The sequence below is a fragment of the Acanthochromis polyacanthus genome, chromosome 1, assembly GCF_021347895.1.
Source record: "Acanthochromis polyacanthus isolate Apoly-LR-REF ecotype Palm Island chromosome 1, KAUST_Apoly_ChrSc, whole genome shotgun sequence".
In the NCBI taxonomy this organism is placed as follows: Eukaryota; Metazoa; Chordata; class Actinopteri; family Pomacentridae; genus Acanthochromis; species Acanthochromis polyacanthus.
In genome coordinates this window covers 22,985,384-23,045,751 of record NC_067113.1, presented here as the reverse complement: position 1 = coordinate 23,045,751, position 60,368 = coordinate 22,985,384, and the positions used below count along the sequence as shown (strand labels likewise).

Below are 60,368 nucleotides of genomic sequence, written 5' to 3'. Positions count from 1 at the left end.
CAGTATCTAATCTGAGAATATGCGTTGCTGATCAATGGAACCTGGGATATGTGTTCCTCATGTCAATGGAATGTGTTTTTCAGTCGGAGGAACCCGATTCAATATTGATATAGGGGCTTTAATGTTTAGATTTTGATGGACACGACCCTTGAAGACCCGCAGAGCCTGGGCGCTTCATTGGAGGAGGTATTCTGTTTTTACCAAAGCCTTAAATAGAAACCAGATGTTGTGACCTCACACGTCACTAAACCTATAAGAGTGACCACTGGTCCTTTGTTCTAAGAGATTTTCATATTGGCTCTTGTCTTATTACAAGTTAAAGTGAGGATAATTGTTTAATATTTGACAACAATGGTGTAGTACTAACAGTTCTTAATGACCAATAATGGAACTAAAAGCATGTGCAGAGTTTATACTGCAAGTGCTGTAGTAGACAGCTCCATCACATTCACCACAGCATCTATCCAACCATCAGACTCCCTGTCACTTACTGAAACTTCCATTTGTGTTTTCCATCCACCAACTGCTTTCTCATATCCATTATAGGTTATTATGCATTCTGACTTCAGTTCGGTCCACTCCCACGCTGTTCATACATTATTTTTTGCTATTATTATTTGTAACACTAGGAGCCTTGAATATTTTATTGAAACAAAATGCCAGTCACTAGTCATTCTTACATTGTGGTTGTAGTGTTAATCGCTTTAAATTTGGGACAGTCTAATGCCAGGTGGAAGAGAAAACAGCTGCAGCAACTTGCAACCCTTCCCACACAATTTCCTGTCAATCTGTCCCATGTGACAATTGAACTGCATCCAAATCCAGAAGAAATCCCTATCATGTCAAATGAGAATGAAGACCATGAATTCTGAAGCGGCACGCCTCAGCAGAAATGAATGTGCGCTGACAAAACATAGAAATGGACAGATTCACACGAATTAGATAATTTTTATAATTTATAGCAACCTCTCCACATTTTTTTGAAAAAGAGAGCGCAGATGAGTGGCTCTTTTGGCTGAACATAAATATAACACAAGCCTTAAAACATTTCCTCTGTTGAGTACTTTTGACTATCTTCCAAGAGTCTTCGTGGGAGCCAAAGGCGTAGCAAGCTCCGGAAATTGTGTCATCATCGCAATGGATCGTCAGAAACAAGATTATAACAAGTCAGTACAAAGCCTCTCCGTAATTAACTGTGATTGTTCACGTTATTCGATTTAGATAATAGTTCCTCAGAAATGGCCAACTGGCTGTTACTCATGAAATTACTCAAGAATTGCAGAGATTTTTACCACTACTAAATGTCAAAGCTTAGTATAGCAGTTTAAAGATGTAGCCTCAGATTTTATAAGCTGTAGCTAGTACACTTAATTGCATGAGATGGTTGAAAATTTCATGCTTATGGGTTGCAGGAAGACAGTTGCTTTAGAAAACAGACTCAGACGAGTTCCACAAAAGGTCAGAACTGTGAGTGAATAGTTTCCAGCGTATTTAACGTTATGTGTTTACATTCAGGATTAATGGGCTTGCTGAGCTGACAGTACAAAGAAATCCTGCAAGGCGCAAAAATAGATGAAATTGAGCTGTGATGTTGTAAAAACAGACTGTATATACCATATGTCATTACTGAATAAATATTTTATTAACCTGCCAAGATGTACATTAAACATTAGATGAACATTAAACTGTAAAACATCACAAGACAGCAGCAACGTAACAGACCAAAGAAACAAATGTAAATGCATATTCAGACTCATTGTCCACAACACAAGACATAAGTGTCAATATGGAAACTGTACGCATAAAATATGCTTCCAATCCTCCCAGACATTACGTCCATTATGTATATTTGTGTCTATTATTTCTTCCAATGATGTTATTATAGATCCTCTGATAGTGCTTTTTAACTATATAACAGCATTATAATTGTGTTAAATCTCATGAAGCAGCAGTTTTGATGGTCATGTCCTCGATATTGCATCACTTTATCCATAAGCCGCAAAGGAAGTGGATGTCATCAGTGAGGGTCATATTTGCTCCTTTGGATTAAAAATGACCACGGGCTTAATTTGTTCTGTTCTGTTCATATAAGTGGACACCAACGAACGCTGGTAAGTGGTCATGTCCGATCCTCTGCGTTGATATTGATTCCTTCTGTAGATGGCGCTAACCTTCTTTCTAAAGTACTGTCCAGAGAAGACATACAGCAAAGGGTTGACGGTACTGTTAAGAAAGGCCAGATACACTGAGACCTGTCCTCCTATGTCAAGAGTGTGAGACCACAGTGTCTCATCCAGCACTTTAAAATCACAGAGTATGTCAAGGAAGGTGAATACCTGGAAGGGACCCCAACAAAATAGAAACAGCAGTGTGACAGCGTACACCAAAACAGTGGCCTTTGTGTCATTGGCGTCGTGAAACCCTATGCTCTCTGTCCTCTGACTTAAAGCTTTGATTATATTCCCACTGCTGAAAACAATGACGAGAACAGGGAGCACAAAGCCCGCCAGGTTCATCAGTATCTGATGGGCCAGCTTCCAAGAACTGCCATGATCGTAATCCAGTACACATGCTGTAATGCCGTACTCCTCATAGAACTTAACCTTTCTGTGAACTATGGTTGGTGTGCTCAGCAGGAACCCTAATATCCACAGGATGCAGCAGTTCACCTTGGCGTAAAGCGTCCGTCTCAGCCACCTGGCCTTCATGGTCTTTACCAGTGCTAAGTAGCGGTCGATGCTGATCATCATCAGGGTGTAGATGCTGGTGTAGAAATTGATGATGATGGCGGAGTTGACAATTTTGCACAAAGCATTTCCATATGGCCATTGAAACTCGTTGAGGATGTTCATTGCCCAGAAAGGGAGGCTGCACAAAAGAACAAAATCAGCCAGTGCCAGGTTGCTCAGATAGATCTCTGCTACAGTCAGTCGATCCTTGTGGGCTACAAACACTCCCAGGACAAAGCTGTTAAAAAGAAGCCCCAGCAGAGATATGGTGAAGACATACGGGGGAATGATGGTCAGGGTCACGGTCCATTCTGTGGAGTCTGGAGATTCTGACAGATTGAACGGCAGGGACGTGCTGCTGTTTTCAGACCACAACGTTGCCACAGTTACGAGCGTCATCGGCTCCATGTGCTGGACAAGAAAATAATTCCATGCTTATCAGTAAAATTCTATTACTGGATTTAAAGTGCATGATGCTATGTTAATTTGACTTTTACTGTTGTCTTTGGAGTCAGAGATTAAAACTTAACACATAAAATTCAGCCAGAGCTGCTATTGCTCAGAAGAAGGCATCACATGAACAAGTTAAATAATCTCCCTGCGTATTTTCTAAAGGCGGTGTTCCTCCTGTTAGTCTTTTTTGCTCTTCTTATCCTCAAAACTAAAAAAAAAAAATAGGTTGAACAGAACTTCTTACCTTACGTTTGATAAAAATGTTCCCCCTTTGGTCAAAATGTTAATAATAAAAGACTCGTCTGTATCGGGGCTCAGCTGTGTACACCAAACTCCTGGTGAGAGTACACAGTGAGGCAGATGGGAGATCTTCTGTGACCATTTTTGTATACAGAGTAGCATTCCTCCACACCCTTTGCCAAGGAGTTCAATATATCAACTTGTTTATGAAAAAGTCAGACTTAGGTCCAGGCACATACATGAGGTAAGTTGAAAGTGAAGCGCTCTTAATATGTTGGAGAGAATCCTGAACTGGAGTTAGCAAGTGTTGCAAAAGACTTTAAAGAAACTAGTAAGAAAGAAAAAAGAGACATATTTGGACCATTTTATTGAAACTTACAAGTTAACTCACTTATGTCATCTTGATACACAAAGCTTCCATGTACTAATAACAACATTCCTCAGAGATAACAGGAACGATGACCTCACATGCTTACGTGTCTTTCCTGTAAATGCAGCAATCATTTGAATAATAAAACCAATTAGCAGTATTATTCTTGCTTTTTACACAGTGTTTGATACTTCTCTATATGCACTGCGATCATTAATACCTTGTTCCAAAAAGTAAACAACATTATTCCAAATGAAGTCTGAATTTTATCCTAACCAAAGAAAACAATACAATACTGATATATCATTAATCTAAGACAGAGTAACAATCAAATGGGACACATTCTGAAATATATATAGTATTTTTTATTAACAGCATAGAATGGAAAGTGCTATCTTAAAATGAATATGAAGTTCCGTTGTGCCTCCTCTTCTATGGTGGAAATGATAACAGCACTCTTGAATCATTCTAAGAGCAACTGGCTCATCATCATGCAATGCATAAACAATCTTATCATATCAAATCAAAGACACTCAATCCCCTTAGTAGTCACAGGTGATACTTTATTGGAGACACTAACACCCACACATTGCTGAATTACTTTTGATAACATTTTAAAATCATAGGGGAAACTTTGTCTTTTCTATATCATTTCAGTGTTTAAGTCTATTGATAAAACTTACGTTAAAGCACTATGTTCATGCGCTCTACTCTATTCTCTGTAGCACAAACATGGATTTGCTTTTGTTATGTATATTCTTACATCTGTTAGAGTACATGCAAAAATGTATTCAGTCATTCAAGAATCCCCATTGTCTTAGAAAAACAACTTTGCTTCCAAAGTTATCCTTTTATTAGACCACCATCCTTTATTTTCTTTGCCAGAAGCAACATAAGGGGAGTAAGTCTGCGAGGCAACTCAAGGTCACAGTAATTAAAATTAAACATGGACTCAAGTTCAGGATTGTCAGATTAAGGGCAGCTTTAGATGTGATTCATCTCAAACAAAACAGCAGAGTTCCAGAATTTCCAATAAATTTTACTTCAGTGTTTTTACAAATTGTTACAAACAAGATTTGCAGCATTCTCATGTTTCTACAGTAATTCTGAAACTAGCTAGATGGGAAATGGGGGCAAAATGCCAGGTTGCCTTTGTCAAACAGAAACAAAACCATTGCCCGTCACTTCTGAGATCTCTGCTTAACATGTTATATCTTGTTTGCTTTAGTCAGAAAATGAAAATTTCCAATAAAGACAGCATACTGCGGTTTTGAGAGAAGGTGTGTCTGCTTTTTGCATTGATTAAAGAAACAAGCTACACCATGTTAATAACTGAGCTTTAGATGGAGGCAGACGAGTCATCCCCACATGTCTCGAGTGTTTTTGCAATGTTAAGTTAAACAGCTGTTAGAAAAAGCTTCAAATTTATCATAGAGACATGGAGGTGGATTTGGCCTTCTCCTCTAACTCTTGGAATGAAGGCACATGAGTGTATTTCCTAACATGTTTCCTCAAATGGCAAAGGCTTATTAACAGTGTGATTGATTTAGGTTTATGCAAAAGACACTCATTGCATGTTAACTGCATTTACTTCTTGAACAACTCTTTTCAGTCCATGTTCTCTGTATGTATAGAGAGATCTAGATTTTAGTATTCTCCGTTTGCTTAGTTGAGTTCAGATTGGCATTGGAATCACCAGATTTCTTCCGCTTCTGCTTCCTTCTGCAAACCACAACTTGAAACACTTCCTTTGCCCTCTGCTTGAAGTGTTTCCCCACAATCACATACAGGAAAGGATTCAGTGAGCTGTTGCTGTAGCCAAGGTAAGTAGCCAACTGGTTGCCAATGTCCAACACATGCGCCCATGTACATCCAGAGATGACTTCATAGTGATCCAAGGTGTCCAAGAACATCAGAATCTGGTAGGGCAGCCAGCAGAGAATAAACACAGCCAGAACAACAAGCACAAGGTGCGCTGCCTTTCTCTCCACACTCCCTCTGCTGCCTTTTCTCATCTTCTGGCTGCTTCGAATGACTTTAGTGATGTGGTAACTACAGAATGACACAATGGGAACGGGGATAAGAAAGCCAACTATACTGACAGTTATGTTGTAGCGCAGTCTCCACCCTTCATGGGGGTATGCTAGGTAGCATGCGTCGATGCCCAGGTGAGGAAAGAACTGCACAGAGCGGAAGAGGACAGCAGGGAAACTGAGCAAGATCCCAACGATCCAGATACCAAAGCAAATACCACGTGCCCAGAAGGCCTGTCTCTGCCTTCCCTGGGACAGCGGTCTGGTCAGGGCCACATATCTGTCCACACTCACAACTGTGAGGAACAGCATGCTACAGTAATAATTCATCCCAATGACAACGCCGACAAGCTGGCACATGAACTCGCCGAATCTCCAGTGGAACTTGTCGATGATGGTTGCGACCCAGAACGGCAGACAGGAAACCATGAGGAGATCGGCCACTGCCAGATTGCTCAGGTAGATGTCGGCAACGGAGCTTCGCCTCTTCTGGAAACAGAACACACAAAGGACGAAGGAGTTGCCGATCACTCCCAGAAGGCAGATGATGGACATGTAGGCAGGCTGCATGGTGTAAACCCAGTCCCATGCATTTGTGTGGTTGCAGACAACCTCAGCACTTGCGGCACTGTTGCTATCCATAAGTAATTCCCCTTCTGCGTTTGGGGTTAAAATGAAAGCTGCTTCTCAGGAATGAAGATTCAAAAGGCAGGACATTGAGGGTGTGTTCAAAACCAATGCTCATTTCAGGGAAACCTTTTAACTGTGTAAACAGACTATCTAACTTCTGTGTCGCAACCTTTGTGTTATGATTTGAGCTCTATGTGTCCAGGAATAATGGATTTAATGGAGTGTGGATGGGGATGCGTTATCAGTCAGCGCAGAGAGCAAACACATGCCACTATCAAAGAGGAGAATCTTAGCAACAGACACTAAGGAGGATGTGTGTGGTTAAAAAAAAGCAAGAACATGCACATACTTGTATAGATGTACGACAACATACTGTGTAACTACAGAAAGTAACAAGTTCTACATTAAAGTCAAACTGAAATTTTATAATATGTTCACTTTTGTGTAAGAAAGTATACAGTAAATCTAGGTTTTAGTGTGACTATTGTGTATATTTTAAGTTGGTATATTTAACTGCAGCTGTTGACAGACATTTGAAGGCTGGCATTGCTATGCTGTTAGCTTTCATTGTGCGGTAATGTCAGGACCACATAAAAAAGAAAAATAAATGATTTTTGTTTGTTTTGTATCAACAGTTCCTGAGCCAGTAGCGTCTCATCAGTGCTGTGTTTATCCAGCTTTGTATAAAGGAGGATGTCATATACTTTGTGTTGTAATTTGAATCAACACACAGAGTCAGTAATAAATGTACTTGGTCTTACAAACATCATTTATCATTACTGGCACTGATCCTTTGTTTTAGTAAGTACAGTTTTGACCTGACAGGTATACGATCCAATAGAAACACCAAAGATTGAGCTATGTCATTTTTATATGCAGATTCAATCAACATGTCCTTTGAGCATGAATATGAGAAGGATGTATTTTTCAATTTTGCAACACCAAAGCAAAAACCAATGGTTACATAATTCTGAAATGCCAACAAAAATACATGAAATGAGGTTGGACTGTTTATTTTTGGCAGACATTCTATCATTTGAGGTAACTTTGTCTGCCTGCATGTTTTTTCTTCCACAACAATTTTCTGCACTGGCATTTGTGGTAAAGCGTGATTTCCTGTTTGGCATAGCATGCCCTCGTTTTAAGGACACCGACGGGTGTACCCTCACCCACAGCCCACAATGAGTCAACACTGGGCCATTAAATGATGGTGTGGGGAGAAAGCTACAATGCGACAACCAAGGTCTATAAAGCCAACAAAAAGGAGCATGTTTATGCATCAGCAGTGGAAAGTCTTTGACAGAATCCTGTTTTAACTCGGCAGACAGTGAGTCAGAAACACCAGAAAACACTTAGCAAGCAGTTGTTCCTGTTTTTGTGCTCAACGTAACATTTAAACTTATTATAAAGACTCAAAAAGGTATAAAACCATAAGTGTGTTTTATTTGATGGTCATGTACTGAACAAACAGTGGTATTCAGAGTTATCAGCAATATGAGATGTGAGTAAGAAAATATATATATTTACTTCTTCTTTTTTTTTTTTTTTTACTGCGACCAGGCAGATGTAGATCTGTACATTTAAGGTACGATATAACAGTTATGAACTAATGAAAAACAAGTTGTTTTTTTTTAGTTCATGCTTAATGATGCATTTTCTTTTTACATTGTTGACACAAGATAATATTTGTTTGCAGTCTGTAACATGGTAAGTACTTCTAGATGTAACATTCAAGCCTTGGGTATCCCCACACATGTAATCATATTTCCTCATCCTAATTAAAGAAAGAGTTTTTTTAAACAGCATCTTGAAGAAGGTTTATTTGGTCCCATTACTCCACACCTACTTCCATTGTATTTTTCAACCTGAACTTATCATTTAAACATTATTAGACGACAGTTAACCACAGTAATCTTTCTGTGAAGTTTGTTTTTCAGTTGAGAAGTGTTTTGACACAAGTGTTTTATGGCATAGTCTTGAGTGTAGAGGTCAGGTTTGATCGTGTGGATTCAGAGGTCACTGTTTTCTTAACGCTCCACTGCTGGAAGACCTCTCGAACTTTTTTCCGGAAGTTCTTTCCGACGATGACGTACAGGATGGGGTTGAGAACGCTGTTGAATAAGGCTAAGTAGTTGAAGATCTGGTTGCAGATGTCTATGACAGCCTCGAGGTGACATCCCCCCAGGACGTCGGCTCGTAACAGCACATCCACTGCTGTGACTATGTGGAACGGCACCCAGCAGATGAGGAAGGCCAAGAGGACCGCCAGCACCAGAGTGGTGGCCTTCTGCTCTGTTTTCTCAGCATTTACCCTACCTATTGTTTGGACCTTCAAAGCCAGAATAATCTTGAAAGTGCAGAACGAGATGATTGAAACGGGAATGATGAAGCTAAAAATGATCAACATCCCATCACAGAGCAGCTCTACAGTGTGGCTTGGGTATTCCAGAAAGCATGCCTCAATACTATACTCAGGGACATATTTCACTTCCCTGAAGGTGAGCGTGGGGACACTGAGGAGAAAACCGAAACCCCATGTCAGCAGGCAACCTAGTTTGGCATACTTTGGCCTACGCATTCTTCCATGTGACATCGTGTGCACCAGCGCCACATAGCGATCTATGCCGACCAGAACGAGGAAGTAAATGCTGCAGCTGACATTCATCTTAATGCCCACATTGATGATTTTGCACATGAATCGACCAAAAGGCCAATTGAAATCGTAGGCGATGTTGACAGCCCAGAAGGGCAAACAGGACACCAGGAGAAGGTCGGCAGCAGCCAGGTTGCTCAAGTAGATCTCAGCCACGGTGCAGGGCTTCTTGTGGAGGCAGAAAATCGTCAGGACAAACACGTTGAACACGATCCCCAAAACACTGATGATCAGAATATACACTGGCTGGCTGGCATTGAGCCAGTCCCAGGCTTCCAGGTCTGGACAATGAGTGCCATTGGTGTTGTTCAGGTCTCCATATGATACTGGGGTGCTGAGAGTTGGGACGCTGCAGAGAGTAAGGGAAAATTAAATTAAAAAAAAGTTAAATGTCAACAGGTAAATATATTAATGTTTATTATTTTGGTAAAAAAAAATATACATGATGCGATTGCCAGCAAGTGGTTCGCTGGCTGTTCCTACATTTGCAGACTTTATGCTAAGCTAATCTGAGTGACTGTTTGCTCCATCTACATATGTACTGCACAGACATGAGAGTCAGTTTTCTCATGTCAATCTAAGCAAAAATGCAAATATATATCACACAATATCAGACTAGTCTTTTAAACAAGCAGTGTTTAAACAAGGCGAGACATTACAAGTCGTATTCTTTTAAAGCTTCATCATTTGGCAGTAATGAAAATGTAGCAGAATGAAATGCTTGACCAGATTTTCTAGCTGAACACGCAATGTGTGTTTTCATAGGCTAAAAAAACTGCTTGGAAATTTTATTTTTAACTTTCAACTAATAATACTTTGGTGATTCGCTGGTTTGCCAATTAATCATGTGTACATTTCTCTCTGTGATTATCAGGTTCAGCTATATAATTTGCTGTTGGTTTTGTTTTGGGGGTTCTTTAGAGGTGGCTCAGCCCACTGGAGAGATCTTCATTACAGGGTTATCCCCTGACTTGGCCTTTTAGTTTCATACATGTATATATACATAACATTCACTGGCTGGTGTTTTCTTTGCCGTTTCTGTAGCCTGTTTCTTTAAAAACGTGACCTTTGTAGTGAAATGTAATCACGCCAGCTGCCATAAATAATGACTGTGGTAATTACACCTCTGCAAACAAAACAGCTCATCAGCAGTAAAAGCTGCTACCAAAAATGGACATCTCTATATTGTGCATGCACTTGTGATTGGAATTGCTAATTGCTTCATTGTAATCAGGAGTTACACATACCAGTCAGACGTCAGCCATCAATCTTGTGCTTGTGTCACAGTCATGCACTAATTATTGCCATTTTGCGCAAATGAGCAACAGGTTCACTAGAATTTTTCTTTGCCCAAAAAAACGATTCCATCTTAATCGTCTGGGAATCTATTATGAAATATTATTAAATCAACACCAATCATATTGACAAATGATATTGAGCACTTATGGGAATGTGTCTGAATGTGTCAAGACTGAACTGACCTCCAATTTACCAGCAGACTTCATCAAAAGTGTCCCTAAAGTTTGTTTCTGTTGTAAAATGCCAGGACTGCGGACGCAGGAAAATGGAATGCAGAAGCTGCTGGAGCAGCATGTGCTTCACAAACCACATCTTACCAGATGTTTCACATTTATCAAAAACTAAAACTTTAGTTTCTTTAGAAGTCTCACTACGATGCACTGCAATGATCGTTATTATACTTTTTCAAGCTAAATTTATACTCAAAAAATATATGAAGAAATAAACAAAAACAGATAAAAAAAAGAAAATTAGAGGGTGCTCCAACTCACTGTCATGTAATACTAAACTTATTTGGCGCTAAAAAACATGTAATTTGGATTCCCAGTGGAGATGGTTTGCTCTGAGTTTGATTTAGCAGTATTTCACAACATATTAAATTCAACAGCGTCTTGCTTCACACGTCTCCACATATTTATAACACAGCTTCTGCACATGGTGAAAGTGATTAAAAAAGCACAACAACCGTCTTAACAAAAACGGAATATATTGCAGATTAACTTAAATATTTTTGCAATATATAAAACAAATAACGGTCATACATACCTTGTAGGTTGAAGAGTCATTTCTCCAGCAATGTGAAGTCTCCAGATGCCCTACTACACAGTCACCAGTAAACTCCCTGACTCAACTCCGCCTGTCTCTGACTGGCTCTCTTCAGTTAAACCGTAGTTAAAGTGATGTCAGTCAAAAAGGCAAGGCAAGTTTCTTGGCATGGCACAAAAAAAAAATCACTGGCATGCTCTGCTCTCTTGCTCTCTCTCAGGTTTCTCCTCCGTCCTCCTCGTGGTACGATTACACACAGCATTTGTATGTGTGTTTGTAATCTGTTAATGTTTACAGGCTACATGCGTTATGACTGGGTAAAGATCTCAGGGAAGGTAAACATGTTCAGATACACATAATCACTACTGCATATGGTGGAGGTGTCAAAGGATTCTCCTCCTGTATCATCAGAATTCTAGCAGATTTTTTAAACTGTTGTTTTCAGTAAGCATCCACACAGTTTGGTTGTCCTGTGTCTTTATGTAACACGTGTTTGAGTGTCTACTGTTAGTCTAAACTTGGTGACATTTGTACTGTCTTTTTGTCAACTTATTACCAACAGTCATCAATAATCACCTTGACGGAAACATTTATTTTCCCAGCAATCAAGTAGTGTAATTATGTGCTTAGACCATTAAAACACCTCCACTTATTTTTATGGTGAAGTGCTTTGCCGTGCATTAGGGATGAATTAATCCATCTATTTATACAAGATTATTGTTACAGCAAATAATGTTGCCATTTTAGTGGCTTTACGAGTGCATAATGGTTGGGACACATTTGCAGAAAAAGGTTGGGTAATTTAAAATTCACTCCATTTAACGTGCTTGCAAACTTGTCAGTGCTGCCAAGAGTGTTCTGTTGGCTGACCAAATATGTGCAAAGATTCATTCCTGGCTGATTGTTGTAGAGTCATTGGTGTAGCCTGTTTCTGCCACTTACTGTACCTTGTTATTAGGACAATGGAGAACAATGTGACTGTGGGCATTTCACAGAAGTATGGCCACCTGGCGGCCGCCTGGCAGCCTAGCGGCTGCCTGGCCACCTTACGGCCATATCTCAATTGTCCTTCGACCTTCAAAAAATTCCTGGATCCAGACAGTGATTCGGATCACCTCCAAAATCTAATCGATTCTTACTCGTGCTCTTCCAGACATCCTGTAAAAATTTGGTGAAAATCCGTCCATGACTTTTTGAGTTATGCTGTTAACAGACAAACAGACAGACACACACACACACAGACGGACAGACAAACAAACTCCGGTGATTACATAACCTCCTGGCGGAGGTAAAAATTCAAAGTGATCCAGAATCCAGGATCCTTTCCGGATTGCCACCAAAATTAAATCAGCTCTTCCTCTTACCATAGTCTACATCCCCTCAAAATTTCATCTGAATCTGCCCAGGTGTTTTTGAGTTATCTTGCTAACAGACAGACAGACAGACACTCAAATGCCGGGTGTCACATAACCTCCTTGGCGGAGGTAATGAAGGTTTGCATGTTGCAAAGTTTGTATTTTGCGATCTAGTAAGCCTTCAGTCTTTGTTACAGTAGTTTGCATTGTTCTTATTGAGTCTTTAGTTCAGGGTTCCTTGATCAAATTTAATCAACAACAGGTTCCAACTTTTAGGATAAGGAAAAAATATTTATACAGTTTTAGCGTTCATATTACTGGTGCTGTTATGTCTGTTTTATGGCTAACTGAGACTACAAGACATTTGAAAACTCGGTCTGCCCTCCTGTGACTATGCCACCAACCTAAAACCTTTCTACATGTTGGATAGGTTGATGTTCCTGTTTGTCCTTCAAGATTGTTTTGTTTCCCCAAGGTGTGACTCATGCAAAACCACTGCATTCAGCTAAACTTTTTCCTCTGAAGCTGGTTGTGCTAGTAGCCACTGTGGCTGCTGAGGTTTGTGCGGTCTGCTCCTCGCTTCACATCCTGCAAGGTGTTATTTATGGTTAGAAAGGATTGCACAATCGAAAGCAGCAAATCAAACAACACATTCATCATCTACTGTCGCGGCCAGTGTAATGATGCAAGATCCATTTTTCTCTTCCTACACTCGCCCTAATCTTCCAAACTAATTAGATATACATAGCATATGTATCTGTATGTAACAGGATGGACTGGCAGCTCCATCACCAATATTCACATTCAATTTCCTTGTTTTGTCTGAGAACTAAGACAAAACATGGCAATATGAGAGGTATTAAGATATCTTTGTGCAGCTAAATAGGAAGAATGATAAATCATTTTCAAGTATATCACTGATTAGAACAGAAAAAAAAAGGCTTTAAGCTGTCAATAATGTGCCAGAACTGATCTAATGTGTAACAGTCATAAGATTATTGTGCAGCAGATGCATGACCATGAGGAAGTCAGTGACCAGTATGGCATTCTTTAATAAGATTCCCTGAAATAATGTTGCAATACTGCATTGCAGTTCCCTACACTGGAAACCTGTCTCAGTATTCCATTTTCTATTTACTGTAAATGTAACTGCTGACTGGTGGGCAGTGACCTCAGATCGACCTCCAGCAGGTGGGATCCTGTCAGCAGAATGAAGCAGTTAACATTCAGTCGTAGATTTCCATCTGGCGCCATTCTCTTGCCCACCATCAGTTTTCCATAATAGGGTGAGGTAGGTTGTCTGTCACATAATATAATACCAGCTAAGTAATAAGACTTCCTGGTGTTGCAACAAAATGATTGTTTCTTCTTTTTTCAAAGTCATTGTTTCTTTTAAATGTTAAGAATCACAATACGATGTCTTGACTGATGCATGTTTTTATTCACTTGCATGATTGATTGATTTACCAAAGAGGGCATTGTATGTATGTTCCACTGTACTTACCCAGAGACTCCCAAGGAACCAGATTCATTAGGAAGGGGAAACACAATATCTAAACAACAGCACAAAAGTAGTTATGCAACGTTTTCATTAAAACAATGGATGCCTTAATGATCCGGTCTTAAATTATGTAATATTTAAATTTTAAATGACAACCCTAAGGTATTTAATCTCTTGATAAATATTGATTCCAAGTATATTTCCCAACAAATTCAACTTGTGTGAAGATCTAAATTTCAGATTGCTCTCAGGTCTGCCAACATTTCTCCAAACCTTCATTCCAACAGATTGTTTAGATATTGCTTTTCTGTGTAGTGCTTGTACTTGTTGTTTACATAATCTTGTCTTGACCTGTAGAAAATTGTATGGATAGATTTAACCAGAAAACCAGTTTTGATAAGTGGGCAGGTAGAAAACATTTCTCACAACCACTGTGGCATATTGTTTTGATAACATGGTGATGTTGTGAACCTGAGTCCTTCTTTTCTCACGTGAAGATTGCTTGATTAGACAAGAAATCGAATCTGATGGGGCAAGTTTCCTCACCTGAAATAATGACATACACCACCAGTCAAAAGTCTGGGCACATCTTTTCATTCAATGCTTTTTATTTATTTGTATTATTTTGTACATAACAGATTAAGACTTTTTTTGTTTACAACATAATTCCATATGTATTCTTTTATAGTTTTGATGTCTTCAGCATTAATCTACAATGTATAAAATAGCTCAATAAAAACCATTGAATGAGAAACTTTTGACTGGTGTAGCGTACCTCACATTTACACAATGAACATGAAAAACAATTTTTTCAATTTTCTTTTTTTTTAAAGTTTGTGGACTCTAAGGCTGAATCTAAAACGTCAGGTGGCTGTTTGTTATGTTTGTTAAATTATTATTGTGGCAGTCACACAAAGACCACGCTGCTGATTGTTGTTAGTGCGGTGAAATTAATCAGAAACTGTCAAGTTGAAGATATGTAATCTCACTGTTTCAGAAAAGACTGTAAGAAAAACAACTTTATTCATTGGGTTGTTTTTGAACTGTGGCTCCTGTCATGATGTCAACGGTTTTAAGATCAACACGGCAACAATAGTAAACCACTGCCAATGAAAACACCGATGTCAGGAGTTTTAGTGTTATCTGAACTCACTGCTTTTCCCGCTTCAACGTATTATGGGTTGGCGGAAAACTAAACCTAAAAGAAAATGATTTAACGGTTTGCATTTGAAACTATTTTCTGCTGATGGTAAAAGCAGAAAGTAGTGTGTAGCCGCAATATGTTTTCTGGAAGCTGCTGTGAGGGATTTTTACATAATAATTTTCCACTGATATGAGGACACAAACACTGTTCTAATTACCTCCGTTGCTTTAGGTTGCTGACAGTCTCAGGCAGGGCCGGCTCTCCCTATACGCGAATTAAGCGGCTGCTTAGGGCCCCGCCGCCACTAGGGGGCCCCCGAATTGACTGTGTCTGATGGTCTGACCCAGAGCCTTAGAGATAATAAGAGTTGCGACACTCCCATAGGGTGCCGTTGTACGCTTTCTTTCGGTCTACTTCCGGGTTGTGGAGGCTTGTTTAGTTCCAAGCACGGCTTCGACAGTGACAGCTACCGTTCATTTGCACTGCAGGTTGTTGAGTATATGTGGAGGTAAGTTGATGAAATGCCTACCTCTTTTGAATTGTCAACTGCCTATATTTTATCAGAGGCTCTTTATGATGCATATGCTGAGCTTTATTTGTATTTGCGCAGCGTAATTATATATATTTTTTTATCTTGGTAGACGACCGAATTTTTGCTACTTTTTTTTAGCTCGACTCTGCTGTTAGCTGTGAAGTTATCTCCAGGGATATATTGACGGATTAATTGTTGATGAGTCGCTACCTCTTTTTTAATTTTAACGTCTTTATATTATATCAGAAGCCCTTTTTGGTGCATACATTTATCTGTATTTGTGAATATTGGCAGATGACCGACTTTCAGGCATTGCCATGTGCTTGTTAGCTCTTCTTTGAAAGCTACCAAGCTACATCGCTACCTCTTTTTAATTGTCAAGACTACGTCCTTTATATGAGACCCTTTATAATGCATAAATTTATACTTGTAAGTATTTAACATACATATTTATTAATATCTATTGTATCTATCTATCCACCAGTATCCCGAGAGCCCTCACTGAAGACACGAAGACCCTCATTGTTTCTCCCATTGTCAATAAAACATACTATTTCATTCATCAAAGCATAATGAGTTGTTATTCTTGAATATATATTTTGTGTATGTCTTAAAATGGTTATAGTGAGTCAACTCCTGCCTCATCAGAAGTGGCTGGACACTATCTGCTGAATGGACTGTTGTTACTCTGCTTTTCAGTAACTCCCAGACTACGGGTAAGTGAATCAGAGAAATATAGACATTGTCTGGAAATACAATCATCCAGCTGGGCAAAAATTAACATCTTCAATCATCTTACATTTCTGTGTAAAAGTCGATTTTCCATGCTAACACGAATGTGAAACATTCCAAACTCCAAAACCCCAAAAGTGTCTTTAATATGTCACCTTACGGCTCAAAATGTAAAACTGACATTTACATACATACTCCAATGAATTAATAATCAAACAAGTACTTGGAGGTGTGATTTTATTCAACCCGGTCTCACGGGGATTCGTGAAACTGTCACGTAAGTTTTAGTTTCGGTTTCGTGCGCACCAACACGATTTCGTCATGTTTTTCGTGCCGCTCACCACGAAATGTTTTTCGCTGTGGTAATCACATCTGAAAGTGGTTTATACCGGCGGATTCATGACGATCTAAGCTGTCCATCGGCGTATACTGCTTGTGTGATTGCGTTTGCGGCCGCCGGCCGCCGGACATTCTTGAAATTCCTATGCAAATTGGTAAGTGTACCACCGGCTTATGGTTAGGTTATGGTTATGGTTATGGTTAGGGTTATGTTTAGGAACGACGTCATGCAAAATATAGCGTTGGATTCGCCACGGTTTTACATTAAAAATATAATATACACATTCTTTTGAAATACGTTCTGAGTGGCACGAAAAGTCCGCCGTTTAAAATACATTGGTGCGCATTTCGTGGTGAGCGGCACGAAAAACATGATGAAATCGTGTTGGTGCGCACGAAACCGAAACTAAAACTTACGTGACAGTTTCACGAATCCTCGTGAGATCGGGCATTTTTATTCCTTTTTTACCGTGAAATCGCCGCTCTCAGTCCCATAGAAGGAAATGATAGCGCTGCCTGTTTGGAACTATTCAGGCTTACATGAACCACGTGACCGCCCCGCTGCGACAGCATGAGTGTCGCAACTCTTCCTATCTCTAAGGCTCTGGTCTGACCCACAGACTGCCATCTAACATTACTTGCTTCAGACTAACCTGGCAACCACCCAACATGCGTTGTAAGTTCAGTGTCGCTGATTGGGCGGCAGCCGCAGCCCCAGCCCCAGACATGTGTCAAAATATTTGGTTGGTTGATCAAAAACTGGCATCAAGGAGGATGTTTAGAAGAAGAACAAGATGAAACGCGTTTATCCTTCAGGTGCAGAAAAAAGGAAAAAGAAGAAGGAGGACGAACATAAGAGAGATACGCAAGGTAATTTTTGAAAACATCAGTTGATTGTTTTGTGGATACTATGATCGTGAGTCTCATTTTTAAATGCACTTGTCCTTGACATATTCAGCTCAGCTGACGGTAACCAAATTGTTGTTGCTAATGCTAGCGCTGTTTAGCTAGCTGCGCGGTCAATTTCTAGGTACAGACAGCTTCTATATTGATGTGTTTTCTTGTATTATAGATTAAGATTAAGCTCGGTTCCTGCAGCTTTCACATTGTTTATAGGATGAAGTAGAACAATATACTCACCCAGAAGGCTTTCCTGATCCAAACAGTGCTTCAGGAGACCATGATAAAATATTGGTGAAACTAATGAGTTTTTGGACGATTAATGCAGTTTTAGAAGTGGCGCTATACATGCCATCCGAGCTCCTCGACTTTGGAGCAACCTGCCAGGGGAGATAAGGCGTACGGAGTCTGCTGCTTCTTTTAAGTCACTTTTAAAAACATACTTTTACAGAACTGCTTTTATGTGATGTCGTCTTTTTAGTCTTTTTAGTCTTCTATTTTATCTTCCCAATATATATATATATATATATATATATATATATATCACAAAGTGATCCTGCTTAGGGCCCCCTGATGTCCAGAGCCGGCCCTGGTCTCAGGGGTGCTTATTTCTTTGACCTCAGCTACTGAAAATCTTACTGACTAGAAGGGAGAAGTGAAAAGCAAAACATTTTTTAATATGACCTAAAATGGAAATTGTAAACCGTGACATTTATTAGTTTTAACAGTCTTTTCACCTTAGAAAAAACATCTACTGTGGCCTAATCCATCACAGGTTTATCCTCCATGAATCTATTCCTTTACACATGCATTAAGTGATATGTTATAGACTTGCAACCACAAAGGTCCTTGAGTAATCAGAAAAACAGACTACAACTCTGTCCGCTGCTGTTACTTATGCGTCGGTGGTGTGCAATGAGGGGTATAACAAATGTCTGGACGAGGGGGCGGCGAGGCTCCTGCTCCTCTTCAAAAATATTCAGCTCATTTCCTGTCTCCTCCTGCCTGTCTCGTAGTGGTTTTTCCAGGTTGTGTGCTCTGGTGCTCGCCGCTGATCCCACCCCCGTTCCCTCTTTCATAACTCCTCTCAGATCGACAGCGGTGCTCAGCTCTTCCCAGATAGTTTATGCTGTGTTTTTGCAGCTGTCTTGTACAATCAGGGCCTGTGAAAGAAGAGTGAGTGAAAGTTTATAAGAAGTGGAACCAAACTAACTCCAGGGTGTAGTGCTGGGAGTGGTCCCAGGCCTGAGCTAATGAGCTAATGTCTGAAGCCACTAATGCAGCTTTGGCGTTCACTGTCTGATCCCGCTAATGCAGTCAGCCACAAAAAAACAAAGCCATTTCTTCAGAAATATAAAATTCAACTAGTGCTGCTCAAATGTTCCCAGCAGACATGACGCAGACAAACCACCCAGCACTGCTGTTTTTACTTTAACAGATAAGGAGACTAAAAAATGAGTTGTTTGACAGAGTTTTTAGAAAGTGGTCTGTGTAGCATATGTTACAATTTAGTTTAAAATGTCTTTTTTCATATATATAATCTTGCTTTTAAATGAAGGTGGCAACAGGGTATTATACAATACTCTGAGTCAGCAGCCAGTCTGCAGTCATCATCCAAACGTCTGTTTCCTGAATTTTTGTTATGTTTTAGCTCTGTGATTTAGATGCCAGAACAAATAAAAAGCAATTGAAACAAACCTGGAAATCACCATTTATGGTAGAATTAACTTGTTTACATCAACTCTGGCTGTTTTCAGTTTAGAGAAAAAAAACACTGAGTGAAAAGTAAACTATGTGGGAGGAAGCCACTTGATTAGGAATGAATTTCTAATATTTCCAGATGATTTTACAGAATTAAGTAATTCCTCAGGAAGCGTCTTCTATCGACCTCCACAAATGGTTTTGACTCATAAGAGAATTCTGTGCGTCCATCTGACTAATGCATCAGACCGGCTAAGTTCTTACACTGGCCATTTTAGCAAATTATGAGGCAACACTTGAACTCTGAATGCTGTCTTTTAAAAAGTACCTTCTTTGAAAAGCCTATAGTGTAAATGTGACAAAAGGCATACACACACACACACACACACACACACACACACACACACACACACACACACACACACACAGACACACACACACACACATACATATTTGTGTATTTAAAGAGAAATTGTGCATCTCTTGATCAATTACTTTAATCAATTCATCTTTCTCCTTTTATTCCACCTGACCTTCACCTTTCTAAAACCACAAGAGAGCTTCTTCTCTGGAATGTAAACATGTTGTTGTGGGGCATTTACGGATAACATGGCCACTAGAGGTCGCTTAACAATAAACCACACTGATGTGTCCAAACAAGCTTGTTTGTGCAGATGAAATATGAGTTCATTTGTTACCAGAATACATGACCACTGTCTTCCTCAGAACAATAAATAGGATTTCCTTTCATATCATGCTAATATTTACAGATACAGGTGCTCCTGCAAATAACTATTTTGTCTTTTTATCACTCATTTTTTTGTTTAACAAAAGAATAGAAAGCTTTTAACATTTACAAACCACAGTCTTGTTTAAAATTTTCAGTCTTTTAACATTCATTTCAAGAGAATATGTCATAAAACGAGGTCATCTGTGGAGTGGAAATGTGCAAGTATTTTTTTGAAACTGGTGGTTTGAGAGAAGATGAAACTAATTTTTTTTTTTTTTTTGGCTCTTTCAGTCCTTTTAGTTCAAAAGAATAAATTCCCACAAGAAACAGAATACTTTGTGAACTCTCCATTTCTTGGCTGTTCATCAGACCACTGCTGTTGGAAAGGCCTCGCCCTGGCTTTTGCACTAGTGGGTTTCTGAAAAACAAAATACAGGACAATAGAGCCTGAGTTCTGAGAAATGAACAGGGGAGGCCTCGAAGGTCAACATGGAAGGAAGTAAGACATACTTCATTTAAAAATACTTGTCATTTTATCAAGATAAACCTTTTAAAGTTCTTAAGTTTGTCGTCATTTATCAACTGTAACACACAAACACATGCACACCAAAACAATATATGAATACAGTCTGTGTTCTTTTGTCGACTGAATGATTTAATATAATAATAAATAATTAAAAAGATAAATATTTGAAGGAGAAATCTAATCAGTGTTGCTCTTTAGCCTGAGGAACACAGGAACTGTAGACCACTGACACCATGAACACTATCTGTTTCCTTCAGCTTGTGTATTCTGGGAGAAATGACTGAGCACTGCACATCACAACACAGAACTGTCTTTTTCCACTTGTCATCACAATAATGAAGACTTAAAACAGTCATATAATGCTACAGAACAAATTCTGTGTCATAACCCTGCAACACACTGAGCTACTGTACTGCCATCCTATAACCTTGCTTATGTATCTTTCTGTAAACTTGTCTTTTGAAGTGTGAAAATATATTTGGAACTGCTTTAAAAAACTAGGTCTGATTCCTTATTTACTTGCAATAAAGTTAATTTTGTTTCTACAGCATACCTTATTTATGCTGCATATCCTTGTTATCCTGGAATACCAGCATCTGAAAAAAAAAAAAATATGGAGCCCTCTGCTGGAAAATACACATAATAACCAGAGCCTTGAATCAGATGAGATACTGAAGTTGAGAGAACAGCTGATTTTGTAAACACATATGCGTAATATGTATAAAAATATTTAACACTTACACACACTGTGTTTCAGACATGATTGTAACTCCATCTTGATCAGAAGAACTCAAATCTTTCAGCAAACATCACAATTTATAAATGCTCATGCTTTCAAAGTTTGACTTAAATACGAGCACAGAGTACTAACCTAAAAAATACTTTTACTAGAGGTGAAGCGCTCATTATGAAGAATGACCCATTTCTTAGTAATGCACATTAGATTTTAATTATTGATTAATTATTTTGTATGTAAGTGAGGGAAAAATATAGAATAAAATTTGTATATATAAATATATATATATATATAAAATTTGTATAGTAAAGATATTATTGTGATTTCTTTCTGGCATTTTTTTGTTACTTATACACTACTGTTCGAGAGTTCAGGATCACTTAGAAGTGTCCTTATTTTTGAAAGAAAAACTTTTTTTTTCAAGGAAATAACATTGAATTAATTAGAAATACAGTCCAGACATTGTTAATGTTATAAATGACTGTTCTAGCTGGAAATGGCTGATTTTTAATGGAATATCTACATAGGGGTACAGAGGAACATTTCCAGCAACCATCGCTCTTGCGTTCTAATGCTACATTGTGCTAGCTAATCATGTTGAAAGGCTGACTGATGATTAGAAAAGCCCTTGTGCAATTATGTTAGTACAGTACATGAATAAAAGTGTGAGATTTCAGGGCGCCCATAGCTCAGCTGGATGAGTGAGCAACTCATGAATGCAGCAGCCTGGGTTCATTTCCAGATCATGGCCCTTTACTGCAAGTCTTGCCCACTCTTCTCCTGTCTGCCTCTTGACTACACCTATCAAAAGAAAAAGTTTTTTAAAAAAGTGAGTTTTCATGGAAAACATGAAATTACTTGGATGACGCCAAACTTTTGAACAGTAGTGTATATTATATCATTAATCTGATCTGGCAAGTAACTTATTCAGTAAAACAAATTTTGCACAGTTTTGCTTCAGAACTCAAAGGTGTACCAAAAATGAGATCCTCAAGTGAAGCACCTCAAGATACTTAGTGCCTCCATTGATAACTTGAAATAACTTTATAACAACTATTGATACAATTTGAGCAGTCTTGTGAATGCAGAACCTCTCTGTATTTTACTCTGTGGCATTGCAACTTCACATTACCAAAGCATCCTAAAACACATTAGTTTTTAAGTCCCACAGGAACCTCACAGATGTCATAAATCAGAAGTGACATGCAAGATGTAGGAATTGCTCCGAACAGAAAACAGTCTCCTGGCAAACTTGTCAATGTTTCTGTGTGAGCATGACATGACAGAGATCAACATCGATCAGTTTCTGCTCTGCTTCGAGAGAACACCTGTCACACATTCATCACAACCCAGGGAAATGGACGGAGGCTTCCACTGTTAGTGCTGATCCCTTCCCTTCCCATTCTCGGGCATTTTTGCTTATCTCAATCATCCTGTCATTTTCTGTCAGCCCGTCCATCTGTCTATCTGTCCTTCTGCTCGTCTCACCCTCCGCTCAATGGATCCTCCATTAGCCCCCCGGAGTGGTTTCCACTTTCATTTTGGCCGGCAACCACATCAGTGAGACTCAACTGTGTCTGCCATCAGGCAGCTGGAGTGAAACATGTCAGTCTCCATGGTGACAGGCTGCATGTTCTGCATGCTGATATTCAGTCACGTTCCGTGTAGTGACAGAACTGTGGAACCCAAGAAAAAACTCTGAGCCTTTCATCTAGTGCACATCTGCTAGAAAGATATATAATAAAACTACAAAAATTCCTGTTTACAGTTCATATATACATACATATACATATAAAGTACTGTACTTAACACCAGTCACAGCATCAGTTACTCAGAGTGTTTCTTATCTATACTATGTGCTAAGTAAAGTGCTAAACAAACTAAATTTTACTTAGATTTTAGGTTCCTCAAAGAAGCCACTATTTGCCTCAATAACTGTTTTTGACATGAGTGACTGTATTTTAGCCACGTTCATGATGACTACTCTGTCAAAACTGATTGGTGGGAATTCTTGCCTCCTTAATGCTCTGTGACCATCAGCTGTTTTATGTTTAGATTATGTTGGCACACACAAAAAGCCTTTTTTGACTTCTGCAAGAGCTGCTCAGTTAAGTGAAGAGCGGGGAAAAAATCCGGAGATGAAACTGGCTCTCCTGGAACTAACTCTTTAGGACCAAGCATTTCATCTGCTGCAAAAGACAAGTTCAACAAAAGTACCACACTCAAAAGTCTTCAATTAATGGCATTTCAGATCAGTCCACATCAATGCTTCTAAGGGTTGACGCAGGAGATGCTGAGATGTAGAGAAAATTAATGGATAATATCACCTGCATGTGTGATCCCTACTGTGAAGCATGCAGTAGAAAGATTGAAGGTGATTTATTCAGTTTCCATGCGACACCTAGTGTCAGGAACACCCAGTCCCATCTAGTGTGTGCTAAGTACAACGATGTATTTTTAATTGGACAATGACCCATAACAAACCCGCATTTTGTTCAGTCACCACCACCGCAAGGACTCTGTAAATTCTAGATATAATGTCTAAGTATCTCAGCAGCTGGTTGGATTGCTAATAAATCTGGTACAGAGGCTGAATTCTCTTGACTTTGATGATCTCCAACATACCTTTACAAGTAGTTCAAAGTTCTCTATTTAGTTCAGTTCAGTTCCATTTATAGAACATAAATTCAACATGCACTTCACATAGAAAGCTTAAAAGGTTAAAACATACAGGATAATGCATTATTGTTAGAGAAACCCAACAAATGCAAAAGTGGAAAGACACCTTCAGCAGAACCAGGTCCGGTGAGGGGTTGACCTTGTGTCTCGACCAGTTGGGGTGAGGAAAATCTTGTGCAATATTACTAAATCAAAATTATAGATTTGCATATAGTTTTCATTCAAGGTGCCTCCCTGACTCCTGATGTTGATGATCCCATTGAGGAAATCAGGTTAGCTGAGTCTCATCCTAAATGCACTTCTATCTGAGAAGAAATCTTGATTTTAGTTGGATTTTAATCTCTTTCAGCTGTCTTATTTCATTTAATACCATATTTTACACTGCATTAGTTTTATGCATCATGTTGTGTTTTCTTTATTTTAAATTCTAAAGATTTAGTGACTTGTTTGCTTAGTTTTGCCATTTGAAGCACTTGGATTTGGAAAAGCACTCTGTTGTTTTATTGTTAATTTTTATCATTTTTCTTAATGCCAGTTTGTATTTTGATGCTCTATCATGCAAATACGTCTACTTGCCCTTAACCTTTCATTGAGCACAACAATGAAGCCAAAAAATCAAACTCTTGAAATGATTATTATTAGATATTTTAACAACAAATGATATTCCTATTAGCTTCTCCAACCTTACCATATGTTGCCAATTCCAAATATAAGTATGCCAGTACAACAAATTAAGATGGGAAAAAATGCTCAACATTTCATCTGCTGGACATCAATATGGTAACACAGTCAATGTGAGCATTTTAGCTGACATCGTACCTAAAAGCACCACTGTGCCTAAGTGCAGCCTCACAGAGCCACTAGCATGACTGTGGGTTGTAGTTTCTACCAGCTTGAACTGGAAACTGACTGCAATGTCAGCAGTGTAAGCACTCAGTCTGTTAGCTGTCAACTACCTTCAGAGAAAATGACAGTTATGTTGAAACACAACAGTAATGAGATTAATATGCTGGAGAGATTTGGCTCAGAGCACAGGTGGGCAGGACTGCATCCTTCCTGATCAAAGGGCAGCTTCCTCATAAATTCACGGCTCTTTCTGAGAATGCTTTCAGTGTGAGATGATGGGCAGAGACAGATATTTCGTCTCTTTCTGCCTCATAGAAGACTGTGAGAAAGAGAGAGACCCAGCCATCCTCTCAATAGCGATATACTAAATAAAAAAAAGAGGGCTCCTGCTTTTTGGTTGACGGGTGATGCTGAGCTCCCATCATGGAGCAACAGTAATGAAGCATTTTCACCGAGGCTGCAGCAGCAGCAGCAGCATGAGGGGGTGGCGGAGCCCCTGGGATTGCATTAAGACTCTCTGTTCCCTGTCATACTTGGCACTCTATTTACCATCCCTCGTGATTGGAGGTACAAAGGAAAGCTCTAAACGGAAATGGATGACATGAGAATCCTTTGGCATTTTGCCTGCATCTTGTGTCCTCTCAAATGACAGTTATGGTTAATTAATCAGCGGGAAACCTTTCAATTATGGGCCTGATTTCTGGGAAAATTACCATATTACCTACTAATAAAGGTGCACATCATCAGTTATCTATATTGTGTCAGTTATTGCAGGATACACATCATCATTTAACTACTGTGTGTCTGTTTTTGAAGGATTATCAATGCTATCCATAAGAGGGTGCTTCTGCTGATAGGACAAATCATCTGGTTTAATCGAGTTGTTAAACAAAGCTATAGATGCTGCACTGGGCATCGTTACTGGAGTATAATAGCTGTATTATCAAGCATCTGTAATGAACAGCATCATTAGAGTGTATGTTTGTGTGTGTACTTATGTGTCAGATAGGGAAACAAATGGCAAAAAGGGAGCCCCAGAAGGAAACAAATGGAATCAGGGTCCAGAGACTGCTGTCACAAGCCACAGGTGCTGTCCAAATCCATTACAGTCTGTTACTGCCATGGAAGCAGCCCACCTTAATCTCTTTCCACCAACCCTCCTCCTTCCGCTCCCTCCTTAGAGGCCATCACACAATGCCAGGTGGTGGGATCCCTGTAAAATCTGCTAGCAATGACAGCTGCCAATCAGTTACTTACATAGTCAACCGACCAGACAACTCCATCCTGCTTGTGCACTCGGGCAGTTATTATCAAAAACATAGATCATTCCAGCGTCTAAGTCAGTTACAGATGATGCAAACGCAGCATAATTCATGTTATGCTCGGATGCTTGTGCTATATCAGTGCCTCTTTTAATAAGAGTTTAGGAAGTACGAGAGAAAAACGAATACGAGTGTGGTGGAGCAGCAGAAGCAGACTGTTAAACTAAAGAGAACAAGCACTCTTTATTCCTCTCTGAATGTGTCTGCAAGCGGTAAAGTGTGATCAGAACCCCATTATTGATTCTGTAGCAAACTAACCTCATGTGTCAGAGAAACTAATTAACAATAACCTGCAGCAAACTAATGTATTTCCATCTATTGTGGGATTTTGCCATGAGTTCATTCACCTGGTGAAGTTTGACCTGCACAGCCAAGTCCAAAACTTAATAGTAAGTCGCAGTTTGTTGCTTCTGTCACGAGTTTGTTGCCTCTCTAGACCCAGATCTGGATCTCTGAATATATTACATTTTGCCAGTTAGAAGACTATTGGGTGTTAAAGACCTTTAAGCTGACAAAAGTGCAGGTCACACTACAAGCAAGTATAGAGTGGAATTAATGACTCACTGTGTTCCCAAATTATTAGGTTATAGGAGCAGCATTTTTTTCCTGCATGATTCACCTTCACTGATAGACAAGCTACATTTCTGACTCCTTCACACACCCACATACTATATACATAGATGTTTGTAAGCTGTAATAGATATCCTCTCCTACCTCCCCTCTTGGAGTTGCAATGCTTTCTCACAAATAACAATTTGCTGTTCAGAGCACTTTTCCGAGACACATTATACAGACGATAATGTATAGTCCTTGTTCGGGCATGGGAGACGTTTCGACACATAGTGTACATTCCCATGGGTCTCTGAAGTGACACTTTGATAAGATGTGTCTAAGCAGCTTGGCATATATTAGCATACCCAGCACCTCATCACCCGGCTGTCACTCTCGACTGGACAGGACTCAAGCTGAAGTGTTACATCCTGTGAGACTCTGGGGCACAAGTCAACCTCTGCTTAAATCCTCCTCTTTCATCTTTGACACACTTTCCTTCCTTTCCTTTCCTTCCCTTTTATTTCCTTTCCTTTCCTTTCAGACTGATTAATCTTGTCCCGGGTTGAAATTAACGACACTATCTATTATTCACAGGCAAAGTCAGCCTCATCTTGAACAGACATTATAAATGAAATCTTAGCCACTGTGGATTTCTCACAAAACCATCACCTGAAAGTCTAATAATTACCATGCATTAGCATAGATTAGTCCCAGACAAGGTCAATGGTTATCCATTTCATTTGAGGCTTCTAAGAATAGAGTGTGTTGCACACTGCACAGATTGTAAAGCCCTCTAAGGCAAGTGTATGATTTATGGTTTTGAGCTTTATAAATAAAACTGGATTGACTTGACTTCATGCTTTTTCTGGGGAAGAACCCCCTGGAGTTTTTTTTCTCCCCCAAAATGAGTCGCTCGATCAGATTTACAGGAAATTAGGCATAAGGGTGCACAAGCAATGTGAAGGTTGTTTGAAGATCATGTGCAGTCGACTTCACTCCCAGCTCTATCATCTGCTGAGGGGATCAGAAAGGCCCGTGGCAAATTTGAAAGGAGATGATCCACATATTACCAAAGCAAACTGTCTTTTCAGCTGGGAGAGGGCTGATGCATTCTAGGAGATAGCAGAAAGGTTGAGCAGAGCAGTGTCATGGAATTATGCATGTGATCTCTAAATGTTTTTGACATCATCTTTGTGCTGGGATTTTCTACTTAGAAATTCTGAAAGTTAATGTTGCTTTTAATTAATATGTTTGGGAAAGCCCTGTTTATGTTGGAAATATCCGGGAACTGTGAAGTCTAACTTCAGTTTTATTATTATTATTATTGTGGGTGTTAATTCACTGAATGGATAATCAATTAAAAGTCCTTTTGGCTACAAGTGGATCTCAAACATGAAGGACAAATTTCCAGACTGCATCTTTTTCTTTGTGAAAACCTAAAATCATTTCACATGTTTTTACAATTCTAACAACTTTCACCCATTGCTTTGGTCCAGACTAAAATATCTTAACGAGCATTTGTTTAGTTCGACTACATCCATTGTCCTCAAGATTTGTCTGACAGCTCCAACAGATCAAAAGCTTTTTATATCCTGTGAAAAATCTAGCTACTAAATAGATTTTCACAAAATTTTGGACAGTTATTCGTGTTTCCTCTATGATGAACTAGAACTTTCAGGATCCTTTCACTTTTGCACTCACAGTAAAAATCAAGACAAGATTTAGTTTTGTCCAACACTTTAGTTTGTGATCAAATATCTGCAACCCAAACTTAAACCTCCCTCTAACAAACAGAAATCCCCTCAGCCTCAGTTGTACTTTTTATTTGGTGTTACATACCCAGTACAGTCTGAATACAGACTCAGAAAGCACTTAGTATGGCTGTAGACGCTCCTTTTTAAGAGGATGAAGACAGTGCTGGAAATCATCCACTCACTCCCTACTCCTTATCTAGGGACCACTATATAGTGAACTATGTAGGAAGCACATTGGCAAAAGTAGCATTTCTGACGATACTCAAGCTATTAATTACATCGCTAGTATGATTTGTAGATTTTTGTTCTTCTTGTTTGCATTCTCCTTCATGCAATGCATGATGGTACATATCGCTTGGTTAGTGTGGGATGTTTTGAATGCACTGTATCCACCTTATTTTGCCCCGCCCACTTTTAATTCTTTGTAGTTCTGCATTTTGTCTTCTCACTTCCGGTTAGCCCTTTCCGGTAGCCGGCTCCGCAGAGTTAAAGCATCAAAATGTCAACAGACACGACACCAGGGGCTCTAAAATGGGAACAAACTGCAAGTTTTATTAGGAGAACGGATGGTCTTGCGTTCCCTCATCCATCGACCATGTCAGTGTGGGTTGATGACATGAGAAAGTGGCCGGAGATCTCATATGGCGACATTTTTAACTACTTTGTGCTATCCCTGGGTGTTGATGGTGCGGCTATGAAAAATTATTAGAGCACAGAGGCGTACCAGTACCTTCATAGCGGCAAAGTTGGTCGTGTATTGTTGCACACAGAAGATGATTACGTGTTTTTAAAAGCCGACGTGAACCCGAGCCAGGCCAGCAGTACGAGTCACCTGACGTGGGTGCTAGTTAGCAGTAGCGGTGGAGACGACGGATGCTCCTGCATCGCTGGATTTGGACGGTCGTTCTTGGGGTAAGTGTGCTCCTCTGTCGGTGTTCCGTCCACAAAATGAAACGAATATACATAAGGGCACTTTGGTGGGCACTTAAGGTTTAGCGCTTTCAGCCACAGCCGTATGTGCTCCTCATCTTTGGGCGGAGGATGTAGATTATATGGTGCCCCACAACACTGCGATCTCTCCACATGATGTTCAAAACAAGTTTGTTTCAAAAACTCTCTCCTCTTGGCCCAGTTATTATGGCAGCCTCGACATCTTGATAAAATAAAATTGCTATCTGGTTAGCTTACACCGCTCGTTCCTTTTGTTGATAACTGCGGAAATCAAATGACAAAATGCTGTAATATGGCGCCGCCCTGGCGAAGGTGCAAAATAAGGTGAATAGAGTGTAACAGCTGTACCGTAACAGTACTACAAAATGATGAACACCCTGTAGTGAACTATGTAGGGTACAGTGAATGATTTCAGAAACAGCTAAAGCCTGTATTGTCATGAATACATGACAACATTGTGAAATTCTCCTTTCTGCATTTCCCAGTTGAGGTCGAGGTGCAGGGTCAGCGCCCCTGGATACTGGTAGGGTTAAGGGCCTCAAGGTCCCAGCAATGGCAGCACTCTGACCTTCTCACCAGTAGCCCAGAGTGTTAACCATTTAGCCACCACTGCTCAATATATTTTAATTTGATATAATTTATTGATCCTGCAAGAGGAAAATTGTCTGTTCACAATATCTAAGCTTGTTAGGATACTAGAGCGACAGCACAGGTTCAGCTACACTATGATGGCCCTGGAGCAGATATGGTTAATGGTTAATGTTCAAGGGTCCAACAGTTCCAGCTTGGCAGTGCTGAGGCTTGAACCTCCAATGAGCTGATCAGTAGTTCAAAGTCTGCAGTACTTAATTTGCCACATAATTGTTGTCTCTTTGTTATTCAACAGTTAAAACTAATTTTGGTTTCTGATTAATCTCCAATTTGAAGGACTAACTAAAGCACAGACGCACAGTGTGAGTTTTTGGCTTTTAATGTAGAGCCTCTACAGCTGTGTGTAACTTTCTGCATGGCCTTCCTGTTTGTTCAGCAAAATGAATATGACGACGGAGAGAAAGAAGGAGCGATGCCGGAGTACACCGAGGAGGGAATCCAGGTGATTTCTAAACAACTCGGTGCTCGTGTCAAAATGACAGATGGAGCCATTTAAGCTTAGCATCAATCTCACCTGATGGTTCAGCAGCGACTGGCGACGTCTGTCCGTGGGTTGGCTGTACACCGAGAGCAATGCCAGGCAATTCAGGTGGAGAAAACATGGAGCTAAAACACCTTCTCGCATCATCGATTGCTGTGTAAAGAGCCAAATGTTTGTATTTACCCACCAGGGATCGCAGTGAATATTTTTTCACTTGACACTTTGGTACCTGTGTGTCTGTTTAGCTGACAGAGAAAACCAACTTGCATTAATACAGAAATTTTAATAGTAGCATATATGTCTTTACAAAAGGAGCGTTGTGTATGTGGTTTACAACATCTTTAAATATTTCTACATCAACCATTTATTAAAAATAACAGGCCTTAACAGTCCTCCTTTGAACAATGTAAAAGTACATTAATAATAACGGATTATGGTGTGTCTCTTCACATGATACAATAGATACAGTAAGCCAGTTTTTTTTTTTCAGTGTATGAGCATTTGAACAGTTATGGTGTATACAAGACAGGTTTATATTTTTAGAGCATATTGATAGTCTTCTCTAAATCCCAAGAGAAATATCAGTTCACTGAGCAAAGAGCTATCCGTCTCTATTTCTCTCTAGCCCTCTGTCCAAAAATGGGAATCGGTCGTATTATCACATATATAAAAGAGCAGCTGACAGATGAAACACCTTGCTGACAGTTTGAAAAATAAAATTATCTTCATCTACTTTTTGTTGTTTATTTTTTGTAACATATAAGGGGACATAAGATGGTTTAAGTAAAGCAAAAAAACCTCAATTTTCAGACTCAAATGATAAAAAATCAAAGCCTACCAGCTGCAGTATGGTGTATCTGCCGTGCATTGTAGAGTATGTTTCATGTTGAAAAGCACTGACTGCGTCTTTGGCTGTAGGTTAATGCTCAACTCTCCGGGTAAAGTTACTGTATCCCAATTAGGCCCTGTTGCCATGGAGACAGCAGCCTCCAGCATCCACAGAAACACAGAACTAATTAACCGAACAGTGAACATTTTAAAGGTACAGCTTGATAAGTGACAAAATCATCACTTCCCTACTCACATTAGCATACATTTATCACAAAGTTCACTAGAGATCTGCTCAGTGTGACGCTACTTTTGAACACATTTACTGTTTTTCCAACACATATCTGCAACATCAGGAAATCCCACCTTCTGCGGCTGACTGTCTTACGGCTGAGAAATGACAAAAAGAAGCAATTTACAGAATTTAATTATAGATAAAAAAGGACTATGAAATTAATTGAATGAGGAAAGAAGGCTACGTGTGTTTGATTTAACTTGTGCTTCTAATTTTATTTCGTTATCAATTGTATTCTCTCTTATAATTGAACAGACCATGAGAATATAATTTGATTTTCTGATAATCCCTGTTGGATGTTACTGGAGGCATTTGATGCTAAGATGGGATGACTGTCACTCCTTTAATTAAGTTAGCACTGCAGAAAGTATTTTAGGTAGTTTATTAAAATCAGTATCCTGTTCTCGTTTTCCTATCAGTAGAACAGTTTAGAAACACACAATACACACTGATAATCAGTATCCATGCTATGTTTCACCTGCATAAATGAGCCCTAATGTACTGGGCCTCAGGGCTGCCTAACATGAAAATAATCCAAGTACCTTCTAAATTTTTTACATTCACCAGCTCTTCTCAGCCGCATAATTAAGCAGCGTTGCCCTGAATTGCTTCGGAGCTGTCTGGTGGATGTTTCAGGTGGCCCAAGTTAACCCGAATCTTAAGCCCCATTTAATCTCTATTCTCCTTTCTACATTACACATGAGAGTGGTGTCTGAGCAGAAACACGGAAACAAACTTAAGCTAAAAAAAGAAGAAGTTTTTTTTCATTAATGGGCGAGCGCGCAGGTCTGCTGTTTCCATTTTTAACCGGAGAGTTATTGTGCACACAAGCTTCTTCTCAAACTTCCAGCTGCAGCACTCGAAAGTGCTTGTTGCCAAATCCCAGTCTTTCCCTTTGATAAAGAAATACAGTAGTCTATACGTCACTGTCAGCCATCACATCTCAGGGGTCCAAATTGATCCAAAAAAAAGCAAATGTGAGGGAGAGAAAGAAGGAGAGAGACGCACAGAGAGGATGTGTTTCTGTCTACAAAGTCTCATTCAGAGGTCCAGAGATCCAGAAACAGCAGGATGTGTGAGTGTGTGTGTTGTCTTTGGAAGCATGTGTTCATCAGAACGTGCAGGCGTAGACAACGCCCACCACCACGATGTTTCCAATAGTGGCGACGATGGCGATCCAGAGCCAGATGGCATCGCTGGACATGGACTGCTGCTCATCCTGCTGGCCGTGCACGGAGGCTGCTGAAGCGGCGGCGTGGACGCTCGCCGAGGAGTTGAAGAGCGAGTGCTCGCCGCTGTAGTCGTCATTTGGCGAGGAGTCCATGAAGGCCCCTGTCATTACTGGGATCTAGGAGGGAAGGAGGATAAAGGTTAAAATATACTCAGGTTTTAGCACTTGGAGACAGTATGTGTTTAAAAATTAAAAGTAGAGGAGAAAAGATGATACATCAAGCTGTGCTTATGAAAGTAGTTACTACTGAAGACACTTATTATTGCCAATGTACCTTTTCTGGGAAACTGGACAATTTTTTATTTGCTGTGCAGATTATGGGTATTGTTTCTCATTCCAGTACTTTTTAGTCTACATTTAGAAATACAAACAGCTTCACAGGTGTGTGGCATCCTGATGAGTCCCAGGTGTATGCGATTAATAATCAGCAGGTGGAAGCCGCCAAACCAACCACTCCAGCATCATATAAAAACGGGCTTCAGTTGTCCTCTGATGCCGGACTGTCTTTGCCTCTCAGTTAGTGCTGCGAGTCGAATAATCTGAGCCATTTATTCCTAGCACTCGTAGTCATTCTGTTTTTTGTATTTTAGTGCTGACTTCTGCCTGCTGTTAGTGACCTAGATCCTCTAGTTCTTCCGTCAACTGTCTGGTTCTTCGTGAATTCCGTGGACCATGGATTCCTACCATCTTCAACCACCTATCTGCTACACCTGCTGGCTCTTGGGAATGTGCCTTACCATCCTGGCCTGCTTCCTTCCTGTGTAACCCTCCATACGCCAATGACCATCGTGGTGTCGAGAGAGGATATTCTACCCCCTGGCGGAGTGAAGCCTGCCCCTGTCTACTCTCTTATTTCCTGCTCTTGAACTTCAAGCACCCGCCGTAATAGTGAAAGCTTGTTCAGAGCTCTGTGGCGTCAAGTCCCCCCTGATTTTGACTTTGTGTTCTTCTGGTGCCTTTCTTCTAAAGTCTAATTTCTGGTGAAATGTCTAAGCCACTATAGTAATGACCATAAAATTGCCCTAAGGATGGATTGTTTTGATTTTGCTGATGCAGTATTTCGTTCAACATGCCAAATCCTAACAGGCACTAAAAGTTGTCTAACTGTCAACCAAACTGCTACAGCGATTCTTGCCAGAGCCTGCAAGCAGCATAATAGTATCCACAGGCTACATGGAAACAAAGAGCCTCCTGTCTGACGCTGGCACGTTAATAAATCTGGAGATCTCTGAAGCCCCTGAGTGGTTTCCTCAGTATTCTTTGGAACACAAGTTGCAGTTTGGCAGATGAGGGAACTCGGTAAATATTTTATATCGTGAAAAACAATAGATGCTTTTATTAAAAATACAAATTGTCCTGGTATCACAAATACAATCAGCATTAGTGCAGATGAAGCTAACATTTTTGTGTTACATGTATTTGTCTCAAATTTCCACCAAATCAGGCCGGTCGTGATTCACGGGCCTCTGTTGCATAAAAAAACGCTGATGACGTCCAAAACCGCTTTATAGACATACCTCACAGCTAAACATATCCTGGAGTTGTGGGGAACAGTGGAAACCTCTTGTGGTTACATTTATGTTTCCCCACATGTCCTGATCAAGTCATATGCACAACACATTATTGAAGTATTATCTTGTATAAGATAACACAAACATTTAAGCAGATGTCCATAAAATCTTTTTAATGCATTTCTGACTGAACATCATCTTATTTCAGAAAAAGCAATATTTAGGTTTGTTTACAGAACACATAAGGGAAATCTATGTCTGTCTCCTTCAAATGGCTGAAAGAGTGCCCCTCCTCCTGATAGTATCTGATGCTTTAAATGATTGAAACTAGATAGCTGGCCTTGGATGCTTTTTGACTGGGGACTGGAAAGTTTCTAAAAACTTAATCTACGCAATCCAGGAGCAGAAACCAATGAGGTGAAGTTATTAGGAACAAAGTCATTGACAAGGTCATGAAAAACTGCAATGACAAAATAAAGCACCTGTGGGATAATGACAAAAGTACAGCTTAGGGGTCTGGATTCTGCACTTTTTCATATGGTACTAAAATGCGCTTAACGCAGTTTAATGGTGAAATCTTTCCACTTGAAATGCTGCTAGTTTGGCAAAATGATAGCGCAACATATGTTCATTCCTGGAGGCAGTTCATATCAACGCAGACCTGGAACGTACCTCTAAAGTATCTTGGGGAAAGATTTGATCATTTATGACCAGTTGTTACAGCCCCAGGCTGTTGCCCTCCTTCTCCCTATTGCCCAGTTAACCTTTGTCAGGTTCTGCATGTAAATTGGCATGTGCAAACCCCTGTCCTGTACTGGTGTCTGCACTCAGATCCTGCTCGGCCTGTCGCCTCGACTGTTCCTGCAGCGTCCTGCCTGATTGGAACAGCACCCTGCTGCTGCTCTACATTTAAAAGCAAAACCGTGACTTGGTGGCAGCAGCTCCACTGTGTCTCTGATGGAGATTCTTGAACGAAGAGTTTCTTGCACATTTTGTAAACTTATAGTTTTAGTACAAATTTAAGGGTTTATGGGTGCTACTCTCATGTGTAACTTTCTTTTGGTAGTGAATGCAGGTAAGTCATCGAAAGGCTTAATTCAGATTAATTGATTTTTGTTAAAGTAGATTTTTGTTAGAAATCCTCTTTTAAGTAGCGGCCACTGCCCTCTATTCCTCCTTTTACACTGATTAAAATTAACCCAAAAATCTAGTTTTCATAAAAAACTTCCAACTTTGTTACAGTTGCATCAATCTCTTGTCTTTTAACACCATCAGAAACATCAGTGTTATCTGTATTTTATATTTACTACTAATTAACAAATGCCATCATGCTCATATGTTATACTGAATAGAGAACATGGTAGAAACTAAACATCATGTTTAACTGGAGAGCAAGAATTCTTTGAGCAAATGTTTTTTTTTGACAGTGCTGGTTTGCTAAAAGGCCTACAATCATTTTACCTTGATAAAAACGAATCACTTCACAGTCAGCACAGTGAGCCCAACCTCCATACACTATCCTTCCTTCCCTGACAAGCATAGCATGCCAGATTTGTCCCCACTGGTCACGCATTAACAAGTTAGAGTGCTATATTAAAAGAAATGAGAGGTATCTGCTCACGGCATCATTAGTAAATGGTTACAAGGTTCCCCACACAGACATGCAGGGTCTGTCTCATACGGCACTGAGCAGGAAGTATGCTGCTGCTTGATTAGCAAGGAATTAATATTTCAGGTTGTGGCATGTGAAAATGATTTGTTGCTTGGGAAAATCTGAGTGTTGGCTTTATGCAGTGTGTGTGTGTGTCTGTAACAGGGTATGTGATTGAGAAACGCACGACAGACCCGTACCACAGTCAGACTGGAAAACAGATTGAAAATGTGGGGGTAAAAAAAAACAATGCTATAAATACCTCGCAGGGATGTCGAGCATTCCCATACACAGAAATTCTCTCTTGCTTGCTCATTTGCTCACCTTTGCTCGCTCTCACACTCCCTCTCGCTCACCATCTCTCTCTCTCTCTTTCATGAACACACAGACTAATGCACAAAGACGTTAACATGCATACACACACACACACACACACACACACACACACACACACACACACACACACACACACACACACACACACACACACACACACTTCAGGACTTCCCTCACACTGGGGAATATGCTGTTTAGAAAGCATTCTGCTGCTCTCCATTCATTGGCCCCTGGTGGTGAATAATGACATGACACATCCTGTGGAGCGCCTGCTGTTCACATGAGCATGATGGGGGCAGACAGGCATGCATGAAGTCCAGCAAACCTGGGTTTCCCTGCCCCCCACTCTGTCACCGAAACTGCTGATTTCTTCCAGCTGTATCATCTCGCATGTATCTCACACACAAAGACGTGAAGAAAAAAGAACACAAACGTAGGTGCAAGGCCGACGGAAATCCCCTTCGCTGTCATTCTCGACCTATTCTTATTCAAAGATGTGTAATTCTTATATTCACAGAACGTAAGATAAAATAATGGAAAAAATGGTGTCATTTAAGACAAATGCACTGTCAATAAATTAAATAATCCTTAATTAGTTTTTTCACCAATCTAGCTCCAACTACAATGAAGAGGGGAAGACAATACAAATTTGACAGTAAAACGGCTTTTAAAAAACTTGTTTCTGCAAATAAATGATATCTTAATCCGCTGTGGAATGACAACTCTTTTGCACTGCTTTCTTTTGTTGCTTTTAATGCAGCACTGGTCTCCTCTTTTACTTGTCTTCTTGTTATAACATTTGCTGTGATGTGCTTCAGTAAACATCAGATTTATTGGGATGTGTTGATGTGTATTACATTCTCTGTTCATTGTTGATTTCAAATATTGTATTATGGGAACATTTGGTAAACCCTCACATTTTATATGAAGCCAAAAGGGAAATATCTTGTAACTTTGCACAGATAACAACATACAGATCCTTGTGCACACCAGTTTTGTGGTCTAACAGATTTTCACATGTCAAAAAGAAAAAAGTGAAACCTTGGCTTGCCATACCTGCCACACATCAAATTCTACTGATGTTACAGGCCTTAAAAGTTGGGAAAATGTTGACCAAAGACTGTATTTTTAGTAGGAACTATGGATGCGTCCATATACATACTCACAGGAACTTTTTTTGAGGCCACAATATCACCCTTGGTTGAAAATGCTGTACTTTTTCCCCATTTTCAAGAGCCAGTAATTAAAGATTTGCCCTCTGGTGGAGCTATCCAATCATTTGGATGTGCTGAGTATCAGTTTCTCTGCATCCTTACCAAATTTCAAGGCATGGGATTGAGTTACTTATTTCTGGGGATATTGAACCCTTAAATTGGATTCCGAGTAAAAATACAAAAATTCCCAGGTGTGACATTTTTTAAAAAAAAATCATCCAAAATATTTTGTAGAATTTAGTTCTGGGTGTCAAATAACATAGAAATAAACTTGGAATAGAAGCTTTGATGGTGCAGCAACATCTTTAGTACATCCTGTCTGAATTGACTTGTCTCTTTACAGGAGCACCTCTGACCTCTAAAAAACGTGTGGCTGATTTGATATCTTTTTTTTTTTTTAAATCACAGCGCTTTCTGATCTCTAGCCAATGCTGAAAACCGTGTCTTGCATTCACAGCTGTGTCTTGGCTAATCTAACGTTTAGTCAGATGATAACTGAAGCTTTCAACCTTGTCTGCATTCTTTACATTAATGTTTTATTTATAAGTAAGTCATTGTCCACAAGAATGAGCCATTTGCATAAATGGGGAAGTGTACCGAATATAATGAATTGGATACTAAGAGTGTGTGCAACAGTATTCCAGTAGTACGGCTTAATCTAAATATTTAATTGTCTAGGTTTACTATTTTTGGCAGAGATGATGTATGACAATGTGTATAGGCATCGGGATGTCATCATTTTTCTTGGGACTGCTTCTCTTTGTGTTCTCAAGTGGATCATGCATTTGAGGTGAGAGAGTAATGAGCGGTTAAGCACTAATGGAACAGAGGGAAATATGGACACCCAGAAGTGGCATCTGAACATGCAGGGAAGGTTCCCCCTTAAGAAATACTACCAGGAAATAGTTGCCTGTTGACATACACAGAAGAGTAACCTCGATAATAAAGTTATGCTACCAACCAAATTTTCCTGGAAGCCGTAAACATTCAGCATAACAACGGCTGACTAAATGGCTTCGACTACCACATCCAAACTGCTGAATCTCACTAAATGTGTTGCAGTTCAGCCTCCTGAACATTTAGAGCGTAATCCCATGGCCAAAGTGAAAGCGGTCTCATTTTCCATTATTTTTTTTTTTTTAAGATTACACAGAAAGAATAAAAAGTAGGGCTAGAGAAAGTGAAAAAAGACAGTGGTGAAAATGAAAGCAATAGAGAGAGAGAGAGCGAGAGAGGTCTGTGGATTATTCAAAGCAACCAGGATATTGTATTTGCAAAGACATGAAGACATGCAGGCACTGAATTTTTGAAGTGTAATTTCCTGTCCTTGGAGTGGCATAAAATTAGAGTTAACTCCACTCAACTGAAGATGTCTCCGCTAAACCAACTGCATGACTAGATGTCAGTATAAGAGTGTGGATAAGAGACAAAAACAGACATACAACAAAACAAGCTATTTTTTTTTCCAAAAACTGAAAAAAACAATCCTTCAATATGCTTGGATTTTGAATTACATGATGAGTGAAATCTACAAGTTTAAAGGTAAAACAGGAATAGCTGGGAAATAACTTCACTCCAACAGCAGAGAAATCTCCTGACTTGCACATTCAGCACACTCTTGGTTCTGACTGATGGCTACACCTGTGCAATGCTCCACATGGCAAAAAAAAAAACCCAATCTACAGCAGACGGTACAGTGAAAATGTACACTTCCACCTGCTTTGCTCTCCCAGCTTTGATTTATTCGTCCCAGCTGTTCCTAGAGCTGTGCCATCCTACATGGATGATCACAGTAATTGTGAAATAGGATGGACCGTAATTGCCTCCTGTGGGATGTCGCCACCAGTAAGTGCTAGAGTGAAATGGTTTTTGGCACAAACAAGAAAACCCCAAATAAAAGTCTCTGGATTGTTGTGAAACTGAAACATGAACCTAACTCCAGACTCACTTCAGTATGGCTTTTAAAGCAAAATCAGACAGAACAAGTGGGGTTTTCTGTACTGATTGATAATGAGGCCAGTTTAAAATCAATGTCCATTCTTGTGAAACTTCAAGGTGTACTCTAGAGAACAAACAGGCACAGTGGTGGACTCCTGCGGCACACAGAATGGACTTTGTGCTTGAAACTGCACGCACAATGAATGCAAATCCACGGTTGTTGATTTTCCCAGCTGCCACACCCACCTCTGCTCCTGCTGAGCCCTGCTTGGATGTGACATTCTCACAGCCTGCTTTGGACAGTTGTCATCTGTCTTCATAGTCTTTTAGTGTTTTATTTTGAAATCATGATTTAGGCATGGCTTTAAAGGCTCCCTCTGGTGAAAATCTTTCTGTTTTATTTGAACGTGTCCATGTGGTGTCTTTTATATGCTGCAAATATTCAGCTAATGCCATGGCTGAGCATTTTGATCTTAATACTGCTGCCTCAAAAACATAGATTCAGACTTTCAGGGTTTCATACATAACAAACATAAGGATCCAATCATGTGAAGTTATGGGCTTTCTATATCTGGATTCTTCTTCAGAATTGGTTTCCAGTTCAAACATGCGTGGTTGGTTGAGCTGCTGTCAGTGAGAATGGGAGACAAGGACTTTATAAATCTGCACATTCTAAAGGAATCAGTGTTGTAGAGTTACATCTAAGCCATTTCAAGCATGAATAAACTTCTAAATATGTAACTCGGATATACAGAGATGAGCTTAAAGGGATTTCAAACATGTCGAAAAGCAGAACTCATAATAAAATGAGCTTTTTTTTTTCCTGCAAACTGCATGCATTTCAGTGATGTTTTTGCTTCTAGGGTTGATGTGATTTAGAACAAAACCTACAGCTCCTGTAACAAATCTTACCAAACCTAAGATTTTTTTTTGAAGGAAGTTTTTAAGATAGAAACAAGTACTTGCAGTGCTACTTCAAAGAGCGGTGTTAAATTGTCAGTACTGTCCGAATTCAGTTTTATCACAGATTGATAAAACACAGGTGAAAACTGCTGCATTGGTTTGAAAAACACCTCTCAGGTTTTTGTGACATTTTTACAAAATTATTTAACTTGTTTAAGATTATATTGTATTTTCAAAAATATATCTATGTTATAAAGAAATGCAAAGTGGAAAACGTGTGGAGACATGTGTGCAAATGTGTAGGTAGGCTAGAGGAAGCCAGATGTCAATCCCACACAGTCCTGAGAAGATGAGGCAGCTCATGTGAAACCACCAGTGTGGGCGTATTTTAATAATTACACTGCCTTCTCAGTTATTTCAATTATAACACAAGCTTGAGTGACAAACAAAGCACGTCTCTCTGACATTCACATGGAATTTAAATGCTGTCTGTGGCAGTCAGAAGCCATCTGCTTATATTATTACACACACAGCACCCTTTAAAATGCTCTTCTGCTGTCCAATCAGGGCTTTTGTTGTCCAAGAGAGAGCTGGGGAAATTGTGGATCTCCCAGCAGCAGCTAGCGAGAATGTAATTGCACACAGATGTGACTTGTTCTGAAGGCTCACTGGCATCTTGGTGCCTCAATCACCACTCTGCTGCCACAGGTGTGAATCACAACGCAAATCACATGAAGCCGTCAGATATGGAAATCACTGCTCTCAGTGAATTTGAGCGGAAATAAGGAGTCTTTTGAGAGAATTCACCCACTTTGATACATGAACATTAAATCTTAAACACTAAATGCAAATGTGATTGTCAGTAACAACGCTATGCTTCATTGCAAAATAAATGCACAGTATATATATATATATATATATATATATATATATATATGTGTGTGTGTGTGTGTGTGTGTGTGTGTGTGTGTGTGTGTGTGTGTATATATATATATATATATATATATATATATATATATATATATATTAGTGCAATATTTTCATCACTCACATCTGAAAGCAATGTACATGCCATGTTCACAAATTTAAAAAAAAAAGAACAAATTTGATGCTGTTTACTTTTACATTTTTGCTAAAAATGTAGCTTTTTTGTGATCAATAGTCACAGATTTTGCCCTTGCACATCACAAATTTGTGCCATCTTCAATTTAACAGTTGGAGAATAAGAGATTAAATCAGTTTTCTCATTGGTTTTGGTAACTTCAGCACACAACACATGCAATTCATGACACCACAATTCAGGAAAGTGAATAAATTGCCCTTGAGATAAATCTCAGCATCTCATGTGCAGCAGCTGGAACAGAAAAGTAGCCAGTGTATTCTATAGCGTCGCTGCCACCTAGAAAAAACAACAGATTTGGCCTCTTCCATAGGAGACGGTCGCATATTGAACCAGTCACGCCATAAATCTTCAGGGTTTTAAGGAGGCTTGTTCACCAGCACAGTGGTGTTGAAACCTCTACTTTCAGGCTTGGTCAGATTTACAGCTCTGCTTTCATTGATTTTCCCTGTCTCAGCAGGCCAGAAGCATTTTTAATAAATCTTATAACTCAATAGAGCAAGTGTAGCCCAAGTGATCCTCACTTGACGCCCTGTTCAATCTGTCTGCTCAATGGAAATTCGGCAGGACAGAAGAAAGTTTATTATAGTTCTTTGAAATGAATGATCAGTGTATTACCTTCTCGTTTTTTTCTTGGTGTTAGATCTGACCTCAACAGATTAGATTTTTTTTCCCCCCACCGCTCATAGCAGTAAGAAATAGAAACAAAGAATAAAGGCTTGGAAACTAAGAAACATTTCTCTGATATGTGCAGAAAATAATGCATAATCACATTTTTTTTGTTCCTAAGAGCTCTGTAACAGTAAATTTCTCCTTTGTGAGATCAATAAAGTCTATCTTATCTTATCTTATCTTATCTTATCTGGGATAATTCCTCACTGACAGTATCTCACATACTTTTAATTAGCAGTTGCACGATTGCTTAAAATGGGAGATGAAACTAAATCCATCATCTTATGAAACATTCAAATCCACCACAAACAGAGAGTGATTTCTTATTCCAGCCAGATGAGACTGCAAAGCAGAGCCAGATGATCACACGAGAAAAGGATTGTAAGTTATGAGGAAGAGTGAAAGAGAAACAAAGAGACTCTGTGTGTCCAAATGTCTGTTTACACGCCTGGGAATGTCGAAATGCTTTATTGTCTCAACGTCTGACATGTTTGAGTGTACATCTGAGTCTGTCATGCTTTCATCTCGTGCTGAAAAACCACTTGAGCCACACAGGAATAAAGAGAAAAATCCTAAAACTTCACAATTACAGCCGTCAGCACCATCTAAAACACAGCACAGACTGAGGACGAGGGATAAAAGAAGCAGGGAAGAGACAAGTCAGGATTTCATTTTTTATATCTTGAAAAGCAGGTCTTAAAGAATTGACGAGCTCAGATTGCAGACTATAGTCTTCTCTATTCAATTCTCTTTTATTATTTAGAAAACTATCGCGTCAAACAGATCTTTTGCCATCATTTTTAGTACTGTATCATAAACTTTGTTTTGCACATAAAGTGGCCAAAAGGTTTAATAAAATATCTTTTTTTGTATTTCTTCTCCTAAATCATAATGATCATTCTCTTCAACAACTTCTGATTAAACCCAACCGCACAGACACAAGGAGAGTTTTAAACGAGGTAAAATGCAGAACAGTGACTTTACTTTAAGCGTTATTTCAGCACATCGCACAGTTATAACTAAAACATCAACATTATTTGTGGGATTTAATGTCAGGTTGCCAGCTATTACATATACATAAATTATAAGAATATCAGGTATATGGCCTAACTTCTAGTGACTTTACTTCTAAAAGAAACTTTGCAGTGTAACCCATCTCAGAGGCTGATTAATCTGGAAAATGCACTAAAATACACTGCTGTTATATTTTGGAATGCGGTGAATTAGAATAACCAGTCACATCTTCACTTCAAGATACTTTTCAAGATTTACAGAAAAATGCTTTTTCCCCAAAGCCATGGAGTCATATATTATTCATGGCAGCAGACATTTTAAATATGCATGAACTGGATCATGTGCAGCATGTGTTTTATGGTACAGTTTACACCAAAGAACACGTCATGCTATAGCAACAGAGATTTCTCGCTGTGCAATATCGCACAATTCCAAAACCTCCATGCAGAGCTCGCACATGTATGTTACATTGGGAGCCGTTTCAATTAAAACGCACACAGTGGAGTCACATGTCACCTCGTTCCCATTAAGGCGTCTGACGGTTATGATGAGCCCCAGTGACAGACCTTTGTACCACCTGCCCAATGTACACATGCAAGCAATCGTGCAGGCAAACAGTCTTATTTTTTTTTCATGGAAGGCATTCCTCATAGGAGGAGAAGTCAATCAAATAAAGTTGTTGAGTAGACCTGTGCTTTTATGTTGTAAAATGTCAGACTTTCTGTTGAAACCCACTCCTCGTTGGAGCTTGAGGGCGGAGCCAGTGGTTATCGGTTAGATTTGGCTCACCTGTGCTGACCATCCTTCACACTATATGAGCATGAAACAGTCTGTCTGTCTCTGTTTGTCTTCCCTGATTTCCACCTCTGTTGTTTTCTCTTGTCCAAACATATACAGGTTTAGGCTTTTTTTATGCTTTTCAGCCTTTTGTCCACACAGTTCTAGGTCACCGAAAACAGACCTTTAGGAAACTACCTTCCAGAATCAAGATATTCATAAACACTGTTTGTAGTGTCAGCATGTAGAGCCAGAGGAGTTTTTGACAGGATTTTGGCCACAATAGTGCTGCTGCTAACCTTGCTAACTGATTTTCTTTTTGACATTTTAACAAACAAATCTGCAGTTACTCTTTCACTACTTTGAGCAACAGGGGTGTCAAAGTCAGTCCACAAATATGATTCCCTTCTTGTTGGTAGCATACTACAGCCGATAATAGGATATCTTCATGCTTTTGATTGGCCAACATGGCTTTAGAATATGAGTTGTAATGACAGCTGTTGTTTTGGCATGCTCCTGTCATTGCTTCATATGATTTTTTGCATTACAATTGAATTTTTTTTTTCTGAGAAAAATGGAGAAAACCCCCTGTTAAATGTGCCTCTGTACATGTGGGCAAGTCCTTATTTAGCACCTTAAAACCCATGAGTGGTCACAATTCTTAGTCGTACCTTCAGCTAAAGTGTAAAAGCTCAGTGACAAAGTAAATTTAACAAGAGTGCTGCTGAGCTCGCTACAAAGCAATAAGGGACAATGCAGAAAGACAGCCGGGGTCATAAAATCAAACTTGTGCTCGAGTGCATCCTTAACTCACTTCCCTTGTAGGTTCATTCCACTAAAAATGAACCAAAACACTTCTCCACTTCTCAGGATAAGGGCTCTAACAGGCAAGAGACTGGAGAGCTGCACACTCATATTTCTGGTGCAGCGTTTTGGTCTAAAATTCTATGGACAGGGGTTTCTTCTTGTAGGAGAAGAAAAATTTAACTCTGAATAAATTTTCCCAGACAAATTTAGTTTTTTTTTAGTTTTTGACAGGTCAAATTTTTCAAAGGGGAAGGATCACCTCAGATTTCACGCTGCCCGTGGCTACATCTAGAAACACTTACTTCTAGAATCATTTATTTGCTTTGAATAGGAGAAAATGAGGACAAAGTTGATGGAAGCACTTCTGCTACTACAGCAGAGATCAATGAATATGAAATTAAATGACCTCTTATCTAATTATGTATTGTTAAACCAAGAAATGTGCTTATATCTTCATATGAATTCATATTTAATTACATGCATTGTTTAGTCTTCTTCATTATAGAACCTTAAGGGGTGAAGTTGGAGTACACTGTGTGTGTGTGTGTGTGTGTGTGTGTGTGTGTGTGTGTGTGTGTGTGTGTGTGTGTGTGTGTGTGTGTGTGTGTGTGTGTGTGTGTGTGTGTGTGTAAAGAAATCTGTCTGAGTAAGGAGAAAAAAAATCACCATGAGCTCGGTGTATCTCTTGCTGGCATCAGCCGCCCCTACGGCTCCATCCATGCCTGCTCATTCACTGTGCAATAGAGAAATTTCAGGCATAGAGATGGAAGCCCTTAATTGAATCTCCACTCATGTAAGACTTGCTTGGAGGTGAGGTGCAGCAGAGGTGGCCCTGCTTTGCCCACACTCTTATATACAGAGCAAGCAGAAGGACCCCGATTTACTTTAATCTCTCAAGTGCGACGCAGATGGCGATAATATGAGCAAGAAACATCTCTGCCACTATCTAAAAGATGACGAGCAGCTTTTCCTTTAGGGCTCCTCAGTCTCTGTGACTCACGGTGCAGCTCTGTCTCGCCCATGTGTATACATTCTTTGCCATTTGTGAATTATCATTAGCAGCGACGATGGTCCTGACAAATAGTGGCGTCCTGCAAATTGTTCCAATGATCATCCACTGTGGAAATGAAAATCTCTCATTTTATCTAAACTCATCGACTGTCTTGATTTTGCTATTAAACTGGGACACTTGCTTTCTAATTTGGGATCAGCATTTATATTGGTCCACACACACACACACACACACACACACACACACACACACACACACACACACACACACACACACACACACACACACACACACACACACACACACACACACACACACATTTTGCACGGCAACAAAAGCAAGTTTCACCACAGAGATGTGCTTCCTGCTTTAGGGGACTAATCCAGTGTTACACTTAAAAAAGCAGGGGATGAATGTATCTAACAGTGCTTTATAATGCTAATGCTGTCATGTGCTGGGCAGACTATTTTGAGAATCTCATTGATATGCGCTTCCCCTGGTTTAGTCCTGACAAAGGCGAAAGCCACCGTTTGAAGGTTCCAATTACAATGAAGAAATCTTGGTACAAAGCTGAAAACTTGGCACTTTCTCCTACATTTCAAAGGGAAGAGCAGCAACAATAGTGACAAAATGACAGCAAAACATTACAAGTCACCTTGAATTCGGCACTCCTCACTTTCACCTCATGTGAGTGCTCACACTTGAGATTCCTACGAGGCTGAGAAGTGATCTGCTCACACCTCCTCGCCCAACAGAGCCTCGGGGTCGTGGCTCAGGCCTGGATGTCAGAACTCTCTGTGGCATCTGGCGTCTCTTTTACAGCGGCTCTCACTGCTCTGACCTTGATACTGCTGGTCTCACATCTTCTCCCTCTTGGCTCCCCAAGGCTTCAATGACTTCAGAACTTCTCATCTTATGTAGGCTAAGAAGTCATCTCCTTAAGGAGAATACCACCTCTCGTCACTTTCTATTTTCTGAATCCTATCTTCTCACTGCTTTCCTCCCCATATATTGCTGTATTCATCAGAGAGTGGACTATATAGAGTTCCTACAGTTGCCTCTTGCACCCTCCTATGGAAAGCATGTAATGTGATTACAGTGTTACACTGGCAATAAATCACTCTGTAACAGCTTCTGATATATCTTCATCAGCCTCTTATTTTTTACTGTGTAATTTGCATTAACATTTCTGTGCTGCTCTGTCTGTAATGTCCTGTCTCATTAATTTCTGTATTCCAAGACTATGGTGATCTATTTTCCTCCCATACCATGATATATTTATATTTACATGTATAATTATAAATACTTATAGCCACGGCAACTTCCATTGCTAGGTCTCACTGTAAAATAACTCTACTGGGAAATGAGACTGAAAGACAACAGGAGTTATTCCTGAACGATAGCCAGAGAGCAGGAATTTCTCTCCTTTGCACATACATGATGCATGTATGTCAACAAGCACACATGACTTCTGGCACATATACTGTGTCTAAATACAAATATAATGCTTGCTTTTCTGTCCAATGGATCATATTTGAATTGTCGGTTTAGCAAGTTTCTAAAACACTGACTCACTTCCACTAACTTCTCCACCAGAACCACCAGAACACCAGAACATATTCACTGTAACTCTGCTTTCCCATCACTTTTCCGATCAGCCACACTCTGCCGTTTTAATTGTTGTGCACAGACTCGGTGTCAAACCCTGCAGCCCTCAGTCTCTGCAGACCCCTGTGAACCAACACGCTTCCTGTCAAATATAAATTGCATGTTTAAGTTCCTGTCATCTCCGCATTGTTTTTTTTAAAAACTCAATTTCATAGAATAGTGCCCTTACAATTATTCTTCCCTTCATCTGTTCCTCACTTGTGTAATAGCTTTCCTGCTGCTGTCACAAAGTGTAAGTCTCACAGAGGAACATGATTAATTATCTCTCTCCTGTTAAGTCGAACAAGTCACGGAAAAGCTGGATCCCACTTCCACACTAATCCCAGGCAGGTTTTTAGTATGTAAAAGAGACGTAATTAAGTGAACTCAAAAAGCAGGACGCATACTAAAAAGCGCTTAGTTTTCTCACAGGACAATGGAGAAATGAAACTGAAGAAAGATTGTGAAAAGCAACAAAGGGATGAATCTTTGGAAGAACATTTCTTTGTTGCCAATTTGCAGTTTGATATCTGTCAGTGAACAAATTACATCTGATCCAATTAGTATGCAACAAAAAGCACTCCTTGAACACTAACTGCTAAAACAATGTGCCAATCAACCCGGTACACCCTACCTGTGTTTGGTGCACTTCCAACAAACATTTACAACATCAGTTTCTTTTAGTTTCCCTGGTGTGACTGCAGTGAGTCTCTCTTGTAGACCAAACAGCATGACAGAGACCACATGAAAAGATGTGTCCACGCCTGGTTCTAAGGAAACTCTACCTCTGAATATGATGTATTTGGATGTAATACACTCCTAGCATGCAAAAGGTTGATTTTTACTGAAGGCTAGTTTCAAATAATCCTGTGATTGCACATATTTTATTGGAGGGTGGACACATAGCCAGTTATTCTAATGTAGAGGTCTACATACTCATTTTTTTAGGTCCACCTGCACAATCTAATGCAATCCAATACAACTGCTCCTCCCTGAAGTGAACTCATAATGTGTTTTTGCTGTTATTGTTGTTTTTTTGTTGCTTGGACAGTTTGATAATTGCTATAATTCAATCGCACATTGCTGCACTCAGGTTTCAGGGATGTTGCTTTGTACTGGAATGGGTTTTGAGATGTTTTCTGATATTCTGTCTCCTCACACAAAACAACCATGAGCTATAATCTCTATAATAACAAAGACGTACGATAATTAGATTTACACATTTCTGGCAATGTCAACAAAAACTGATCATTATCAACTTGAGGGCAGAATTAATGGCAGCACTGTCACATTGAATTGCAATCATTTGTCAGGGCAAAACTGTGCATTAATCACATTCTGTTTCTAATTAGCATGTGATTTATTAGTCTTGTACAGCCAGCATTAATACTGTGCTGGAGAATGGTCTGAGTGCACCTCATGCTTGTTTGTTTTTCTTTGAACTCATTGCAATGCTCTGGGGCAGCGCTAAGAATGTAACATTGATGTCCCTGCAAAAGAGTGTCATTGGGACTTAATGTGGTGAAACATTCGCATATAGAGAAGCGAGTACTGTCATTAATTCGACTAATTTACTTAAAGAACCAAGCAAGGCTGTCTGATTGCACGATATGAATCTTTGTCAAAATTTGCCATTTTTTATTGTATATGTTGTTAGCATGGAGGTAGATGTTTGTATTGGAATCGGTTTCTTGCGTCCTTTTGTATGTTCTTTAGTAACACCTGCTGGTGGCAGCAGTGAAGCAGCACTAAAAAGGAAGTGAGCTGATGGGAACAGGAAGTACTGCTCAGGAAATGCTTTTCTTTGTAATGTGATCAGAATGAGAGCCATCGATCTGCTTAATTCTGTGCCTTGAAGTCCACAAACTGGTTTCATCTGAAAGTCATCAGTTATTTACGATTATAATAACATGCTTCTTTTACTATGTCATGGATTGGTTACAGTATTTTGGACAAATAGACACATCATTACTTAGTGATTAAAGCACAAGTGCATATGCAAATGGTACTGACTGTTGCATTTTCATATTGTGTGTTCCTTGGCATAGCTTTAAGCACCTGTTCACATGAGTTTATGTCAGTCATCTTTTCTCTACTGATATACTTGAGATATTTTTCTCAAAGGTACTTGATTTTATTTTGTGCTTATTTGCAGTTTTACAGATACATAAATATTTTCCTAATTAAATCCTGCAAAACTCAACAAACCAATATTTGGAGGATGCAATGCAGGAGAATGCTAAGTGCTGTATAGGTTAAAAAAAAAATATATACATATATATATATATATATATATATATATATACATAGCTGCTGCAACTTTTAGTGAGGACAGCATAATGTTTCTCATAGCAGATCAGATGTCACTGCAAAAGTTAAGGAGAATGATATGTGAAATATGTGGTAGGAATGGGCTGTTTCTACCCGCAGTCTCGAGGCTAGTGATTTATTTACAGCCTCTATGAAATAAACTGTTTGAGTTTCAGTGCTCTCTAAAGTGCTGCAGTTTAAGAGCTTTAGGGTATGTGGTGGATTTACTGTGTGTACTTCTTCATACTGCATGTAAATATTGAACTAAATATAAACTATTTACCACAACCTCGATTCCTTGCAAAATTTACCATTTTGACTGAAATCATGGACAGCAGTGTTTCTTCAGTGCGTAAATTGCTGGAAGCATAACAACACAACTGCTGTAAAATTAAATTAGTATACCAATGCCTGCACTGATGTACAGTGGCTGCTGCAGCACAGTCTATATCACTGCAGGTTGGCATCAGCATTCATGAATGGCTGCTGTATGTATTTTCCCAGTGGGAGGAGGGGGTGGATGGTATTATGAATTTGACACGCGTGTGCCATGTTGGCCTAGTTACAGTAAGTGTTTCCAGATACTGTAACAGTTGAGCAGTGCTTCCTCTTTCTGAAAGCCCCTCAGTCTTGAATTACCATGATTCCTACAGTATGTGTTTGTGTAAATGTGTTCAGTGTTGTTAGTTCATGGGCAATGTGACAAAACAAATGTGGACAGAAACCAAATTCTACGCAAATTATTCCATTGCGAATAAAGAAATTCATCTGATTGCAAACATTTACACAAGAAAACGTGCTTGTAAAAGCCTTGTGATTATTGCTGGAGGCCTTTTGTTTGTCAGTCGCTGCTATAAATGGATAGATTTGTGTGTTTTTCCCGCTCTGAGGTGGATATATATATCACAGGGAGCAATGAGGTGGGCGTCAGGACACAGAATCATGTTTACGCACAACGGCAAATCATATAAAAGCGACAAGGCTCAGGTGCGGGATTAATCAATTTTGGCATGTTCAGTCTATGATTCGTAATTGCAGCAATAAACAATATAATTGCCTCTAAATGATGCAAGTGTCTGAACGGTTTTGTTACACGTGGGTGATTAAGTCCCACACAGCATCAACCCTGCAGGGGCTTACAGCTGTAAACCCAAATACATACATGATGCACATAATAAACGGCAGACACTTGTGCTGCACCTCAGCACTGGACCAAAACACCTGAAATCATGATAAAAAGTTCATGAGGTAATACGATAAAGATCCATCACTTAGACTGGTGCAAGCTCAGGAGTGAAAGTCAACACTAGCTGTAGCTGTGAATTGATTCACAACTCCTTGTCGATGTCATAAAAAATTCAGCATTCAAAAAAAGAAGAAGAAAAAAAAAAAATCAAAGTTGGTGTACTTCTCCACCACTCATGCATACCAGCAGGCATTCCAAATGATCGCCATATGTAACACAACTGACTGTACTGTAAGTGCCTGATTCATCACCAGGGCATTAAAGTTGCATGCACTCAAAATGAGAAGGTCACAGTCAGGTTTGCTTTATATGAAACATCGTCAGAGCTGTAGAGGCAAAAAAACAGCCGCTATTCATAAATGTAATGGTGTAAAATATCAAGCAGATGGTTGCAGTCAATGGCGGGAACACACTGTAGTTCAGCACAGAGCAGGGATGTAATTTACCCTTTGAGAAGAACATCATTGGGGAAATTGAAACTAGTCCATTGATGGGCTAAATTATCAGATAAATCTGGCAGGAATGAACTGTGAGAATAGCAGAGTTCCAATAGGAAACGTATTATATAATCTCTTATGGTGCTGTATTGAAATAGTTGACAGATTGTTCTTGAGCTGCTAAGGCTGTCACCAAAACCCTAAAGACAGTTTTCTTCCAGGGCGACATCATTTCTTGGGCAATGAAGGTACATTATGTGCAATACAACCTCACCTCCTTTTGCAGATTGAACAAGAGGTGAGTGAGATGGGGGAGAAAAAAAGAGAGAGGAAAAAGGGCCTGTCTGTACATTGTGTCACTAGCTTCAGGGCAGTTCTCTTTGAACAAACCCAAGGTCACAGTCAAAGAGTACGGCCCAGTGAAACACATCAAATCAAAAAGCAGGTTTTTGTTGTTGGTGTCATTACAGAGGCATTGTTTGAAGTCAGCAGGGTTTGTAAAAGGTGAAAAACTGGCAGCAATTGTGGAAAATCCGCAGAAAACTTTCTTTTCTGTCCAAAACCGGAGAACAAATCACTCTCTTTTTTTTGTAATCACTGGAGATCATGTCGTAAAACTGTGCCCAGGGATGAAAGCAATTTAACTCCTGGGAAACTGGTTGGAGTCTTGCTACACTCGTGTAGTGCTTAGCATGCTAATGATTCCAAAAATGCATAATGAGCCCAATAAATTACAGCAGCCGTGGTGATGTTTAACTACAATCATAATTCATCTCCGCTTCCTCGATGATAGTGTGTAATCAGCTGTTGCCATTCACCATTTCGCCGGCCGTCACCAAAGCAGAACAACCGCCCACTGTTAACTCTTCAAACATTCTACCCCCAAAAAACTGCTCATGAGAAAAATTCAGATGCTTCAGTGGCAGGAATGTCAGCTTGGAGCTCATTTTTGATTACCAGGCTGAGGCAACACTCCTCAAAGTTTTACTCCCCAATCATAGCTCAATTTTATTCTAAAACATATCAATAGACGGGATGAAGCTGCTTTGAAATTAATCTCGGGGATGGGCGGAGAATAGATTATTTATGTTGGAATACATAATTCATCGCTGCAGAATATCAGAGGCACCGTTATATAGGAAGCATCATGCAGTTAGTGGGTTAGGTCTATCAGGAGAAGATGTTATTACTTCATACTTGGCTGTCACACTTCATCAAGTCTCCCTTTCATTCTCCCCAGGACTTCTTTCAATATTCACTCATTTCAGGTGCAAAACAGCTGGGAGATATGTGCGTATGCAGTCGAAAACATGCTGTGGAATAAGATGGCACAGAGACGCGGGGAAATTATGTGCTGTAATGTAGCAGCTGAGTCACCTATTTTCATCAATCTCTGGGTTTCTCCTGTCAGTTGCTCACAGTTCATTAAGCCCCACCTCCTCCTTAGTAACTGTTGCTACACCTGCCAGTTATCTGGTCTTCTTTGGCTCATGTGCAGCTGAGGCAGAATTCCAAGTTCTTTCTGAAACAGTAAGTCTTTCATCAGCTGTGGTTAGGTAGCTTTTTGAGCTAATGCCCCGTGAGTTAACGGTTGGCTGAAAACACCCACAGTCTGACTTAATGTGCAGCGGACATCACGCTAAAAGACTTAGCCTGAAGCCGTATGAACCGTAAGACAATACGATGGCAATAGTTCAAGATCCATGCAGGATGCACACTCCAGTAACAGCACTGCCTCTGGATTAAAGCATAAAGACGAACAGGAAGAATGATGAGGGCGAATGTAAGATTAAACGTTTACTTCACCCTGCCTGGTTGCTTACCTCTCAAACTTGCTGGCATACATTTATACAGTCAAGACAAGGATTACATTTAAGCTTAATGCTCAAATATGTCAAAAGAAAAGGATTTGAGAATAAGATCTAACCAGTGCATTTGGTACCACAGATAACAGGTTTGACTCCTTGATGTGTCAACTTCCCCAAATCCAAAATCCAGTGAAGACAAGGCCAGCTCCAATAACATTCCTGCACACTATGCTAGGTTTCCCATAGTGGTGAAATACTACACTACCACTACACTCTCTTAACCCCACAACCTGCTGGCAGAATCCATACATCCATATTCTATACACCGCTTAATCCTCATTAGGGTCACTGGGGGGGGGGGTCTGGAGTCCATCCCAGCTGGCTTAAGGTGAATACAGGGGACCCTGGACAGGTCACCAGTCTATCAGTTAATATAGAAACAGACAAGCACACTCACACGCACCCCTATGGACAATTTAGAATTCCCAGTTAACCTCAGCATGTTTTTGGACTGTGGGAGGAAGCCGGAGAACGCGGAGAAAACCCACACATGCACAGGGAAAACATGCAAACTCCATGCAGAAAGATCCCAGGCTCAGGACCAGGACACGAACTATCTTCTAGCTGCAAGGCGAAAGTGCCAACCACCACTGCTGACTGAATGCTATCCTTAAATTTTAAGAAAAAAAAACTGACTACTTCCAGCCATAGTCATGCTGTTTCCATAGAGGTGCAGGACTTCATATTACTGTGAAAATGAGTCAATAAAAATGTGACAGAAGCAAAAAAAAACACCCAGAAACTGCTTGAAGTTCAGAGGGTTAATGTACCTTACAGCCCATTACAGTAATGTATTTGAAATGCTCCATTTGCTTAAAAGTACTGTTGGGTTGCTGAACATGTTAACCTCTGCAGACAGAATATGCTGCAAAATCAATTCATAATGTTTTTGCTCTTGCAGGAATCCAAATTTTGATTCAACTGTGCAAAGACTACAAATGCTATATATCGGAGTGTGTAAGCAAATAGGTATAATATATAATATATAGGTTAGTGAAACCATACCAAACAAGATCTGAGGATAGCCGTGCCAAATGATGGTTTCACCACAAATAACCACATCTTTTCACTCTAACGGAACAAACTATGTTGCTATCACAAGCCAACATTATTGTACATGCACACTAAATCATACAAAGAGATAAATTGTTGCTCGGATCCAATGATTAGCACACACCTGGTACCACTGGATGGATTTCTCTGCTTCTGTAGTTGCTACAGTAACCTTGAAGAATGGGGGAGGGGTTTAACATGCCGTCAGCTGTTTACAATGTTCTTTGGCACCTGCTTCCAGGAGTGATCAGAGACAAAAATAGAGGCCTGCAATTTCCTGTTAGTTAGTCGATTGTTTCTATTGATGGCACAAAGATTTCTTCCTACAACAGAAAGACGGTGAACCTGCGAGTGCTCATTTAACACCATTTGACAGTGGCTCTCCACTCTCTTGGAGCACTTTTAATGAAACTTTGGTCTTATTAAGAGGAGGATGACATAAAAATCTGTCAACCAAAGCGACCCTTTTACCAAAATATAGCCCACTGTGTGTTTTTTTTCTGAAGGCTCTTGTCTCCTGTGAATTCTCTGCTCTTTGTGGATGGGGTACATCCATCAGGAGGGAGTAAACTATGAAGGGGCCGTGCTGTGAAGAGCCTGACCTCTCCTTCAACCCAGCAGTGAAAATCATCTATTAATGGAGTTGTGTCAAGCAGGGTGACATGTTCAACGTCTTCACGTCGCTTTCTGCCCCTTCACTCTCTATAAATGGCTTTTAATGGCGGCTGTGAGACTCGCGCTGTACAACCAGAGATGCACAAAAAGGGATTTTGTTGTTTGTAGTTCAATTGAATTGAACAATAATCAACATGAAGGGAGAAAATGTGCAAATAAATAAAGTATGAAAGTCAGAAAAATGAAAAGTCTTCAGATCTTCAAGCAGCTTTTCTGGGAAAGTTGCTAAAAATAGAAAATGACCCCTAACAAAGATAAGGTCACCTGCTTTTGAATGTTCTTAAAGCGCCTTTCAAATTGTTCAAGCTGATTTTTATTTTCTCAGTGAGTTTACAAAACTCCAAAGTCAAATCAATGGGAAAACACTGAAAAAAAACCAAGGCTGTTGCAAGTTTTCACTATCTCAAGACTACAGCTTCCATATGAAACCGATTGCTGAAAAAGCAGACAAAAGCAGACCAGAGGGGAAATGAACTACTCGAGATGAAAAGGCCGCTGTGCCATTATTACCCTCTTCAAATAAGCCTCCACTATAGCGACCGTGGGATTTTCAAAAAGGGACCGTCAGGGCATGAAAAATTCACAGTGAGATAATGTGATTATGTAATTCATTTCTTTTTATGCAATTGACAACAAAGATGATCTCAATTTAAACCTTGTGGTAGCTGCAGAAAGTGTGTTTTCATTTGTGAACTTGCATTTCTAAAACTGGCATATCTGCGGATTGGTGCACAAACACAACATCTTACAGCGTCTTCAGCATGTTATTTCTGACTTTAAGTCATCTACACAGCTTGTATTGACTCTCAGGCTGTTGTAGTGGTATCATTTAGAACCAAAGTAAACTAAGATATTTTTTTTCTTCGTTTTTTCTGACGCTGGTGCGGGTGCCCTGGTGTTGTGGTTAAACACAGATGGCTCTGTTTGCTGCAGCTGTCAGTACTTCTCTCCATCCTTATCCTTTCACTCTTGTCTGTCCTCTTTAACACGAGAAGAGACGGACAACCCTGCCAGGTAGAATGGCTCGGAGCCACGGCTTCACTGAATAAGTGAATGAGTAATGCAGAAGGAAGCCCTTTCATGAAGAGACGGAGAATATGGAAATAAAACTAATACTGCTTGTGAAGTATGACCAAACATGTGAATGGAGAGAATGTTTCAGAGTAAATAAACAGAATTCTGTGCCTTTTTTTCTCAAATACAAGTCTGTGCAGGATAAAGAAAATGAGTGAAAGGTCAATGCCACCCGGGTCACTGTGCGCTGGATAGACAAAGCCTTCAGGGTTTTACTGCCCTGAGCGCCAGATCTGTCTGCTGAAGCAAGTCCAAGACTGGAAAAATGCCCAGGATAGCTCTGGAGACTGTCTACAACACATCAAAGCTGACCTCTACATTAGCTAGTAACACACTGACTCCCTTTTTTTTATGCCTGAACATCTGCCAATTAAACATTCTGACAGCCAGTCCTCACAAGGCTGGTCTGAAAACCTCACTGTCCACATCGGAGCTGTGGCAAGTCCTGCAAAACCTTTCTTGGTTGAGTCTAATTGAAAAGATAAGGAAGAAATCGCCTCATTGCACTCGGCTTAGTATTCAAACGCTTCACTGTGATTGTCACCTATTAATCTATGTTTTGCAATGCTCGAGGATGCCACCACTTTCAGCATAATGAAGGATGCCCTTTTTCATTTGAAACCAGTGAGGCGTCGCCGCCAAATGCAAATCATTCACCAAACACAAAAGTGCACACACTGTTCTGTCGAGAGCTATTTAGTATGTTTCTGTGATATCGTACAAAGCCCCTTCAACAGGAAGAAGAAGAATGATGAATGCAGCCAAACAATAGCCAATTACATTACCAATTTGTATTCTGCAGAATGGTACAAGAAAACTGCTTAATTTCTAGAGGAAGTGAAATTCTAAAAAGACGTATCACACTGCTGCAGTAATGACCTGCCCATCCTCTAAACTGCTCGTTCTTCATCCTCAACGCGGAGAAAAATCAGTAACCAGCTCCTCTGAGTTAGAGTTCTTTAAAAACTTTTCCTGTCTTTAGGAGGGAGCAGTTATGGCAACATCCGTCATCCTTTAGAGACAAAGTGATGGTGAAGGTCCAATGATTTGCAGGCGGCAGAGCTACACTGAGATGGATGGGCAAAAAAAATCATCCGTTGTGAAGTCGGTCTTCAGAACTCCAGGGACGTTTGCCTGACTTCATTCACAGTCACCATTACAGAGTGACTCAGGGCACCGGAATGAATTTCCCTTCAGTTCAATTAGCCATCACTGATCTGAGAGGGTGGCATTCTTTGTGGGTGCAGGGAAGGTACGTGGCTGAGAGGAAAAAAGGTGAAAGGGAAAACTGTCACAGGGGCAGACTGAACAAATGGGGTCATGAGGTCGTGTACGCCTAATTGGAGTCTGTCTCTTTGCACCACCGTGGAAAATTCACTTAAAAGTTGTTTTTGTCTTCAATAAACATGCACTATTTGCTATATAGTGCACTGTATTGCCATCTTCTGTCATTTAATTTGAGTATATGAAAGTTGTGTGCAAATTTGTCCTCAAAAATGGCACAAATGAACAAAAAAGAAGCATCTCAGTACTTCCTTTGAACAATTCCACGGTGAAATGTTTCATGTTTAGATGCAACAATTACAGTTGTGGGACTCGAAATCGTCAGTGATATGATGCAAAACGACATTCACAATTTCAGTTTACTACTTACTAGAGAGTGTACATTATATAAGGAGCTGTGATTGAGAGAATAAAGAGTGATTTTGTAGCCAGCAGTTAGTTTCAAATGAGTAATCTTGTGTTTGTACAGTGGACACAGCCCCACAGCGGGTTGCTAGATGCTGGATGTCACTGTGACATCCAGCGTTTTGTCAGATCTGTGACCAGTAGTCTCTCACTGCATTCTTAAATCATTGTCTACATGTCCTCCATTGTAGCAGCTTTGTGACTGTTGTTTAGTTTTTCTGTTAACCAGACGTGTCACTATATCAGCTGAGACTAACATTCTACGTAAGTTTGTTTATTGTTGGCCAACATGTTAGGTATTTTACTGCTTTAAACTTTACTCTTGTCTTATTTTGTCTGATTAGGAAACAAATATGCAGAAAAATACCTGTTTCCAATCATATGAGATCAGAAAAAGTCTAAAAATAAAAATATGGCAAAAAATATTCACATTTGCGAAGTTGGATTTGAGGATTTTTTAAACTTTGTTTTCTGAGATTGCCAAATTGACTTTTATTCGATTTACAAATTAAATGACAAATTGTTCCAGCTCGAACTCCGTGTACTCACTCAGAGGACTTGATTGTTTTGTTTGTTTGTTTCTGCCCGGCACTGGAACTAAATTCACCTTCTCCACCTTTGTGGCTTTTGATGCTTCGTGCTCTCCATAGTTATTCCTCCACCTCCCTTTCAGTCGGGTCATATTGAACAACAACGTGCTCTCAGATAGGTCCATGCTCCAATGCATTTCCAATTAGAGGTCCTTGATTTAAAAAGATCTGGGAGCATTTGGCTTCGTCTGGCCCCGCAGAACAGCCAGGGAGGGGGGAAAAACTAAAATAATGCTATGAACCCTTTAATAGTAGTTGCAAAGGAGATGGCACCAGACAAACCATAAGCCAGACTCATGGAGAGGAGGGGGAGGACATGAAGAAGAATAGCAGATCAGCTCGTAATGAAAATAAACCACATGTCCACAACAGATGCACGACAGCACATGTTCTGTGTGGAGCCAAAATCAGTTGTATTACTGTGGGTAGCAATTTGCATAAATGTAGGCCTACGCAGTATGATTTAGGTGGAGAAAGTGATGAAATTAAATAAAAATATAATAAACAAAGTGACAGTGAAGGTAAATGACACCTGAGTGAGAGTCTTTGCTCTTGATTCGGATGCAAAAACGACACAAAAGTGCAATATACCCAAGGCAGGCATCACTTAATGAACTTGAAAACCTAAAGCCTAATAAACTTTAGAATTAGTCACATCTGAACACATTTTCAAACTGCCACAAGCCCCATCTGTAGCCACCACACTAGATATAAATAAAGATGAAATGAATACATGAAAATGGGATTAAGACACACAAAAGCATTCTGTCTCCAAGCTACAAAACCTATATCCTAGTTAATTTTGAAATTAAAATCACATTTGAAAACATCTTCAAAGACCACAATACTGCCAAAAGTCCCATCTGTAGCCACCACGCCGGTTCTTTAACATTATCAGTGGAATATGCATGGATTTCTCCAGATGAATAGGATATGGGATGCTTTTCATCTTGATCCACGATTTTAAGATATTCTTTTTCACCCTCTGTTAAGACGTGAAGTGAACTTGTTGACCAGCCACGCCCATGAAATCAAACGTAATAAAGAAAATGTAAAAGTTCGGACAAATCAAACATCTTTAAACAGTTTGGATGGAAAAAGAAAAAGAAATCTCACCTGAGCAGCCATGAATGACAGATCCATACTGTTGCTCCGTTCAAGCCAAGGCACTCAATGAAAGATGCAAACGTGCGTGGGTTTCTTTCTCTTATTTCCCGTTAGAGCATTGGACTGCTGGTTTCTTTGTTTTTCTTTTTCTTTCCTTTTTTTCCCACCTCCAATCTGCAAGTTGGCGGACTTCACGTGACGAGCATGTCGAAGATGAAGAGTGGAAGAGGGGAACGAGGAAGAGAAGAAAAACGAAGGGAAATAACGAGAGAGGAGGAAAAAGAAGAGGAGCGGACAGAGTAATGAAGAGATGTGGCTGCGAGAGAGTGGAGGAGGCGGAGGAGCGACTGTCACATATAACGGAGGAGGCGCAGATCTGCTCTCTCTCCCTCACTGTCTCTCATCTCCCTGCCTCCTCATCCCACCTCTCTCCTTTCATTCCTGTCTCTTCCACTCTTTCTGTGCCTCATTTCTTTTATTTTTCATGTATTTTTGTCCCTTTTGTTCCCCCTCTTCCTGTGGAAATTGACACTATGTGGGCATAAAGTACCATTTTCCTACTTCTGGTCTGTTTTTACATGTTCCAGTTACCCCTCAGTTCCTGCCTCTGAACATCTGTTTTTTTCCCCCTGAAATATAAATACCCAGCCTGCATCATTTTAAAAACCCCAGAAGGTTGTTCCACTTACCATTGATCTCTAAAAATTTCCTAAATTCTTCAGACTCATTAAAACATGTGGCTGAAAATAAAATATATTC

At 39.8% G+C, this 60,368-nt stretch overlaps 4 protein-coding genes across 4 annotated transcripts; all 4 read right to left on the bottom strand.

Annotated features, from left to right (window-relative positions):
• Positions 1-1,656: 1,656 nt before the first annotated feature.
• bdkrb1 (bradykinin receptor B1) lies at positions 1,657-3,137 on the bottom strand. Its single transcript, XM_022198962.2, has one exon. It carries the CDS (start codon positions 3,135-3,137, stop codon positions 2,028-2,030), a length of 1,110 nt encoding a protein of 369 aa, XP_022054654.1. The 3' UTR covers positions 1,657-2,027.
• Positions 3,138-4,701: 1,564 nt separating this feature from the next.
• LOC110954431 (B2 bradykinin receptor-like) lies at positions 4,702-6,552 on the bottom strand. The gene has a single exon (XM_022198960.2). The coding sequence runs from the start codon at positions 6,465-6,467 to the stop codon at positions 5,433-5,435; it is 1,035 nt and encodes a 344-aa protein (XP_022054652.2). The 5' UTR covers positions 6,468-6,552; the 3' UTR covers positions 4,702-5,432.
• Positions 6,553-8,260: 1,708 nt separating this feature from the next.
• On the bottom strand, positions 8,261-11,192 carry LOC110954430 (B2 bradykinin receptor-like). The gene is made up of 2 exons (XM_022198958.2): positions 11,173-11,192; positions 8,261-9,457 (listed from the first exon to the last, which is right to left on the bottom strand). The coding sequence occupies exons 1-2, from the start codon at positions 11,190-11,192 to the stop codon at positions 8,419-8,421; spliced, it is 1,059 nt and encodes a 352-aa protein (XP_022054650.2). The 3' UTR covers positions 8,261-8,418.
• A 19,675-nt stretch (positions 11,193-30,867) lies between these two features.
• Positions 30,868-60,143, bottom strand: LOC110954448 (uncharacterized protein C14orf132). Its single transcript, XM_022198984.2, has 2 exons — positions 59,619-60,143; positions 30,868-33,075 (listed from the first exon to the last, which is right to left on the bottom strand). Exons 1-2 carry the CDS (start codon positions 59,643-59,645, stop codon positions 32,839-32,841), a joined length of 264 nt encoding a protein of 87 aa, XP_022054676.1. The 5' UTR covers positions 59,646-60,143; the 3' UTR covers positions 30,868-32,838.
• Between the last annotated feature and the right edge of the window lie 225 nt (positions 60,144-60,368).

Excerpts from the sequence above, each read along its gene's own strand:
- bdkrb1 (XM_022198962.2), bottom strand. The coding sequence starts at position 3,137 with ATGGAGCCGATGACGCTCGTAACTGTGGCAACGTTGTGGTCTGAAAAC.
- LOC110954431 (XM_022198960.2), bottom strand. The coding sequence starts at position 6,467 with ATGGATAGCAACAGTGCCGCAAGTGCTGAGGTTGTCTGCAACCACACA.
- LOC110954430 (XM_022198958.2), bottom strand. The coding sequence starts at position 11,192 with ATGACTCTTCAACCTACAAG. Across the intron at positions 9,458-11,172 it reads ATGACTCTTCAACCTACAAG|CGTCCCAACTCTCAGCACCC; the intron begins GTATGTATGACC and ends TACTCTCTGCAG.
- LOC110954448 (XM_022198984.2), bottom strand. The coding sequence starts at position 59,645 with ATGGATCTGTCATTCATGGCTGCTCAG. Across the intron at positions 33,076-59,618 it reads TGTCATTCATGGCTGCTCAG|ATCCCAGTAATGACAGGGGC; the intron begins GTGAGATTTCTT and ends CTTCCCTCCTAG.